Source organism: Mustela putorius, unplaced genomic scaffold (assembly GCF_011764305.1).
Source record: "Mustela putorius furo isolate JIRA1106 unplaced genomic scaffold, ASM1176430v1.1 tig00003962_pilon_pilon_pilon, whole genome shotgun sequence".
Lineage (NCBI taxonomy): Eukaryota > Metazoa > Chordata > Mammalia > Carnivora > Mustelidae > Mustela > Mustela putorius.
This window is the reverse complement of record NW_025422106.1, coordinates 25,158,553-25,230,641: the sequence shown is the minus strand read 5'-3', so window position 1 is coordinate 25,230,641 and position 72,089 is coordinate 25,158,553. Positions and strand designations below refer to the sequence as shown.

Below are 72,089 nucleotides of genomic sequence, written 5' to 3'. Positions count from 1 at the left end.
AAAGGACCCAAATAAATAAAATCATGAATGAAAAGAGGAGAGATCACAACTAACACCAAAGAAATACAAACTATTATAAGAACATACTATGAGCAACTCTACGGCAATAAATTTGACAATCTGGAAGAATGGATGCATTCCTAGAAACATATAAACTACCACAACTGAACCAGGAAGAAATAGAAAGCCTGAACAGACCCATAACCAGTAAGGAGATTGAAACAGTCATTAAAATCTCCAAACAAACAAAAGCCCAGGGCCAGACGGCTTCCCGGGGGAATTCTACCAAACATTTAAAGAAGAACTAATTCCTATTCTCCTGAAACTGTTCCAAAAAATAGAAATGGAAGGAAAACTTCCAAACTCATTTTATGAGGCCAGCATCACCTTGATCCCAAAACCAGACAAGGATCCCACCAAAAAAGAGAGCTATAGACCGATATCCTTGATGAACACAGATGCGAAAATACTCAACAAATACTAGCCAATAGGATTCAACAGTACATTAAAAAGATTATTCACCACGACCAAGTGGGATTTATTCCAGGGCTGCAAGGTTGGTTCAACATCCGCAAATCAGTCAATGTGATACAACACATCAATAAAAGAAAGAACAAGAACCATATGATACTCTCAATAGATGCTGAAAAAGCATTTGACAAAGTACAACATCCCTTCCTGATCAAAACTCTTCAAAGTGTAGGGATAGAGGGCACATACCTCAATATCATCAAAGCCATCTATGAAAAACCCACCGCAAATATCATTCTCAATGGAGAAAAACTGAAAGCTTTTCCGCTAAGGTCAGGAACACGGCAGGGATGTCCATTATCACCACTGCTATTCAACATCGTACTAGAGGTCCTAGCCTCAGCAATCAGACAACAAAAGGAAATTAAAGGCATCCAAATCGGCAAAGAAGAAGTCAAATTATCACTCTTCGCAGATGATATGATACTATATGTGGAAAACCCAAAGACTCCACTCCAAAACTGCTAGAACTTATACAGGAATTCAGTAAAGTGTCAGGATATAAAATCAATGCACAGAAATCAGTTGCATTTCTCTACACCAACAGCAAGACAGAAGAAAAGAGATATTAAGGAGTCAATCCCATTTACAATTGCATCCAAAACCATAAGATACCTAGGAATAAACCTAACCAAAGAGACACAGAATCTATACTCAGAAAACTATAAAGTACTCATGAAAGAAATTGAGGAAGACACAAAGAAATGGAAAAATGTTCCATGCTCCTGGATTGGAAGAATAAATATTGTGAAAATGTCTATGCTACCTAAAGCAATCTACACATTTAATGCAATTCCTATCAAAGTACCATCCATCTTTTTCAAAGAAATGGAACAAATAATTCTAAAATTTATATGGAACCAGAAAAGACCTCGAATAGCCAAAGGGATATTGAAAAAGAAAGCCAACGTTGGTGGCATCACAATTCCGGACTTCAAGCTCTATTACAAAGCTGTCATCATCAAGACAGCATGGTACTGGCACAAAAACAGACACATAGATCAATGGAACAGAATAGAGAGCCCAGAAATAGACCCTCAAATCTATGGTCAACTAATCTTCGACAAAGCAGGAAAGAATGTCCAATGGAAAAAAAAAGACAGCCTTTCAATAAATGGTGCTGGGAAAATTGGACAGCCACATGCAGAAAAATGAAATTGGACCATTTCCTTACACCACACACAAAAATAGACTCAAAATGGATGAAGGACCTCAATGTACGAAAGGAATCCATCAAAATCCTTGAGGAGAACACGGGCAGCAACCTCTTCGACCTCTGCCGCAGCAACATCTTCCTAGGAACAAACGCAAAAGGCAAGGGAAGCAAGGGAAAAAATGAAACTACTGGGATTTCATCAAGATCAAAAGCTTTTGCACAGCAAAGGAAACAGTTAACAAAATCAAAAGACAACTGACAGAATGGGAGAAGAGATATTTGCAAACGACATATCAGATAAAGGGACTAGTGTCCAGAATCTATAAAGAACTTAGCAAACTCAACACCCAAAGAACAAATAATCCAATCAAGAAATGGGCAGAAGACATGAACAGACATTTCTGCAAAGAAGACATCCAGATGGCGAACAGACACATGAAAAAGTGCTCCATATAACTCGGCATCAGGGAAATACAAATCAAAACCACAATGAGATATCACCTCACACCAGTCAGAATGGCTAAAATCAACAAGTCAGGAAATGACAGATGCTGGCGAGGATGCGGAGAAAGGGGAACCCTCCTACACTGTTGGTGGGAATGCAAGCTGGTGCAGCCACTCTGGAAAACAGCATGGAGGTTCCTCAAAATGTTGAAAATAGAACTGCCCTGTGACCCAGCAATTGCACTATTGGGTATTTACCCTAAAGATACAAATGTAGTGATCCAAAGGGACACATGCACCCGAATGTTTATAGCAGCAATGTCCACAATAGCCAAACTATGGAAAGAACCTAGATGTCCATCAACAGATGAATGGATCAAGAAGATGTGGTATATATACACAATGGAATACTATGCAGCCATCAAAAGAAATGAAATCTTGCCATTTGCAACAACATGGATGGAACTAGAGCGTATCATGCTTAGCGAAATAAGTCAGGCGGAGAAAGACAACTATCATATGATCTCCCTGATATGAGGAAGTGGTGATGCAACAGGAGGCTTAAGTGGGTAGAAGAAGAATAAATGAAACAAGATGGGATTGGGAGGGAGACAAACCATAAGTGACTCTTAATCTCGCAAAACAAACTGAGGGTTGCCGGGGGGAGGGGGTTTGGGAGAAGGGGGTGGGATTATGGACATTGGGGAGGGTATGTGATTTGGTGAGTGCTGTGAAGTGTGTAAACCTGGTGATTCACAGACCTGTACCCCTGGGGATAAAAATATATGTTTATAAAAAATAAAAAATTAAAAAAAAAAAAAAAAAAAAGAAGATGTGGTATATATACACAATGGAATACTATGCAGCCATCAAAAGAAATGAAATCTTGCCATTTGCGACAACATGGATGGAACTAGAGCGTATCATGCTTAGCGAAATAAGTCAAGCAAAGAAAGACAACTATCATATGATCTCCCTGATATGAGGAAGTGGTGATGCAACATGGGGGCTTAAGTGGGTACGAGAAGAATAAATGAAAGAAGATGGGATTGAGAGGGAGACAAAACATAAGTGACTCTTAATCTCACAAAACAAACTGAGGGTTGCTGGGGGGAGGGGGTTTGGGAGAAGGGGGTGGGATTATGGACATTGGGGAGGGTATGTGCTTTGGTGAGTGCTGTGAAGTGTGTAAACCTGGCGATTCACAGACCTGTACCCCTGGGGATAAAAATATATGTTTATAAAAAAATAAAAAATTATTAAAATTCTAAAAATTCCCAAAACTCAAAAAAAAAATTATCATTCCCTCCAGTATGATGTGCTTTTTCCAGGTCTGCACCTAAATAAGTTTGGTTTTGTCTCTTGAAATTGTTTTCCATATGTTTGCATGAAAACATAGTATCTGGAAGTTGAGAGGATTCTGTAAAACTGGAGGGCTCAGAGACTATGGTTAGCTTATATGGAAAGGAATTGTCATCTTTTGAGTTGGAGCTCTTGGCATAATGGCAGGTTTAGCTGATGTCAGCAGGTCTCATTCCAATTAAAGCATCTAGAAATTATAGATAAACCATAAGTCTTTAAAATTGCATATATAAACCCAAGAGAAAGAAATGGCAGCATGTAGGCACGAGACACAAAAGGAAGAGCAGGAGTAGTAAGCCTGAGATGATGCAGTGGTGGCTCCATGGGGATTCAGCCAGCTGTGGGGCCCAAAATCTGGGGTCTGGAGAATTATTGTCCCTTGTACAAGAGATGTGGCCACAGAGCCATATGAAGAAAATTTAATTTGTGTCTTTTGTATGAAATGCCAGAAGCAATGTCTTGTTTGTGAAAAGAGCAGTAGAACACATTTTGGTATGAAGAAATAGAAGGAAGGAACAAAATGGATAGACTTCACAGAAAATATGATTATCTACAAGATAAATCCACAAGACTCTCTAGATGAATTAAGAAGTTTCAGGGTTTGTTTAATAAAACAATATTTAAAACTGAATACAGGGGGTGCCTGAGTGGTCAGTCATTAAGCATCTGCTTTCTACTCAGATCATAATTCCGAGGCCCTGGAATGGAGCCCCACATCAGACTCCTTGCTCAGTGGGAAGCCTGATATTCCCTCTCCCTCCTTTTGTTCCCTCTCTTGCTGTATCTCCCTCTGTCAAATAAATAAATAAAATAAAATAAAAACTCAATATACATCTTACTCTTCAGTAAAAACATATTGCAAAGTATAATTTAAAAAATGATATGCCATTCCCAATAACAACAGAAGCTTAAGGAACCCAGAAATAATTCTATCAAACATGGTCCATGATTGGATTAAAAAATTATAATACTTTACTGAACAACAAAATACTTGAAAAATGTGGAATAAACAGTGTGAATGGAGACTCACTGTTGTCATATTGTCAAGAATGCTGGGACATCTGTCTCTCCATACATAAAAGTATCATGAAAAATGCCTTAGAAAACAATATGTTTATGATATCAGGGTAGGAACTGATTTCCTAATCCAGGCACAAAATGTACAATATATCAGAGAAAATATATAAAAAGAGAAAAGACAAGCCACGGACTGGAAAAGGTATATGCTGAACACACATCAATAAGGGATTAGTGCTCAGAACACAGAATACTCCTACACACCACAAAAAAAAAAAAAAAAAAGAAAAGAGCAAAAACCCAGTAGGAAGTAATGGCAGAGAAAGCTTGAATCAGCAAATCACAGAAGGAGAAACTGGAATGGACAATAACCAAAATAAAAGATGTTCAATCAAATGAAAACAAAATTGAAATTTTCATTCTTCTTCATCTTGAAGCAAGTATAAATTCTGACAATCCCAAGTATTAGGGAGGAAATGGAAAAATCTGTATTATCATTTGGAGAATGGTTATCCCATATGTAGGAAATTCTTACATCTCTGGTTGATTTAGTAATTTCAGTTCTTGACTAGACTCTAGAAAAACTCTTAACACTTGTGTTCAAGAAGACATTCAGAGAAAAGGATGTGAGGGCGATCTGGCTGCGACATCTGTCACCCCATTGATCGCCAGGGTTGATTCGGCTGATCTGGCTGGCTAGGCGGGTGTCCCCTTCCTCCCTCACCGCTCCATGTGCGTCCCTCCCGAAGCTGCGCGCTCGGTCGAAGAGGACGACCTTCCCCGATAGAGGAGAGGACCGGTCTTCGGTCAAGGGTATACGAGTAGCTGCGCTCCCCTGCTAGAACCTCCAAACAAGCTCTCAAGAAGACATTCAGAGAATGTGTATTGTTATAGAAAAGCTTGCAAATGGATGTTATTTGTGCCATTTTCTTATTAATAAATTCTGTACAACAATTCTGAATGTATTTATGTAGAATGTTTTTAAAAAGCTAACATAACAATAAAATAAAACCATAGTGTGATGTAAAAGTCAAGTTATTGGAAGACATATGACATATTAACAAAGTATATGTAAGTGGTTTTTTTTTAGTATATGTAAGTTTTATTGCATAAAATAATATACATGTATGTAGTAAAAGCACACATCCTGAACTGGAGTAAACTATCCATTCTAGAATAACAGCCTCTCTAGGGAAGAGTGGAACAATAAGATTTTGGATGGGAGCAAAGAGAGTTTTGAGTCTGTATTATTTATTTCTTTGAGAAATTTGGAGCAGATATGACATAATGTTTATATTTGTTCATAATTTTGTTACATCCATGTGATAAGTTTTTGTTATGTTATTCTCTTTGTCTTTTGATTTTTAACAACATTGTAATAAAAAATTTAAACTTAACATAAGGATTTCGCAGGCTTGGTGATTACTGGGTCCAGAGTATGGCCATTGACTTCGGTACCCAAGTCCAATTTCACTGAAGGTGGGAGATTGAGAAAGTGTTGTATGTGAAGAAATTGAGAAAAAGTGAAAGTTTATTTATGGTGGGAAGAGGGACCTTTGGGGCAGTATATCATGCTGAGAGAGAAGATGCAATGGAAAAGAAGATTCAGGTTAGAGAAAGTGAAGTACTAAGTGGAAGCAAGTAGGTTTTTGTTTTTAACACATTTGGCGCATGTTATTTAATCATCCAGTACTACTCCTTCCATCTCATTTCTTTTGTGTACACCTGTTCTTTGACCCAATGGAGATCTCAAGCCCCTTGACCTCTATATTGCATCTCAGGTAGCTAGCTTTGCTCTGGCACTTTCATCCCTTCCCAACCCACACCCCATGGTCATGCAAAAACAAAAAACAAAAACAAAACCTTCATCCTAAGGCAATCTGTTCATGTGCTCACTTCCTTCTTCCTGGATGGTTGAGGCATCTTGAACAAATCATACAACATGGGGCTAGAATTTATAGTGCTCAATTCCATTTGGATCCTCAACAAGATTTCCTCTCATTATTCATAACAGTCCATCCAAACCTTTGACACTATCCCCAATTCACCATGCACCCAACATCAGCACTCTCCCAGATCTATATGTCATGTCTTACTTCAGTGAGAAACTTGAACCCATATGGGTACATTCCCTCACATTAGCTCTTTGTGATAATAGGCTTGTGCATCTTTTGTTTAATGTAAATATATTATATTATATTATATTATATTATATTATATTATATATTTGTTATATATTATATTATATATTATAAATATTAAAAATTTTATATATCATATATCTGTTTATTTATGTGTCCAAATATATAATATATTATATATAATAAATATATAATATATGCTGACTATATATATATATATATATACAATAAATATATAATATATTTGGACATATAAATAAATTATATTCAGACATATAAATAAAGTGACTGGTCAATAGGGCAACATTTGGAGTGACAATCTGGTACACAGAGACCACCACAAGGAGATAAAATTAGAAAGTGAAAGAATGTAAGAAAAACAGCACCAGAAAAGGGTGAAATTAGTATAATCACTTCAGGAACTAAAGAAACAGGGAACCAAAGAGAGGGGTATCGAGCAATCAGGGACTGAGGATGTAGAAGCACAGAGCAAGATGTTGGAGATGATCATGAGGAGAGATGATTTTTGCATAAGCCCAGAAGGAAGGGGTAACGGACAGTATCTTTTCCTCCCCAGAAGAGAAGCAGGACATGCAGCAACATGAATCCCAGAGACAGTGACAGCCTTGAGTTTCCTGGAAAGACACCAGGTTTCTATGCAATGCTGACCACTAATGACTCTTCCTGGAAGGGTTTGTGCTCTGAAAATTCCAGTCTATGATGGTGCTGAGGACCATCTTTCAGGATACACAAGACAGAATGCCTCCCCTCTCTGGAATCAGTGGTAGCAGACAAAGCCAACAAAAGTCCTCTAAGTGCTTTGAGTATCCCTGATAGTTCAGGCCATCAGTGCTTTGACTGTGAAGTAACACAATTTTCTGAAGGGGCCTCTTTGCCAACACCCTTGGGTGTGGGAATACAAGGTGGCTCTGTAGCTCTTCTAGGAGACGATGGACTCCTGCAAGTCCACACACATGCAAATACACACCCAGACACATACCAATGTTCAGGAGTCAGAAAAGGCTCAGACCTGGCAAAACCAAATCAGAACTTCCCACTCCTATTTCCATAGACAAGAGCCCACAGATATTTATTGTCAGAAGGGGTGCATTCTCTCCAACTCTCTTCTCTCTCTGTAACCTTTTTGCCTACTTTATTTAGAGAACTTGGTTTCTGGGTTCAAGATCATTTTATTTTTATTTTTTTTTAATTTTTTATTTGTTATAAACATATATTTTTATCCCCAGGGGTACAGGTCTGTGAATCACCAGGTTTACACACTTCACAGCACTCACCAAATCACATACCCTCCCCAATGTCCATAATCCCACCCCCTTCTCCCAAACCCCCTCCCCCTGGCAACCCTCAGTTTGTTTTGTGAGATTAAGAGTCACTTATGGTTTGTCTCCCTCCCAATCCCATCTTGTTTCATTTATTCTTCTTCTACCCACTTAAGCCTCCATGTTGCATCACCACTTCCTCATATCAGGGAGATCATATGATAGTTGTCTTTCTCTGCTTGACTTATTTCGCTAAGCATGATACGCTCTAGTTCCATCCACGTCGTTGCAAATGGCAAGATTTCATTTCTTTTGATGGCTGCATAGTATTCCATTGTGTATATATACCACATCTTCTTGATCCATTCATCTGTTGATGGACATCTAGGTTCTTTCCATAGTTTGGCTATTGTGGACATTGCTGCTATAAACATTCGGGTGCATGTGTCCCCTTTGGATCACTACATTTATATCTTTAGGGTAAATACCCAATAGTGCAATTGCTGGGTCATAGGGCAGTTCTATTTTCAACATTTTGAGGAACCTCCATGCTGTTTTCCAGAGTGGCTGCACCAGCTTGCATTCCCACCAACAGTGTAGGAGGGTTCCCCTTTCTCCGCATCCTCGCCAGCATCTGTCATTTCCTGACTTGTTGATTTTAGCCATTCTGACTGGTGTGAGGTGATATCTCATTGTGGTTTTGATTTGTATTTCCCTGATGCCGAGTGATATGGAGCACTTTTTCATGTGTCTGTTGGCCATCTGGATGTCTTCTTTGCAGAAATGTCTGTTCATGTCTTCTGCCCATTTCTTGATTGGATTATTTGTTCTTTGGGTGTTGAGTTTGCTAAGTTCTTTATAGATTCTGGACACTAGTCCTTTATCTGATATGTCGTTTGCAAATATCTTCTCCCATTCTGTCAGTTGTCTTTTGATTTTGTTAACTGTTTCCTTTGCTGTGCAAAAGCTTTTGATCTTGATGAAATCCCAGTAGTTCATTTTTCCCTTGCTTCCCTTGCCTTTTGCGTTGTTCCTAGGAAGATGTGGCTGCGGCAGAGGTCGAAGAGGTTGCTGCCCGTGTTCTCCTCAAGGATTTTGATGGATTCCTTTCGTACATTGAGGTCCTTCATCCATTTTGAGTCTATTTTTGTGTGTGGTGTAAGGAAATGGTCCAATTTCATTTTTCTGCATGTGGCTGTCCAATTTTCCCAGCACCATTTATTGAAAAGGCTGTCTTTTTTCCATTGGACATTCTTTCCTGCTTTGTCGAAGATTAGTTGACCATAGAGTTGAGGGTCTATTTCTGGGCTCTCTATTCTGTTCCATTGATCTATGTGTCTGTTTTTGTGCCAGTACCATGCTGTCTTGATGATGACAGCTTTGTAATAGAGCTTGAAGTCCGGAATTGTGATGCCACCAACGTTGGCTTTCTTTTTTCAATATCCCTTTGGCTATTCGAGGTCTTTTCTGGTTCCATATAAATTTTAGAATTATTTGTTCCATTTCTTTGAAAAAGATGGATGGTACTTTGATAGGAATTGCATTAAATGTGTAGATTGCTTTAGGTAGCATAGACATTTTCACAATATTTATTCTTCCAATCCAGGAGCATGGAACATTTTTCCATTTCTTTGTGTCTTCCTCAATTTCTTTCATGAGTACTTTATAGTTTTCTGAGTATAGATTCTGTGTCTCTTTGGTTAGGTTTATTCCTAGGTATCTTATGGTTTTTGGATGCAATTGTAAATGGGATTGACTCCTTAATATCTCTTTCTTCTGTCTTGCTGTTGGTGTAGAGAAATGCAACTGATTTCTGTGCATTGATTTTATATCCTGACACTTTACTGAATTCCTGTATAAGTTCTAGCAGTTTTGGAGTGGAGTCTTTTGGGTTTTCCACATATAGTATCATATCATCTGCGAAGAGTGATAATTTGACTTCTTCTTTGCCGATTTGGATGCCTATAATTTCCTTTTGTTGTCTGATTGCTGAGGCTAGGACCTCTAGTACGATGTTGAATAGCAGTGGTGATAATGGACATCCCTGCCGTGTTCCTGACCTTAGCGGAAAAGCTTTCAGTTTTTCTCCATTGAGAATGATATTTGCGGTGGGTTTTTCATAGATGGCTTTGATGATATTGAGGTATGTGCCCTCTATCCCTACACTTTGAAGAGTTTTGATCAGGAAGGGATGTTGTACTTTGTCAAATGCTTTTTCAGCATCTATTGAGAGTATCATATGGTTCTTGTTCTTTCTTTTATTGATGTGTTGTATCACATTGACTGATTTGCGGATGTTGAACCAACCTTGCAGCCCTGGAATAAATCCCACTTGGTCGTGGTGAATAATCTTTTTAATGTACTGTTGAATCCTATTGGCTAGTATTTTGTTGAGTATTTTCGCATCTGTGTTCATCAAGGATATCGGTCTATAGCTCTCTTTTTTTGTGGGATCCTTGTCTGGTTTTGGGATCAAGGTGATGCTGGCCTCATAAAATGAGTTTGGAAGTTTTCCTTCCATTTCTATTTTTTGGAACAGTTTCAGGAGAATAGGAATTAGTTCTTCTTTAAATGTTTGGTAGAATTCCCCCGGAAGCCGTCTGGCCCTGGGCTTTTGTTTGTTTGGAGATTTTTAATGACTGTTTCAATCTCCTTACTGGTTATGGGTCTGTTCAGGCTTTCTATTTCTTCCTGGTTCAGTTGTGGTAGTTTATATGTTTCTAGGAATGCATCCATTTCTTCCAGATTGTCGAATTTATTGCCGTAGAGTTGCTCATAGTATGTTCTTATAATAGTTTGTATTTCTTTGGTGTTAGTTGTGATCTCTCCTCTTTCATTCATGATTTTATTTATTTGGGTCCTTTCTCTTTTCTTTTTGATAAGTCGGGCCAGGGGTTTATCAATTTTATTAATTCTTTCAAAGAACCAGCTCCTACTTTCGTTGATTTGTTCTATTGTTTTTTTTTTGTTTCTATTTCATTGATTTCTGCTCTGATCTTTATGATTTCTCTTCTCCTGCTGGGCTTAGGGTTTCTTTTCTTGTTCTTTCTCCAGCTCCTTTAGGTGTAGGGTTAGGTTGTGTACCTGAGACCTTTCTTGTTTCTTGAGAAAGGCTTGTACCGCTATATATTTTCCTCTCAAGACTGCCTTTGTTGTGTCCCACAGATTTTGAACCGTTGTATTTTTCATTATCATTTGTTTCCATGATTTTTTTCAATTCTTCTTTAATTTCCCGGTTGACCCATTCATTCTTTAGAAGGATACTGTTTAGTCTCCATGTATTTGGGTTCTTTCCAAACTTCCTTTTGTGGTTGAGTTCTAGCTTTAGAGCATTGTGGTCTGAAAATATGCAGGGAATGATCCCAATCTTTTGATACCGGTTGAGTCCTGATTTAGGACCGAGGATGTGATCTATTCTTGAGAATGTTCCATGTGCACTAGAGAAGAATGTGTATTCTGTTGCTTTGGGATGAAATATTCTGAATATATCTGTGATGTCCATCTGGTCCAGTGTGTCGTTTAAGGTCTTTATTTCCTTGCTGATCTTTTGCTTGGATGACCTGTCCATTTCAGTGAGGGGAGTGTTAAAGTCCCCTACTATTATTGTATTATGGTTGATGTGTTTCTTTGATTTTGTTATTAATTGGTTTATATAGTTGGCTGCTCCCACATTGGGGGCATAGATATTTAAAATTGTTAAATCTTCTTGTTGGACAGACCCTTTGAGTATGATATAGTGTCCTTCCTCATCTCTTATAATAGTCTTAGGCTTAAAATCTAGTTGATCTGATATAAGGATTGCCACTCCTGCTTTCTTCTGATGTCCATTAGCATGGTAAATTCTTTTCCACCCCCTCACTTTAAATCTGGAGGTGTCTTCAGGCTTAAAATGTGTTTCTTGGAGGCAACATATAGATGGGTTTTGTTTTTTTATCCATTCTGATACCCTGTGTCTTTTGACAGGGGCATTTAGCCCATTCACATTCAGGGTAACTATTGAGAGATATGAATTTAGTGCCATTGTATTGCCTGTAAGGTGACTGTTACTGTATATGGTCTCTGTTCCTTTCTGATCTACCACTTGTAGGCTCTCTCTTTGCTTAGAGGACCCCTTTCAATATTTCCTGTAGAGCTGGTTTGGTATTTGCAAATTCTTTCAGTTGGTGTTTGTCCTGGAAGCTTTTAATCTCTCCTTCTATTTTCAATGATAGCCTAGCTGGATATAGTATTCTTGGCTGCATGTTTTTCTCGTTTAGTGCTCTGAAAATATCATGCCAGCTCTTTCTGGCCTGCCAGGTCTCTGTGGATAAGTCAGCTGCCAATCTAATATTTTTACCATTGTATGTTACAGACTTCTTTTCCCGGGCTGCTTTCAGGATTTTCTCTTTGTCATTGAGACTTGTAAATTTTACTATTAGGTGACGGGGTGTGGGCCTATTCTTATTGATTTTGAGGGGCATTCTCTGAACCTCCTGAATTTTGATGCTCGTTCCCTTTGCCATATTGGGGAAATTCTCCCCAATAATTCTCTCCAGTATACCTTCTGCTCCCCTCTCACTTTCTTCTTCTTCTGGAATCCCAATTATTCTAATGTTGTTTCGTCTTATGGTGTCACTTATCTCTCGAATTCTCCCCTCGTGGTCCAGTAGCTGTTTGTCCCTCTTTTGCTCAGCTTCTTTATTCTCTGTCATTTGGTCTTCTATATCACTAATTCTTTTCTTCTGCCTCATTTATCCTAGCAGTGAGAGCCTCCATTTTTGATTGCACCTCATTAATAGCTTTTTTGATTTCAACTTGGTTAGATTTTAGTTCTTTTATTTCTCCAGAAAGGGCTTTCATATCTCTCGAGAGGGTTTCTCTAATATCTTCCATGCCTTTTTCGAGCCCGGCTAGAACCTTGAGAATTGTCATTCTGAACTCTAGATCTGACATATTACCGATGTCTGTATTGATTAGGTCCCTAGCCTTCGGTACTGCCTCTTGTTCTTTTTTTTGTGTTGAATTTTTACGTCTTGTCATTTTGTCCAGATAAGAGTAAATGAAGGGGCAAGTAAAATACTAAAGGGTGGCAACAACCCCAGGAAAATATGCTTTAACCAAATTAGAAGAGATCCAAAATCGTGAGTGGGGAGAAAGGGGATAAAAAGAGGTTCAAAAAGGAAGAAAGAAGAAAGAAAGAAAAAAAAAAAAACAAAAAGAAAAGAAAAAAAAATAAAAAGAAAAGAAAAGAATTTTTAAAAAAAGAAAACACCTAAGAAAAATGTAAATATATATATATATATTAGATAAACTAGTAAAAAATCGTTAAAAAAGAAAAAGGTAACAGTTAAAAAAAAAATTTTACCCGAAGGCGAGAAAAAAAAAAATGAAAAAGAAAAAATTAAATTAACTGCAAGACTAAAAAAAATCACAGGAAAAAAGCCATGAGTTCCGTGCTTAGCTTTCTCCTCCTCTGGAATTCTGCTGCTCTCCTTGGTATTGAAACCGCACTCCTTGGTAGGTGAACTTGGTCTCGGCTGGATTTCTTGTTGATCTTCTGGGGGAGGGGTCTGTTGTAGTGATTCTCAAGTGTCTTTGCCCCAGGCGGAATTGCACTGCCCTTAGTAGGGGCCGGGGTGAGTAATCCGCTCGGGTTTGCTTTCAGGAGCTTTTGTTCCCTGAGCGCTTTCCGTAGAGTTCCAGAGGACGGGAATACAAATGGCGGCCTCCTGGTCTCCGGCCCGGAGGAGCCGAGAGCCCAGGGCCCCACTCCTCAGTGCGCCCTCAGAGAACAGCGCCCAGTTACTCCCGTCTGCCTGACCTCCGGCAGCGCTCCGAGCTCACCGAGCCTGCGACCGGTTCAAGGTAACACGGAGCTGCGAGCTTACTGTCAGCTCTGCCTCTGTAGCCGGCTTTCCCGTTCCAATACCCGCAAGCTCTGCGTCACTCAGACACCCCCGATCCTTCTGTGACCCTGCGGGACCTGAGGCCACGCTGACCCCGCGTGGGCTTCGCCCCGGTTTAGCCTCTGGAGCGATGTCCCTCAGCGGAACAGACTTTTAAAAGTCCTGATTTTGTGCGCGGTTGCTCCGCCGCTTGCCGGGAGCCGGCCCCTCCCCCCGGGGTCTATCTTCCCGTCGCTTTGGATTCACTTCTCCGCCGGTCCTACCTTTCAGCAAGTGGTTGTTTTTCTGTTTCCAGAATTGCTGTTCTTCTCGATCTGCCGATGGATTTTCAGGTGTTTGCAATCTTTAGATAAGCTATCTAGCTGATCTCTATACCACATCTTCTTGATCCATTCATCTGTGGATGGACATCTAGGTTCTTTCCATAGTTTGGCTATTGTGGACATTGCTGCTATAAACATTCGGGTACACGTGCCCCTTTGGATCACTACGTTTGTATCTTTAGGGTAAATACCCAATAGTGCAATTGCTGGGTCATAGGGGAGTTCTATTTTCAACATTTTGAGGAACCTCCATGCTGTTTTCCAGAGTGGCTGCACCAGCTTGCATTCCCACCAACAGTGTAGGAGGGTTCCCCTTTCTCCGCATCCTCTCCAGCATCTGTCATTTCCTGACTTGTTGATTTTAGCCATTCTGACTGGTGTGAGGTGATATCGCATTGTGGTTTTGATTTGTATTTCCCTGATGCCGAGTGATATGGAGCACTTTTTCATGTGTCTGTTGGCCATCTGGATGTCTTCTTTGCAGAAATGTCTGTTCATGTCCTCTGCCCATTTCTTGATTGGATTATTTGTTCTTTGGGTGTTGAGTTTGCTAAGTTCTTTATAGATTCTGGACACTAGTCCTTTATCTGATATGTCGTTTGCAAATATCTTCTCCCAGTCAGTCAGTTGTCTTTTGATTTTGTTCACTGTTTCCTTTGCTGTGCAAAAGCTTTTGATCTTGATGAAATCCCAATAGTTCATTTTTGCCCTTGCTTCCCTTGCCTTTGGCGTTGTTCCTAGGAAGATGTTGCTGCGGCTGAGGTCGAAGAGGTTGCTGCCTGTGTTCTCCTCAAGGATTTTGATGGATTCCTTTCGCACATTGAGGTCCTTCATCCATTTTGAGTCTATTTTCGTGTGTGGTGTAAGTAAATGGTCCAATTTCATTTTTCTGCATGTGGCTGTCCAATTTTCCCAGCACCACTTATTGAAGAGGCTGTCTTTTTTCCATTGGACATTCTTTCCTGCTTTGTCGAAGATTAGTTGACCATAGAGTTGAGGGTCTATTTCTGGGCTCTCTATTCTGTTCCATTGATCTATGTGTCTGTTTTTGTGCCAGTACCATGCTGTCTTGATGATGACAGCTTTGTAATAGAGCTTGAAGTCCAGAATTGTGATGCTACCAACGTTGGCTTTCTTTTTCAATAAGGGAATGATAATTTTAACTGCATTCCCTGTCTCTAGCATACAATGCACATGTACACTATAGGAGACACTGAGAAATGATAAATGAATTAATTATAGGTTGTTTTTTTATTGAGTAAAATGTCTAGAAAAATTGGTGAATTACTTAGAATATCCTGGACTGAGGTAGTAAATACTGCAAAATGCAATGTGGTAATGGTTTTAAAAGAATAAAAGTTTGTTTCTCTCCTATATACCCAGTGCCAATGTGTCTTCTTGGTGGATGGCAGCTCTCCAACATGTTGAGAACATGGGACACAGATTCATTCCACTCTGTGACTCCACCATCCCATTTAGCTTCCTGTTCATCTGCATCCAGCTGACAATAGGGTAAAGAGAGTGTGGGGGAAAATCAGAAGTGGAACACATGAGTGGATTTCCTAGAATTCAGTCATATGTTCACACCTCAATGTAAGGGAATTTGGGAAATGTAGTCAAGCTGAGTGTCCAGGAAGAAGAAAACTTATATTTGGGTGAGCAGCTTAGTAGGCTCTACCACCATTGTATGCCTTAAGATGGATCAAAAGAAAAGTAAAATCATTAGTCAAGCAGTTAAGAGAGCATTATAAGATTTCATGCAGAAAATGATAGTGGTCAAGCTAAAGCGCTGAGACAATAAGTAGAAAAGTACTGCATAAATCATTTTAAATTGAAGAATCAACAGGATTGGATGTGAAGAGGTGTAGGATAACCTTATAAAAGTCATGATGCCAAGTAGAATTCTGTATGTGGGAAACCCATGAAATACATTTTCACATAATTCAGGAACTATAAACTGCAAACTTATTGGTACATAAAATGAACAATATTCCACAATAATCTCACTAGAAGAGATAAAAATAGACAAGATAGGTTCTTCTGCTAAAAGCACTTGCAATTACTTAGATTGAATGCACAGAATATAGGCTTGGCTCAGACAGATTAACAGGATGAGTGAACATGGAATTATGTGAAATCAAGCCTACAAATACAGAACTGAGATTCCCTTAAGCAGTAGTCGAAGCCATGATAGAGGTGGATGAGTTACCAAAGGAAATAACTAAAAAAGGTAAGAGAAGATTGAAGAGAAAAAAACGCTTTGGTTATATATATATATTTTAAATTTTATGTTATGTTAGTCACCATATAGTACGTCTTTAGTTTTTGATATAGTGTTCCAAGATTCATTGTTTACGCGTAACACCCAGTGCTCCATGCAAAACATGCCCTTCTTTATACCCATCACTGGGCCAACCTATCCATCCACCCTCCTCCCCTCTAAAACCCTGTTTATTTCTTGGAGTCCACAGTCTCTCGTGGTTTGTCTCCCCCTCTGATTTCCTCCCCTTCACTTTTCCTTCCTTCTGCTAATGGCCTTCATGCTATTCCTTATGTTCCATAAGTAAGTGAAACCATATGACAATTAATTTTCTCTGCTTGACTTATTTCACTGAGCAAAGCCTTTGGAATAAAGATTAAACCTATCAAAGGCAAATGTTTACTTTAAAAATGAACACGAGCAAGGTAAATTCACTTATCTCCTTTTACTATAACGTAACCCCAGTAGTCTTGTGATTTATAGTCTTCTCATGCAAGAGCAGACAATTGTTACCTCCTGGATCTGGGCTCATTCTCACTCTCATAAGTGGAAAAATTTCTAACTGCCCCAGATGCTCTTTACTGGCCATCCTTTGCACTGGATAGTTTTTTCAAAGACATCAAATTACTGTCCTTTCTCTTTTATGTGTAATAAAATTATTAAAATATAATTATATTTTATAATTATATTGATATATTAATAATTAAAATTTCATATGTTTATATAAATATATATAAATAAAATTATGTGTAGTTTTGTCTTCCTGATTTTGTTGTATGGTCAAAGCAGAGACTATGTCATACATAACTAAATGGATGCATAAAATGTGTTTTCACATATTTGTGATTTCCACAAAGCCTAACACAATTCCTAGCCCACAGAATATGAATTATCTACTAAATTATTAAACCTTAGTTGTATGGGTTATGATGTGGGCTTGGGTGGATGAGAACCTCTAACTCAAGCTTACTCACTTTGTAGACATGAGTGTCCAGGGCTAATTGTTAATTAGGCCCACTGACCACAGGGACCTGCCCCTGCCACATATTGGCTATCTAGGAATTCAGTAAGTCCAGATAGAGACACCACAACCATGGAAACCAAATGTGGTGGTTAGGAAGATCATTACACACAGTAACTTTATTAATAATTCTGGATTCCACTCCTATTTCTGCTAAAGGATCCATAAGAGGAGACAACCAGTCTTACTCTTGGTTTCATTCCCCTGGGAGTCAGGGTTAACAGCAATGGGAAGACTTCTTCTTCATCCTCTCCCTGTTCATTTATCCCATCACACTGATTGGGAATCTGCTAATCATCTTGGCCATTCGCTCTGATACTCGCCTTCACAACCCCATGTATTTTTTCCTTGCCAATCTCTCCTTTGTTGACATCCTCTTCTCCTCTGTAACCATCCCTAAAATGCTAGCAAACCATGTCTTAGGCAGAAAAGCCATCTCCTTTGGGGGATGCCTAACACAAATGTGTTTCATGTTAGCCTTGGGTAACACAGATAGCTATATCTTGGCTGCAATGGCATGTGATCGTGCTGTGGTCATCAGCTGCCCACTTCATTACACAACAATTATGAGCCCTCGGACCTGTGTCCTCCTAGTTGTTGGGTCTTGGGTGGTTGGAAATACCAATGCCTTCCCCCAAACTCTGCTCACAGCTGGTCTGTCTTTCTGTGGCAACAAGGAAGTGGCCAACTTATACTGTGACATTGCCTCTTTACTCAAGCTATCTTGCTCTGACATCCATTTTAATGTGAAGATGGTGTATCTAGGGGTTGGTGTTTTCTGTGTGCCATTACTATACAACATCATCTCCTATATTCATGTCTTTTCCACAGTCTTACAGGTTCCATCCACCAAGGGTGGGCTCAAAGCCTTCTCTACCTGTGGTTCTCACCTCAGAGTTGTCTCTCTGTATTATGGGACAGTCATGGGCATGTATTTCCACCCTCTGTCTAGTTACAGCCTAAAGGATGCAGTGATAACTGTGATGTATATCGCAGTGATCCCAATGTTAAATCCTTTCATTTATAGTCTGAGAAACTGAGACATGAAGGCAGCCCTGGGGAAACTCTTCAGCAAAAAACTCTCCTTATAACCAATGTGAGGTCATATCGGAAAGTCAATTAGAGTCACCAATTAGGATGCACTTGAAGATCCAGTCCCAATGTCCTCCCCTTCCAAGGATCTACATTTGTGCTTTCCAGCCACTGAATTACACTTCTTGGAAATCTTGTAACAGTTTCATGAGACTTCCTATTGAGATTGTTGATATGTACATGTTATTATTCTTTTTACAGCAAAGAATTATTGGGATCATGTTCCAGCTATGCTACTGACTAGCTCTTTGATTCCATACCTAAATAATAAAAACAAAAATGTCTTCCTTGTCTGTCTTAGGGTGTGAGGGCCACAATACTTCATGCTTTGAAAGCTATAAGTCCCTATTCAAGTGCCAATTTTCTTGCACTACTACATTTCATCATTCCTACTTTGCTTGCAAACTTTGAGAGCAAGACCTGTGTTAACACATCACTCTATTCCCCCCAAAGCTGATCTTTAAACTGCAACCAATAACTGTGTGTGGAAGTGGAATGAAGAAATGCAATTAAAAAATGTAATCTGATAATAATCAGACATAATCAGCTTTGACATTAATTCCCATCCATCACATACCTGGTATCTCAGAAAGTTACTTTTTTAAAAGAGACTGATTTATGTGAGAGAGAGAAGAGAGAAAGAGAGAGAGAGAGAGAGAGAGAGAGTGTGTGTGTGTGTGTGAGAGGGAGAGAGAGAGAGAGAGAAGTTGGGGTAGGGGCAGAAGAAAGGGAGAGAGAGAATCTCAGGCAAACTCTGTACTGAGTGCATGATCTCACAACCCTGAGATCATGATCTGAACTGAAACCAAGAGTCAGACACTTAACCTCCTGCCACCCAGGTTCCCCTCAAAAAGTTACTTTCAATCCACTTAAGAAGGAAAAATCATACCCATTACTTTTATTATTTTTAATTTTTTGAGTAGAGTTGATACACAAAGTTACATAGTTTCAAGTGTGCAACACAGTGACTTGACAGGTTTATACAGAATGCTATGATCACCACAAGAGTGCTACCATCTGTTACCATACAATGCTAGTAAAATATCATTGACTATATTCTTCATGCTGTACATTTTATTCCTGTGACTTATTCACTTATAACTGGAAGCTGCTGCTTCTTCTTCTTGTTCTTCTTCTTCTTCAGATTTCATTTATTTATTTGACAGAGATCACAAGTAGGAAAAGAGGCAGGCAGGGGGTGGGGAAGGGGGTAAGCAGGCTCCCCACTGAGCAGAGAGCCAGATGTAGGACTTAATCCCAGGACTTTCAGATCATGACCTGAGCCGAAGGTAGAGTCTCAACCCACTGAGCAACCCAGGTGCCCTCATAACTGGAAGCTTCTATTTCCTACTCACCTTCATACATTCTGCCCATCCTACTGATATACAAATGGATATGGAGCATGTAATACACACACACACACACACACACACACACAGAGACAATATTAGACAATCATAAAAAAGAAGGAGATCATGCCATTTGCAAAATCATGGCTGGACCTAAAGGGTATTATGCTAAGTGAAATAAGTTAGATTAAGAAAGACAAAAACTAGAAGATTTCACTCATTTGTAGAATCTTTTAAAAAATGAATAAAAACCATATACATTAATTTTCCAATAAAAATTATTTAAAACAAAGATTTAGATGCATGGATGTATTCTGAAAGTGACTAGAGGAAAGAAAAAAATGGATGCTGGTATAACCCCAAAGTTATTATATAAAGGGAAGAAGTTACTTCCACTAGAACTGAAGAATATAAATGGAAATGGTAGTGTTACCAGAACCTTGGAGTTCAGAAGAGGGATGATCATATATCTGATGCTCAGGTCTTTGAAAGGAGCTGCCAAACTGCTGCCACTTGGTCCCCACCTGCTGAAGAAGTGACACCAACTTTCATTCCTGGGAGATCTGAGCCCTCAATAATACTTTCTTTCTTAGGAGAGGAGGGGAGTGTTGAGGTAGTTTCTATTCTATTTCTATTCATGGAAATATTAATACATCCCAGACAAGGCCATATGCATGGTCCTCCTGGCACCCCATTATGTAGTATCAAAACAATGTCCTTCTCATTGGGATCAATCACTTCAGGAAGTGGAGAAATCCTTTATTTTATGGAGGGCCCATAGAGTCTTGCTACAATTTGGTTAACCTTTCCATAATAATAGAAACTGAAAATACATAAATCTCAAAATATTATTGATAACCTTTTCATATGGTTGTAAATAAATAAAGAACCAAAAATACACTTTGTGGCAATAGACACAGATGTAATAAAAATGCATGTAAAACAAAAGTATGAGAACAATGAGTATAGGATTCAGAATGAGAGCTTATTCAAGAGGAAGGACTCAAGGGAAGGGAAGTGGGTAGCAACTGATAGACATTATTACTAAAGTCCAATTTTCATGTTGGGTGGCAGATCAATGTGTGTTTACAATTTTTTCTTACTAAATTAATAAGTAGATAGATCATGCAGGATAGATGTAGATATGTGAAGAAGAACAAGAATGAGGAGAAGGAGGAGGGGAAGAAATCTGTATGAAGCAATGATGGAAGTTTCTTCTTAATCAAGGATTAGAAAGAGAGAATAGTAAGGGAGATTAACTGGGCATCTCAAAGCAGTCTAGGAAGAGACAGACGGGGAGACAGTGAAGATACAGATGAAGAATCTAGATGCAAAAGTAATAAAGAAATAGAAAAAAATACAAAACTTTTATGAACTTGAAGAAGAGAATAATTTTTTTTGTAATTATTCCTACTTGAGGAAGATTTTAGAGGGTCCTGTGGGACACTCTTGTGGAAGTACTTATACTTTGACAGAGCATGCATTGTGCTCTGTACATTAACAATGTACATTGTACATTGTACAACAAATTGTACAATGAAGATATGAAACATTGCAGCAAAAATTAACAGGGCATGAATTGTGCAGTTGATGCACAACTGCAAGAGTGCAGTTGATACAAGGAAAGTTTGGAAGTAGATGAAGTCATCTAAGAGATTCTTGTAGAATGTCTAAATTTTTACAAAGGGCTCCATGCTGGAAAATAAGGAAGTGGAAGAAGGAAGAGACTTGTACAATCTCACCGATGTTCCTGCAAGTTGGGCTATTTGGCAGGCTCTATGCAAGCCCAGAGCCCAGTGTATATTCAATGTAATGTTATTATCCTATTGAGTGGGCACACAAATATTTGTTTTGGAAAAAATGAATACTAGGTGAATATCAGTACTGATTATACTGAGGTCAATCATTCAATTAAGCAGTACATTTAATTTGAAAAATTATAAACATAGTCTTCTATTTTCAAATTTTACTTTGTCAGAAATGAGTCAGTAATGTCCTAGTACTCATCACACCAAGAAATATTTTGTTAGTTATAAGGGTGAGCTGATTTTAATAACAGCAACAACAACAAAATATATATGTAATTAATCCATGTATTGAAGCAGCAAAGAATTAAATCATTCTTAGTTTGCTTTACTCATTCAGAAACCATTCAAATCAAACATTTCATTTTCTATAGATTTATAATATTTTGCCATCTACAGAACTAGACAATGGGGGGGGGGAAAGTGATTCTGCACAATCAGCCGTAATATTTACAAAGATTACTAATGCCTCCAGTTATTTTTGAAAAACTTAAAACAATACCTAGTACAATACCTAATTGCTTTGGCAGTCATTAAGATTTTAGTTCTGTTCCTTGAATTATCTTCTGGAAAAAATGAAACAGAACCCATCACAAGGACAGAGATGAGTGCTAAAAAGGTAGTTCCACATGCCATGTAGTTTCAGAAAAAGCAAGCAGTTCATTAAATATCAAAAAAAGTATGTTCATATGTACTATATATCACATATATGATAGTCTCTTTTAAGTCTCAAAACAGTCCTGCAGCTAGACAATAAGAGCCTTCTTTTACAGAGGATAAAATCAAATCTGAAAAGTAATGTGTTATGGGCTGTCCTTCAATTAGAAAGAGGCAGATGAAGATTTGAGCCCTACTTTCCAGATGCCCAGTGTTCTCCTGACTCAACAGGTGGCCTACAGAGAAGATATAAAATAATGAGAGATATCTAAGGAGGTAAGGCTGTATGCAGGAGACATAACTAGGATTTTGACAAGTAGAGGGTACACTCCAACCATGGCAATATCTGGGCTATAGGGCAGAGGTGAGAAACATGGACTCACATAGAAGTTATCAAACTTTATTATTCTTTGGCATTAAAAAACAACATTTACTATTACTTTTCTTTAATTATAAAGATGACAAATTCTTATCTATAATTTGTTGAGCAATTTTATATGTCTGGCTATGTGCGAAGCTCTATACATGAAGCTCTACCTCATTTAACCTTCTGGACTTTTTTTCTTTTTAAGATTTTATTTGTTTATTTGACAGACAGAGATCATAACTAGGCAGAGAGGCAGGCAGGAGGTGGGAGGAGAGAAGGTTCCCTGCTGAGCACAGATCCTGATGCAGGACTCAATGCCAGGACCCTGAGATGATGACATAGACCAAAGGCAGGGGCTTAACCTACTGAGCCACCCAGGCACCCCAACCTTCAGGACTTTAAAACAGGAAAGAGAAGTGATCATTCTAGTCTCAGTTCCCATTCTCATTACTATCATTCAGTCTATCCTAATGTATCCAAGACCACTACAAAATATGCCAGAGAATTCACAAGGAGAGGTGATGATAACATAAGTCACAGCTATCACATTCCATTTATGCCTCTGGTTTCCCAGGAGGTCATATAGATATTGTTATATGGTGTGGCACTGTGCCATGGGCTTGGGTAAGAGGCAATGCAAAAGAAGAATTTCTACTCTAAAATCATGCCATTCCTATCCTAGGCAAAGAGATAGCAACATGAGTGTCCTCTGAAGACAGTTACTCAGTCAAATATAGAAGGGAAAGAAAATCTTTCAAACCATTTTTAAAGCAAGGATCATTGATTTTAAAATCTGACAAATATTGCACAGAACCAAAACCACAGATGAACCTGACTTGGAAATACTGATGCAAAAATTCTAAAAAAAAAAAAAAAATATGAGAAGGGGCCAATAAAACATTAAAAGAATAATATCTTCACCACATGGGGGTTATTCTAGGAATGCAAGGAATAATACTTATTAGGAAAAGTTAACCAGAAAGCTACATATAAAGAAAAATAATGTTATCATACATGGGAATGCTTCAAACATTTAATAATATTCAAAACCCATTTATCATTAAAAATAAACATTAATTGGGAAATTAATCGATGTTTCAGTTACATGATATAATATTATGTGTCTTTATAAAAAAGCTACTTTTAGGGGTTCCTGGGTGGTTCAGTCTGTTAAGGGTCTGACTCTTGATTTTAACTCAGATCATGATCTCAAGGTTGTGATATTGAGCCCTGCATCAGGGTCTGCACCGGGCATGGAGTCTATCTTTCTCTCTCCCTCTCTCTCTGTCTCCCTCTTTCCCTCTCCAAAAAAACAAAAAACCAAAACAACAAAAACAACTGACATCATAATGGGGAGAAAGGAGGCATTTATACCAAAGTGATGAGTAAGATGAGGATATTCATTGTTAAAGTTCATATTTAAAGTTGTATTGGAGATATACCTAATGCAATTAGATATGATATTCAATTAGAACCATAAAAATTGGGGCACCTGGGTGGCTCAGTGGGTTAAAGCCTCTGCCTTCGACTCAGGTCATGATCTCAGGGTCTTGGAATCAAGCCCCACATCCGGCTCTCTGCTGCGTGGGGAGCCTGCTTCCTCCTCTCTCTCTCTCTGCTTGCCTTTCTGCCTGCTTGTGCTTTCTAATAAATAAATAAATAAATATTAAAAAAAATAAAAATTAGAAAGGAAGAGAAACAATTATCTCTACAGATGAAAATATTTCTAGTGAACTCAAAAAACTCAACTCAAGCAATAAAACAATGCAGAAGAATAAATAATATAGAAAAAAGAGACATATATAAAGAATATTCATATACACAAACAAAACTAACAGAAGATGTGATTAAAGAAATGATTTGCAATAACAACCAACAATAACTAAAGATAAAATAGGTACAATGAATAAAAAGGAGTGGTCAGGATCTATACAAGAAACACTCTAAAAACCTAAAGCATCAACTCAGGCAGTCGTAAAAAAAAATATCAAACAGTGTTAAAGCCATTTAATGAATGGTTAAGAGAAAACCATACAAATCATTGTATGATGCCAAGTTAACACTGCAGATTCCTTCCTGGTCACAAGAGGGCATATGTGAACTTTACAATTGATGGATTCATTATCATTTCACAAATCCAGTGATGAATCTTACCAGCAATCAATCATGGCACACGTTATAACGTGATGCTGTTTAGCCAAAAACATTTCAATTAAATGTAATCAGACTGCTAGCAATAACTTCCAGTCACAGGAATGTAGGAGCATACTAGCTCCAAAAAAGAAAAATCATCTTGTAAATTGTAAAGATGGGACACTCTACAACAGTGCCTTCTAAGCTTTTATGTGCACATGAGTCACCATGGACACACAAGTCAATGCAGATTTGCATTCAGTGGGTCTGGGGTGGGGGCCTGAAGAGTCTGCATTTCTAACAAGCTTCATGTGATGCTGATGCTGCTCTCAGTGAATATCATTGGGACAATCTTTTAGGTCATTCACTGTTGTGAAAAATGAAATGTTGGAGACAAAAAAGAAACTTGACTCATAACAATCAGTTTCCATGTAAATTGGTTCTTTTGGGATGTACTGTCATGATGTACTTGAAAATATTTCAGCACAAAATTGTGAATACAAAAGTAATATGGAGATTCAGTTTTACCAGTCAGAATTACAAATGGGTGGTAGTGATGGTTGCACAGTGTAATGAATGTATTTAAAACCGCTGCAATGTTCACTTAAAATGCTTATGATGGTAAATTTTATGTTTTGTGTATTTTACACAACAAAAAAAATTTGAAAAAATAAAATAAGATGAAATCAGTGAGGGAGACAAACCATAAAGAGACTCTTAACTATAGGAAACAAAATGAGGGTTGATGGAGGGGAGGTGGGTGGGGGACAAGGAAAATGTATGATGGGCATTAAGGAGTGCTCTTGGGTGGGAGGTTGGGGTCACAGGTGGTGGGTATTATAGAGGGCACGGATTGCATGGAGCACTGGGTGTGGTGAAAAAATAATGATACTGCTATGCTGAAAATAAATAAATTAAAAAAAAATTTATATTAAAACAAAAGAGTGCTCTTGATGTAATGAGTTCTGGAAACTGATGAATCACTAAACTCTACCTCTGAAACTAACGATACACTATATGTTAACTAACTGAATTAGAGATATAAAATTTTTTTAAATTTTATTTATTTGACAGAGAGAAAGAGATCACAAGTAGGCAGAGAGGCAGGCAGAGAGAGAGGGGGGAGGAAGCAGGTTCCCTGCGGAGCAGAGAACCCAACACAGGGCTCGATCCCAGGACCCCGGGATTATGACCTGAGCTGAAGGCAGAGGCTTTAACCCACTGAGCCAGCCAGGTGCCCCAAGATATAAAATTTTTTTTGAAAAAAATTTACATAGCATGCAGATATTAATGTGGAGAGTCCAAAAAATATATGTTTTGTAGAGTACTAACAAAGTTCTCAAAACATTCAGAGGGAAAATAAAGAGGTAAAAACAATGGGAAAAGAAATAGTACTTATAAGAATTAGAGACCCCAAATCCAATCCATGAATTTTAGAAACCCTTACATAACATAGCAAAATATTAAAACCTAATGCAGATTTTGCTAAAATGGGAAGAATCTTGCATTTGAAAATCTAAATGGTTCTCAGAGTTCTGTAGATTCTACTGAAAGATAAAAGACTCACACATTTTCATATACAGGAATTTTTTAATTTCAAAAATAAATGTTTATCAAATGATTTAAATTTTAATCAATATATTTAAGAACTTACTCTCCAGGACACTTTCTAAAGTTCTTCACTTGTGTTATTTTATATATTCTTTACATTGTCCTACTAAATTACATCAGTATCTCCATTTAAGAATGAGAAAATTGGTATTCAGAAAAATCAAGAAAAATAGCTTACCTAGTTCATGCTAGGCAAGGTTTTAAGTGGTAGAATCAAGATTAAAGCCCTCTTGGAAAAACAAACATTGTTAAAATGTCTATATTACCCAAAGCAATATATACTTTCTGTGTAATCACTGTCAAAATAACACCAGGATTTTGGAGCTAGAACAAACAATCCTAAAATTTGTCTGGAACTAGAAAAGACCTCAAGTAGCCAAAAGAATTTTGAAAAAGTAAACCAAAGTGAGAGGCATCACAATCCCAGACTTCAAGCTGTATTACAAAGTAGTAATCATCAAGACAACATGGTACTAGGACAAAAAAATTGACACATAGATCAATGGAACAGAATGAAGAACACAGAAATGGATCCACAGCTCTATGGTCAACAAATCTTCAACAAAGCAGGAAAGAATATCCAATGGGCAAAAAAAGTCTCTTCTTACACTATACACAAAAACAAATTCAAAATGGATGAAAAACCTAAATGTAAGACAGGAAACCATCAAAATCCTAGAGGATAAAACAGAAAGCAACCTCTTTGACTTCAGCTGGAATGACTTCTTACTGGGCACCTCTCCAGAGGCAAGGAAAACAGAAGCAAAAATGAACTATTGGGACGTCAAGATAAAATGTTTCTGCACAGAGAAGAAAATAGTCAACAAAACCAAAAGGCAACAGACAGAATGAGAGAAGATATTCACAAATGACATATCAGATAAAGGACTAGTATCCAAAATCTATAAAGAATTTCTCAAACTGAATACCACAAAAATAAATAATCCAGTTAAGAAATGGACAGAAGATATGAACAGACATTTATCCAAAGAAAACATACAAATGGCTATAACAGACACGTGAAAAAAATTCTCAGCATCACTCATCATAAGGGAAATATAAATCAAAAGCACAATGAGATATCACCTTACACCTATTAGAATGGCTAAAATGATCAGCTCATGAAATGACAGATATTAGCAAGAACATAGAGGAAGGGGAACCCTGTTACACTATTGGTGGGAATGACAAATGGTGTAGCACTCTGGAAAACAGTATGGAGGTTCCTCAAAAAGTTAAAAATAGAACTACCCAGGAATTGCACTACTAGTATTTACCCAAAGGATACAAACATAGTGATTTGAAGGGGCACCTGCACCCCAATGTTTATAGTAGCACTATCAACAATAGCCAAATTATGGAAAGATCCCAAATGTCCATCAACTGATCAATAGGTAAAGAAGATGTGGTATTATATACAATGGAATATTACTCAGCCATCAACAAGAATAAAATCTTGCTATTTGCAATGACATGGCTGGATCTAAAGTGTATTACATTAAGTGAAATAAGTCAGTAAGAGGAAGACACATCTCATATGATTTCACTTATATGTGGAATTAAGAAACAAAACAGATGAACACAGGGGAAGGAAAAGAAAAATAAAATAAGATAAAAACAGAGAGGGAGGCAAACCATTAAAGACTCTTAACCATAAAGAACAAACTAAGGGTTGCTGGAAGAGAGGCGGGTGGGAGAATGGGATAACTGGGTGATGGGCATTAAGGAGGGCACTTTTGTGATAAGCACTGCATGTTATATGTAACTAATGAATCACTAAATCTTACTCCTGAAAACAATACTACATTATATATTAATTAAATTGAATTTAAATAAAAACTTGAAAGTAAAAAAAGTCCTCTTTTCTTGAACTCCAAAATCTCACATCATGTCATCCACCAACCACATCAATCTGATTCCTCCTTCTCACTTCCTGGGTGAGTGCAAACCTTCTTTCTAAACCCCCATAGAGAAGCTTTGCCATGAGGAAGAACAGATCCCATTACCAGTATTTATACTAAGACGTTCATTCTTTCAACCAATATACTGTGAACTAAGTACCAGGAATGCTATAAATATCTGGGTAAACAAAGATTATTTATAAAAAGAAGGAAAGATACAAGAGATGTAAGTAAAAATGGATTTTCTTCATTCTATCAAGAACAAGCTAGAAGTAAAAGTATAAAAGCCAAGTAGCAACAGCAATAGCAAAACTGTAAAATACTTAAGAATATATGCAACAAGTCAAGTATAAAACTAGTATGAAAAAAACATTGAGTTTTTATTCAAGAAAATAAATCAAGATATGAAAATGTAAAGACATACCAAGTTCTTAGCTGGGAAAAATTTATTTCATAAACATTCTATCCCTCCAAAAACTAAAAATATATACAATGCAATTTCCACAAAATTACTAGAAGTCTCAGTTTTAAGTCTTGGCTCTAACATCTTCTCAGCAAAGAGTTTTATCTTAATGTCTCTATTTGAAGAAGCCATTACTCTCTATAATATTGTCATGCTGGTTAACCTCATGGCACTACTTACATGTTAAGATTATCTTGCCTATTTATTTATTCATTGTAATTTTTATTCCATGGAAGTATATTTTCTAACTCTTTCACCATTATATCTTTGTTGCTTCAAAGGGTAGTAGAGGCAGACTAAAAATTAAATATATATTTGTAATCTCTTTTAGAATAAAAATAAGATGCCACGGAAGTCATTTGAAGATGTATTTAATTCAGTTTTGTTGGTTGGGGCAGCTTAAATCTCATGTTACATCTGAGCTAAATCAAAGGAAAGCATGGTATCTTCAGGGCACTGAGAGTGGCTCAGAGTGACTAAAGAGTACAATAGGGAATGGTAAAGGGGTGTCTGCCTTAACAAAAGGAAGAGAAAACCATGCATCATTATAATCATGTTTGAAGAACATTTAGTAACAGGAAAATGTATACAATATAATATTCATAGTCTCTCATGATTCACCTCCACAAATAAGTGAAACCATATGATAATTGACTCTCTCTGCTTGACTTATTTCACTCAGCATAATCTCCTCCAGTCCCGTCCATGTTGCTACAAAAGTTGGGTAGTCATCCTTTCTGATGGAGGCATAATACTCCAGAGTGTATACGGACCACATTTTCCTTATCCATTCGTCTGTTGAAGGGCATCTTGGTTCTTTCCATACTTTGGCGACCGTGGCCATTGCTGCTATAAACATTGGGGTACAGATGGCCCTTCTTTTCACGACATCTGTATTTTGGGGGTAAATACCCAGGAGTGCAATGGCAGGGTCATAGGGAAGTTCTATTTTTAATTTCTTGAGGAATCTCGACACTGTTCTCCAAAGAGGTTGCACCAACTTGCATTCCCACCAACAGTGGAAGAGGGTTTCCCTTTCTCCACATCCCCTCCAACACATGTTGTTTCCTGACTTGCTAATTTTGGCCATTCTAACTGGTGTAAGGTGATATCTCAATGTGGTTTTAATTTGAATCTCCCTGATGGCTAGTGATAATGAACATTTTTTCATGTGTCTGATAGCCATTTGTATGTCTTCATTGGAGAAGTGTCTGTTCATATCTTCTGCCCATTTTTTGATATGCTTGTCTGTTTTGTGTGTGTTGAGTTTGAGGAGTTCATTATAGATCCTGGCAATCAACCTTTTGTCTGTACTGTCATTTGCAAATATCTTCTCCCATTCTGTGGTTTGCCTCTTTGTTTTTTTGACTGTTTTCTTTGCTGTGCAGAAGCTTTTGATTTTGATGAAGTCCCAAAAGTTTATTTTTGCTTTTGCTTCCTTTGCTTTTGGAGACATATCTTGAAAGAAGTTGCTGTGGCTGATATCAAATAGGTTACTGCCTATGTTCTCTTCTAGGATTCTGATGGATTCCTGTCTCACGTTGAGGTCTTTCATCCATTTTGAGTTTATCTTTGTGTATGGTGTTAGAGAATGGTTGAGTTTCAATCTTCTACATACAGCTGTCCAGTTTTCACTGCACCATTTATTGAAGAGACTGTCTTTTTCCCACTGTATATTTTTTCCTGTTTTGTCGAAGATTAATTGACCATAGAGTTGAGGGTCCATATGTGGGCTCTCTCTACTCTGTTCCACTGGTCTATGTGTCTGTTTTTATGCCAGTACCATGCTGCCTTCATAACCACAGCTTTGTAAAAAGCTTGAAATCAGGTAACGTGATTCCCCTTAGCGATTTTTCAACATTTCCTTAGCGATTCGGGGTCTCTTCTGATTCCATACAAATTTTTGGATTATTTGCTCCAGCTCTTTGAAGAATACTGGTGGAATTTTGATCAGAATGACATTAAAAGTATAGATTGCTCTAGGCAGTATAGGCATTTTAACAATGTTTATTCTTCCGATCCAAGAGCATGGAATGGCTTTCCATCTTTTTGTGTCTTCTTCAATTTCTTTCATGAGTATTCTGTAGTTCCTCAAGTACAGATCCTTTACCTCTTTGGTTAGGTTTATTCCCAGATATCTTATGGTTCTTGGTGCTATAGTAAATGGAATCGATTCTCTAATTTTCCTTTCTGTATTTTCATTGTTAGTGTATAAGAAAGCCACTGATTTCTGCACATTGACTTTGTATCCTGCCACGTTGACTATGGACTCTGAAAAACAGTCTGAGGGGTTGGAAGTGGCGGGGGGGTGGGAGGTTGGGGTACCAGGTGGTGGGTATTATAGAGGGCACTGATTGCATGGAGGACTGGGTGTGGGGAAAAATAATGAATACGGTTATGCTGAAAATAAATAAATTTAATTTAAAAAAATGAAATCTGGTCATTCGCAACAACATGGATGGATCTAGAGGGTATCATGCTAAGTGAAATAAGTCAGCTAGAAAAAGACAAATAACATTATTTCATTTATATGTGGAATCTAAAAAACGAAATAAATAAATAGACTCATAGGGAGCAAACTGGTGGTTGCCTGAGGGGAAGGTCTGGGGGGATATATATATAGTAGATAATGGGGATTAAGAGGTACAAGCTTCCAGTTATAAAATAAGTCATTGGGACAAAAACTAAAACATGAAGAATATATTCAATAATATGTAATTAAAAAAACAATATAATATTCAATGAAAGATGTTTTTAAAATTTGTGTGAGAGGAGGTCACCTGGGTGGATCATTTGGTTAAGCATCTGATTTCAGCCCAGGTCACAATCTTGGGGTCCTGAGATCCTCCTGAGATTCCCTGCATAGGGCTCCTCACTCAGTGGGGCGTCTGCTGGTTCTATTCCCTTCCCCCCTGCCCCTCCCACTGCTCATGCTCCCTCTGTCTATCTCTCTCTCAAACAAATAAATTTTATAAACCTTAAAACGGGGGGAGGGGCTTGTGTGAGGGAAGGTGGTAGAGTAGGATGCACCAGGAATTTGACTCCCCACGTAAACAAAAATTACCCTGTCAGAATCTTTCTGATATAACTATTTTAGAACTCTGCAATCTGTTGAAGGCTGCAAATTTGGAGAAGATTTGGACAATAACTATGGTCAATCTCAGATCTTAGCTCTTAGCAGAGTCCTATCCCTTACCTTCAACAATATGTGCATGACAAGCAGCTGTGCATGCATTCCTGGAGCAGTTTACACATAGCTCGTGAAAGACAGCATAGGAAAAAAAAAAAACCCTGTCCTCAAGATATTGAGGATCTGTGATCACAGCTGATTTTAGCTTCTGATCACAGAGGTGCAGACAAAGAAACAGGTAGCCATTATTAGCAGGTCCCCCTATTGTTGATAGACCCTTCCCCTCTGACTGATGTGACTTCCAGGGAATTTTAAAGAACTAGTGCCCTTTTTTTCTCCCATTCAGTTCTTGGTTTTACCTTTTCAGGAGGCAGACATTAAAGACTAGGACACTCAAAAACTACAGTATATACAGAAAAAATTAGAAAACTATTGTGCATTTTGAAGGGAAGTTTAGAAAAAAATAAGAAAATATTGTTTATATCTCAGGCTGATTCTTGGTAAATAGATAGCCTTAACAACAACAAAAAAATGAAAATAACAAACAAAAACAATTGCAAAAGGCAGCAAATCTTGAAGAAGGGGAACAATCCAATTTATAGAGTTATTGCATGATTAGATTCAAATGTCTAACATAGAACAAAAAAAGAAATCAAAAAGAATACAAAAAATGGAAAAACATAGCTCATTTGAAAGAAAAAAAATAATTGAACAGAAGCTATCTCTGTAAAAGACATGGCAGGTATATATTTTTTAAAACTTCAAAACAATGATCTCAAAAATGATCAAATAATTTAAGGAAAGTGTGGATAAAGTCAAGAAAATGGCATCTAAATAATGGAAATATGAATAAAGAGACAGAAAACCTGAAAAGAAAATAAAAAAACATCCTGGAGCTGAAAAAGTACAATAACTGAAACTAAAAACTCACTAGAAGAATACTAAGCAGGCAGAAGAAAGATTTAAGCAGGCAGAAGAAAGACTCAGTGAAGTTAAATACAGGACAATGGAAATTATTGAAGCTGAGGAGCAGAAAGAAAAAGGATTGAAAAACAGCAAGCAGAGGCTAACGAACCTATGGAATACTAACAAATGAACAAATATTCACATTATGGAAGTCCCACAAAAAGAAAAGAAAGGTATAGGGCAGAAAGGATATTTAAAAAATAATGGCAGACAACTTCCCAAATTGGATGAAATCCATGAATATAAACATCCAAGAAGCTCAATGAACCTTGAGTAAGATGAGCTCAGAGATCCATAGGAAGACACCTTGTAATCAAACTTTCAAAAGACAAAGAGTGAATCTCACAAGCAGCAAGAGAGAAGCAAATCATCACATACAAGAGATCTGTAATAACCTTATCAGAAGATTTCTCATTAAAAATTTTGGAGGCCAGGAGACAGTAGGCCTGTACATTCAAAATACTCAAAGAAAGTAATTGTCCTCCATGTTACAAGGAGGACATGAGGAAGATGGAGGGAAGGGAGTTGGGGGAAATTGGAGTGGGAGATGAACTATGAGAGACTGTGGACTCTGAGAAACAAACTGAGGGTTTTGGAGGGGAGTGGGGTGACAGGTTGGCTGAGCCTGGTGATGGGTATTATGGAGGGCACATATTGCATGGATCACTGGGTGTGGTAAACAATGAATTCTGCAAAACTGAAAAGAAATAAACTAAAACAAAATTTTTAATGTAAATAAATAAATAAATAAATTTAAACATGGAAAGAAAAAAAAAGGAAAAGAAAGTAATTGTCAACCAAGTATTCAATATCCAGCAAAGTCATCCTTCAAACGGAGAAAGCAAGTTATACCCAGATAAACTAAAGCTGAGAAAGTTTGTGACCACAGACCTACCCTGCCAATAATACCTAGGCAGTCCTACAATTTGAAATAAAAGGATACTAGACAACACCTCAAACCTGGATAGAGAAATAAAGATCTCAGTAAAAGTAAGTGCATGGGCAATTAGAAAAGCAAGTGTTATTATAAGAATGGTTTGTAACTATACTTTTTGCTTTGTATATGATTTAAAGGACTAATGTATTTAAAGAAAAAAACAATTCATTTAAAAGCTGACATTATTGTAATTTTTGTTTATAAATCCAAATACTGTAATCTACATAATTTAGGAGACTAATGGATTTAAAAAATTTTTCAGTTTATGTTCTTGAGCACACATGTACAAAGATGTAATTTCGTGTCATCAACAACTGAAAAAGAATGGAGATCCAGTTGTAAAAGAGCAGAGTACTTTGTTATGAAGTTAAGCTGCCATAAATTCAAATGAGAATGTTAAAGCAATAGGATGTTAAACATAATCCCCATGATAATTATAAAGAAAATAGCTATAAAGGGGTGCCTGGGTAGCTCAATCAGTTAATCATTTGCCTCTTGGTTCCAACTCAGTTCAAACTGTCATAGGTCATAAGACTAACTCCTGTGTCAGGTTACATGTTCAGCAGGGAGTCTGCTTGACGATTCTCTACCTATGACCTTCCCCCCAACCTCTCTCTCTCTCTTTCTGTCTCTCAAAAAATAAATAAATAAATATTTTAAAAAATAAAGTAGCTATATTTAAAAAAATAAAATAAATAAAAATATCAACGTTTTGTCTGTACTGTCATTTGCAAATATTTTCTCCCATTCCATGGGTTGCCTCTTTGTTTTCTTGACTGTTTCCTTTGCTGTGCAGGAGCTTTTGATTTTGATGAAGTCCCCAAAGTTCATTTTCGTTTTTGTTTCCTTTGCCTTTGGAGACATATCTTGAAAGAAGTTGCTGTGGCTGATATCAAAGAGATTACTACCTATGTTCTCCTCTAGGATTCTGATGGATTTCTGTCTCACATTGAGGTCTTTTATCCATTTTGAGTTTATCTTTCTTTATGGTGTAAGAGAATGGTCGAGTTTCAATCTTCTACTTATAGCTGTCCAGTTTTCCCAGCACCATTTATTGAAGAGACTGTCTTTTTTCCACTGTATATTTTTTCCTGTTTTGTCGAAGATTAATTGACCATAGACTCGAGGGTCCATATCTGGGCTCTCTACTCTGTTCCACTGGTCTATGTGTCTGTTTTTATGCCAGTACCATGCTGTCTTGGTGATCACAGCTTTTTAGAAAAGCTTGAAATCAGGTAACATGATGCCCCCCATTTTATTTTTGTTTTTCAACATTTCTTTAGTGATTCGGGGTCTCTTCTGATTCCATACAAATTTTTGGATTATTTGCTCCAGCTCTTTGAAGAATACCGGTGGAATTTTGATTGGAATAGCATTAAAAGTATAGATTGCTCTAGGCAGTATAGAGATTTTAACAATGTTTATTCTTCTGATCCAAGAGCATGGAATGGCTTTCCATCCTTTTGTGTCTTCTTCAATTTCTTTCATGAGTATTCTGTAGTTCCTCAAGTACAGATCCTTTACCTCCTTGGTTAAGTTTATTCCCAGGTATCTTATACAGATGTAGTGAAAAGAAGGGTCATCTGTACCCCAATGTTTATAGCAGCAATGGCCACAGTCACCAAACTGTGGAAAGAACCAAGATGCCCTTCAGCGGACGAATGGATAAGGAAGATGTGGTCCATATACATTATGGAGTATTATGCCTCCATCAGAAAGGATGAATACCCAACTTTTGTAGCAACATGGACAGGACTGGAAGAGATTATGCTGAGTGAAATAAGTCAAGCAGAGAGAGTCAATTATCATATGGTTTCACTTATTTGTGGAGCATAACAAATAGTATGGAGGACAAGGGGAGATGGAGAGGAGAAGGGAGTTGGGGGAAATTGGAAGGGGAGGTGAACCATGAGAGACTATGGACTCTGAAAAACAATCTGAGGGTTTTAAAGGGGCAGGGGGTGGGAAGTTGGGGTACCAGGTGGTGGGTATTATAGAGGGCACGGATTGCATGGAGCACTGGGTGTGGTACAAAAACAATACTGTTATGCTGAAAATAAATTTAAAAAATTAAAAATAAATAAATAAATAAAAATAAAAATAAAATAAAATAAAGTAGCTATAGAATATACACAAAGAAAATTAAGGAGGAATTTGAACCTTTTTACTACAAAAAAGCCAAATATACACAGAAGAAGGTAGGAATGCCAGAAATGACAGACAAAAATGTTATTGGAAATAATCAAATAAATAGCACAAAGCAAGTCCCTCCTTATCAATAATTACTTTAAATGTAAGTGGATAAAATTATCCAGTCAAAAGAGACTGGAAGAATGGACAAGAACACATGATCCAACTATATGCTGACTAAAAGAGACTTGCTTGAGGTCTAAAGATATAAACAAGTTGAAAGTAAGAAGATGGAAAAAATTATTCCAAGCAAATAGTAACAAAAGAGAGTAGGAGAAGCCATACTAACATCAGAGAAAACTCACTTGAAATAAAAAATGTTACAAGTGACAAAAATGGACATTATATATCAATAAAAGATTTAATACAAGATAAAACGATTATAAATATTTATGTAGCACTGACAGACCATCAAAATATGTGCTAACCATAAGTGACAGAAAGGAAAGGAGTATTAAACAGTACTATAATAGTACTTGGAGATTCCATACTCATTCACAATAATGAATAGAGCAGTCAGACTAAAGATGAGTAAGAAAAGAGATAAGTTAATGCAATAACCAACTAGATCTAACAGACATATACTAAACACTCCACTCAACAACAAAAACATACACATTCTTCTCAAGATCCCATGGGCCATTTTCCAGAATAGACTATACTTTGGGCTACAAATAAGTCTCAATATATTTTTTAAATAGATATACAAACTGTCTTTCTGGATCACAATGAGATAAAATTAGAAAACAATCACATAACAAAAACTGGAAACTTCACAAAAATTGTAGAAATTTTAAACCAGACTTTTAAACAACCATGGATCAAAGAACAAATCACAAGGAAAATTAGAAAATACTTAGAGACAAATGAAAGAAAAAACACAACATATCAAAACTTATGGGATGCAGCAAAAGCAGTGCTAAAGGGGAAATGAATACCCCAAATGATTACATTAAAAAATAGGAATGGGGGCGCCTGGGTGGCTCAGTGGGTTAAGCCGCTGCCTTTGGCTCAGGTCATGATCTCAGGGTCCTGGGATGGAGTCCCACATCGGGCTCTCTGCTCAGCAGGGAGCCTGCTTCCTCCTCTCTCTCTCTCTCTCTCTCTCTCTGCTTGCCTCTCTGCCTACTTGTGATCTCTCTCTCTGTCAAATAAATAAATAAATAAAATCTTTAAAAAAAATAGGAATGGGCTCACATCAAAACTCAAAGCTAGCAAAAGAGGGAAATATAAAAGTTAGAAAAGAGAAAAATGAAACAGAAAATAGAAAAACAATGGAAAAAATCAATAAGACCTAAAGTTGGTTATTCAAAAAGGTCATCCAACTTGACAAAAAATTGGATGGATGCACTAAGGAGGAAAAGAAGCCTCAAATTACTACAATCACAAATGAAAGTGGAGACATTACAACCAATTCTACAGAAATAAAAAAAATAATAGAAGATCATTATCAACAATTAATATGCACAATTCCTAGAAACACACCACCTACCAAGACTAAATCATGAAGAAACAATCTAAATAGACCTGAACTAGTAAGGAGAATACATTGGTAATCAAAAATTGCCCAACAAAGAAAATCCCTGGACCTGAGAGCTTCACTGGTGAATTTTAACAAACATTTAAAGAACCCAAATATATGGTCTACAAGCATTTTGGATATTAACTCCTTGCCAAATATATGGTTTGCAATATGAAATACATTGTTGTTTCATTTTGTTGACTATTTTTTCCCTCAGTTGTACCACAGTCTTTGCAGCACCCAAGGAGACATTCCAATCTGTGCTGAAACAAAGGACAAGGGCCCAGATTCCAACAAAGTACCTAGAAGAGGTCAGCTCAGGGCTTGGACCCTGGAGACACACTCTCTGGGAAACACTCTTCCATCCTTTCTTCTAGAAAAGAACTCTGGGAAAGATTACTCTTGAGGACCATTGTCTCCTCAGGGCACAGCTGTAAGAGTGTGTAATGAGTCTCAACAATTACTCTGACTATGGCCAGGATGAAGACCTGAGGGAGACATGTTTAAAGAGATCTTATAATCCGGCAAATAGCTCCTAATTTTCTCTATTCTATGACCACCTTCTTCCCGAGGAGGAAACTAGAGGCCTCATCTTCCTGCCCCACCCTTTCGGCTCCATGATTAGGAAACTCAGGGATCTTCTTTCCAAACCATCCCAGTCCTAGCTCCTTCACCTCAGGTCCAGAGGATCAGAGACCTCCTCTCCAGACCTACTCATGGCCCTTTCTGTAGCATGCCTGCCCCCCAGGGGGACTGTTAACAAGTGCTACAGCAGCTGGCTGCGAACTTCCCATTCATAGAAGAGGGGGGAAGGCCACAGGACCAAAACTCTTTTTGACAGCATTTGAGCTGACACCTCAGTAGGAGCTGTGAATGTTGGAGAAGCTGAGTCTTTATACGGTGACAAATCAAGGATAGATAGCCAGCAACTGTACTACCTGAATTATTTCCTTTGACCCTCCGCAAAACCTCCAAGGTAAGTAGAATTATTTTTGCCATTTTTTCAGACCAAGAATGATGAACTGAATTGCAAAAGTCACAAATAGATGTACTAACAACATTAGGATTCCAATCTTGGCTCCATAACCCAAGTTCTCAAGATCAGCATCAGCTATGGCTTACAACACTTTTTCTGAGTTTTCTTCTTATTTCTCATACCTAGGTATTTCCATTACTCTCCTTTAGGTTTAGTTATATGCATTTTTTTAAGTTTTAAAGATTATCTAGAAATTCTATGTGTTTTAATTGGAGGGACTTGTCAACATTAGCCTAATCCTCCAGGTTGCCAAAAGCCCTACTTCTGAAACATTACAGACCACATGAACTATTCATAGTCTCTTAGCACCTTAACTTTTTTGAACTCTACAAACCCAGTAGGGAAAGTCATTTCAAAAGAGAAAAATAAGTTTCTTTTGTTATAGAGATTATTTTAAATATATCATATTTGGAGAAAATATAATGAGAACTGCATCTCTGTGCCCAATATATAATTCACACAGGTACTACAGGAGACATGGAGAATTAGTGCTTGAATTAAATATAGATTGAATTAATTATTGAGTATGCAGTATTCAGTACTTACTATTGAGTATTGAATATTCAGTATTGCTCCTTAGAAAAATTAATGAATTACTTGGGATATCCCAAGTAATTCATTACAATAACTACAGTAACAAATAGATCACAAAATAGATCACAAAACTATAATAACAAATAGATCACAAAATGTATAACAACTTAAACAGAATAAAGCCTATTTCTGTCCTATGTAATACTTCCTGTGGGTATCCTGGTGATTCATGGTTCAACTGGATATGGAGAACTAGGGACATAGGCTCATTCTCCCATGGGACTCCTCCAGCACATTCAGCCTCTGTGGAAATCTAGTTGGAGGAAGCCCAGAATCGGAACACATGGGTTAGGATGGACCAGGAAAAACTCAGGCACATGAACACACATCAGTGCAAGGGAGACTGGGAAATGTAATTTAACTGTGTGTCCAGGAAGAAGAGAACAACAGGGATTTGGATGACAGCTAGCAGTCTCTGTCATCACTAGTATGCTGCAGAATGCAAGTGACTCAAAGAGGAGAGACTCTGTATGCAAGCAGTTATGGGAACATTATAATATTTCAAGCAGGAAATGATGACAATCTAAGCTAGAGTTCCAAAATCATAAGTAGAAAGGTTGAGTTATGAAAGCATTATTTTAAATGAACAATCAAGAAGATCAGATATAAAAATGAGGTATATACTGCGTTAAGTATGCTTCTGAACCTCCCACATGTGGGGAGCCCAAAATAGAAACCTGGATTTAACCCAAGAAATTCTGAGTACATACAATTCTCGAACAACAGTCTCTCTGGGGTTATTGAAGCAAACAAAGTATGGTTTTCATTTTCAAATAAGCTTGCAACACTTAGGTTGGAGTGTAGAGTGTAGATTATAGTGTTTGGACAGACACGTTAGCAAGATAGCTGCATGAAGAAATATGGGAAAGAGAGCTCAAGCATACAGACATAGACCCCAGAGTTTTCATAGCACAAGCTAAAATGACTAGGGAGTTGGATGACTCAACAAAAGAAATAACAAAGAGAGGAGAAAGCTGTGTGATTATTGATATTAGAGAGTTCTCCAAAGTGGTACACCCTATCAAAAGAGGTGGTGAAATTCTTAGAAAAAGGGACATTTGGGGAGGAAATTCCCTAGGCTTGTTATTACTAGGACATAAATCCAGCGATCCTAGTGTCTTACAATCATCCAGTGTCACTGTAGACACCTGCTATTTCCTGGGCCTGGGGTCACTATTAGTTTGGTCATCTGGACAACTCCCAAGTTCATGGTTTGTCCTTGCAATAACATATCCTTTGCACGGGCGTATTTTGTCAGATATTCCAAAATGCTACCCTTTCCTTGTCAAGTGTAATAAAATTGGCAACATGACGTTTGGTTTTTCCATTACATTGTAAAGTCCCTGAGAGCAAAGACTATGTCTAACATGTTGAATCAGTGGACTAAAAATTGTATTTTACACATATTTTTTCCATAAGCCTAGCAAAGTATCTAGCACATACAATAAAAAAAATATTGCTTAATTGACTAAATCCTAGGTGTTTGAGGGATGGTTCTGGGATGGAGGAGGGTGGGCATCTTTGATTCACAGATTGCTCACTTCTTAGACATTTTGTTAAGTGCTAATTGTTGATCAGACCCACTGATGAGCAAGGATAATTGCCCAAAATGTTGGCTATCCCTGGATTCAGTAAAAGCTTCATAGAGATTGCTGGTCACTTGAACCAAAACCGATGGATAAGGAAGATCATCACAGTAACTTCGCTAATATTTCTGGATTCCTCTCCCCTTTCTTAACAAAGGAGCCATGAGAGAAGACAACCAATCCTCTACCTTGGAATTCATCCTCCTGGGAGTTACTGGTCAGCAGGACCAGGAAGACTTCTTCTTCATCCTCTTCCTGTTCATTTATCCCATCACATTGATTGGAAACCTGCTCATCATCTTGGCCATTCACTCTGACATTCGCCTTCACAACCCCATGTATTTTTTCCTTGCCAATCTCTCCTTTGTTGACATCCTCTTCTCCTCTGTAACCATCCCTAAAATGCTAGCCAACCATGTCTTAGGCAGCAAAGCCATCTCCTTTGGAGGATGCCTAACACAGTTGTATTTTATGATTGCCTTGGGTAACACAGATAGCTATATCCTGGCTGCAATGGCATATGATCGTGCTGTGGCCATCAGCCGCCCACTTCATTACACAACAATTATGAGCCCTCGGACATGTGTCTTCCTAGTTGTTGGGTCTTGGGTGGTTGGAAATGCCAATGCCCTCCCCCACACTCTGCTCACAGCTGGTCTGTCTTTCTGTGGCAACAAGGAAGTAGCCAACTTCTACTGTGACACTATCCCTTTGCTCAAACTCTCTTGCTCTGACATCCATTTTAATGTGCGAATGATGTACATAGGGGCTGGTGTTTTCTCCGTGCCATTACTGTGCATCATCATCTCCTATATTCATGTCTTTTCCACAGTTTTACGGGTTCCATCCACTAAGGGTGTGCTCAAAGCCTTCTCTACCTGTGGTTCCCACATCACAGTTGTTTCTCTGTATTATGGGACAGTCATGGGCATGTATTTCCGTCCTCTGTCTAGTTACAGCCTCAAGGATGCAGTAATAACTGTGATGTACATGACAGTGACCCCAATGTTAAATCCTTTCATCTATAGTCTGAGAAACAGAGACATGAAGGCTGCCCTGGGGAAGCTCTTCAGCAAAACACTCTCCTCATAACCAATGTGAAGTCAGAGAGTCAATTGGACCCATCAATTAGAATACTCTTGAAAATCCAGTTCCAATGTCCTCCTCTACCACTAAGCCAACTTTGTTTTTCCTAGCTAATAATTCCTCTTCTCTGAAATCTTATATCTTTTATGAAGTTATCATTTTTACATATTGTTGTCCTTTTGGCAGCACAGGAATATTGGATTCATGACCCAGAAAAGCTACTGATAACCAGAATAAAATTGAGAAGGTCTAAAGCTCTGCTTCTACATGAATATATTAGGAATAATAGTACCTGCCCCACTTTGGTCACAGGGTGGAGGATCACAATAATCTATGATTTAAAGGCTATAAATTGTTATTTAAATGTCAATTTTTTTTTACTATTACTATTTGCTAATTACCCCTACAGTACTTACACACCTCTGAAGGCAAGTACTGCCTTAAAACATCACTGTACTTCTCATAGTCTTGGTCATATAAAGTGTTCCCAAAGATTTATGGTGGAAAGTGACTTGTACAAATAAAAATACTATTCTCCAAATTTAATCTGACAATGCTAGACCTAGTCAGATTAGACTTTATTTACCCATCCAGTAAAATCTTTAAAGGAAATGATCTGGGTAGATATTTTGTTCTTATGGATTGTTGCTTAAACTAGACTGTTTCTAAAGAGCATAAGATTCTCCCTAGATTCTCCCTAGAATTTACCAAAATGACACCCACTAGTGGAGATATTGCATCTTAACATAATAAATATTCTGATTTAATAATAGCATGAAATAAAGTTATTATCATAAAGTTATTCATCCCTATTAATAATTGGGGTTCCAAATGAAAAATTAAAAAGAGGAATATTGAAAACTCATTTCTCCAGTATGGCCCAGGGAAGATGAGACTTTGATTCTGGATGATCAGCTCTGACATGTAGGTGATAGTTCCTAAACAGAGATAATTAATCCTGCAGGTCACTAAATACCCACCAAGAAAACCCACAATCTTTGATTTGATTCAATTCATGAGGAAATTATAAAACTATCTCAAAATATAATAATATATAAGTGATTGTCCCTAAATATCATATTTCCAAACAGGGTAACATTTGTAAGAGGTGAATTGAGTGTATCTTAAAACACTGTGCAAGCTGTTTTATTGTTTACTATTTAACTGTCAGTGAAAATATAAAATTATTATTTTCTTTTTTTTTATTTTTAATTTTTTATTTTTTATAAACATATATTTTTATCCCCAGGGGTACAGGTCTGTGAATCACCAGGTTTACACACTTCACAGCACTCACCAAATCACATACCCTCCCCAATGTCCATAATCCCACCCCCTTCTCCCAAAACCCCTCCCCCCGGCAACCCTCAGTTTGTTCTGTGAGATTAAGAGTCACTTATGGTTTGTCTCCCTCCCAATCCCATCTTGTTTCATTTATTCTTCTTCTACCCACTTAAGCCTCCATGTTGCATCACCACTTCCTCATATCAGGGAGATCATATGATAGTTGTCTTTCTCTGCTTGACTTATTTCGCTAAGCATAATACGCTCTAGTTCCATCCATGTTGCAAATGGCAAGATTTCATTTCTTTTGATGGCTGCATAGTATTCCATTGTGTATATATACCACATCTTCTTGATCCATTCATCTGTTGATGGACATCTAGGTTCTTTCCATAGTTTGGCTATTGTGGACATTGCTGCTATAAACATTCGGGTGCATGTGTCCCTTTGGATAACTACATTTGTATCTTTAGGGTAAATACCCAATAGTGCAATTGCTGGGTCATAGGGTAGTTCTATTTTCAACATTTTGAGGAACCTCCATGCTGTTTTCCAGAGTGGCTGCACCAGCTTGCATTCCCACCAACAGTGTAGGAGGGTTCCCCTTTCTCCGCATCCTCGCCAGCATCTGTCATTTCCTGACTTGTTGATTTTAGCCATTCTGACTGGTGTGAGGTGATATCTCATTGTGGTTTTGATTTGTATTTCCCTGATGCCGAGTGATATGGAGCACTTTTTCATGTGTCTGTTCGCCATCTGGATGTCTTCTTTGCAGAAATGTCTGTTCATGTCTTCTGCCCATTTCTTGATTGGATTATTTGTTCTTTGGGTGTTGAGTTTGCTAAGTTCTTTATAGATTCTGGACACTAGTCCTTTATCTGATATGTCGTTTGCAAATATCTTCTCCCATTCTGTCAGTTGTCTTTTGATTTTGTTCACTGTTTCCTTTGCTGTGCAAAAGCTTTTTGATCTTGATGAAATCCCAGTAGTTCATTTTTTTCCCTTGCTTCCCTTGCCTTTTGCGTTGTTCCTAGGAAGATGTTGCTGCGGCAGAGGTCGAAGAGGTTGCTGCCCGTGTTCTCCTCAAGGATTTTGATGGATTCCTTTCGTACATTGAGGTCCTTCATCCATTTTGAGTCTATTTTTGTGTGTGTGGTGTAAGGAAATGGTCCAATTTCATTTTTCTGCATGTGGCTGTCCAATTTTCCCAGCACCATTTATTGAAAAGGCTGTCTTTTTTCCATTGGACATTCTTTTCCTGCTTTGTCGAAGATTAGTTGACCATAGAGTTGAGGGTCTATTTCTGGGCTCTCTATTCTGTTCCCATTGATCTATGTGTCTGTTTTTGTGTGCCAGTACCATGCTGTCTTGATGATGACAGCTTTGTAATAGAGCTTGAAGTCCGGAATTGTGATGCCACCAACGTTGGCTTTCTTTTTCAATATCCCTTTGGCTATTCGAGGTCTTTTCTGGTTCCATATAAATTTTAGAATTATTTGTTCCATTTCTTTGAAAAAGATGGATGGTACTTTGATAGGAATTGCATTAAATGTGTAGATTGCTTTAGGTAGCATAGACATTTTCACAATATTTATTCTTCCAATCCAGGAGCATGGAACATTTTTCCATTTCTTTTTGTGTCTTCCTCAATTTCTTTCATGAGTACTTTATAGTTTTCTGAGTATAGATTCTGTGTCTCTTTGGTTAGGTTTATTCCTAGGTACCTTATGGTTTTGGATGCAATTGTAAATGGGATTGACTCCTTAATATCTCTTTCTTCTGTCTTGCTGTTGGTGTAGAGAAATGCAACTGATTTCTGTGCATTGATTTTATATCCTGACACTTTACTGAATTCCTGTATAAGTTCTAGCAGTTTTGGAGTGGAGTCTTTTGGGTTTTCCACATATAGTATCATATCATCTGCGAAGAGTGATAATTTGACTTCTTCTTTGCCAATTTGGATGCCTTTAATTTCCTTTTGTTGTCTGATTGCTGAGGCTAGGACCTCTAGTACGATGTTGAATAGCAGTGGTGATAATGGACATCCCTGCCGTGTTCCTGACCTTAGCGGAAAAGCTTTCAGTTTTTCTCCATTGAGAATGATATTTGCGGTGGGTTTTTCATAGATGGCTTTGATGATATTGAGGTATGTGCCCTCTATCCCTACACTTTGAAGAGTTTGATCAGGAAGGGATGCTGTACTTTGTCAAATGCTTTTTCAGCATCTATTGAGAGTATCATATGGTTCTTGTTCTTTCTTTTATTGATGTGTTGTATCACATTGACTGATTTGCGGATGTTGAACCAACCTTGCAGCCTTGGAATAAATCCCACTTGGTCGTGGTGAATAATCTTTTTAATGTACTGTTGAATCCTATTGGCTAGTATTTTGTTGAGTATTTTCGCATCTGTGTTCATCAAGGATATTGGTCTATAGCTCTCTTTTTTGGTGGGATCCTTGTCTGGTTTTGGGATCAAGGTGATGCTGGCCTCATAAAATGAGTTTGGAAGTTTTCCTTCCATTTCTATTTTTTGGAACAGTTTCAGGAGAATAGGAATTAGTTCTTCTTTAAATGTTTGGTAGAATTCCCCCGGGAAGCCGTCTGGCCCTGGGCTTTTGTTTGTTTGGAGATTTTTAATGACTGTTTCAATCTCCTTACTGGTTATGGGTCTGTTCAGGCTTTCTATTTCTTCCTGGTTCAGTTGTGGTAGTTTATATGTTTCTAGGAATGCATCCATTTCTTCCAGATTGTCGAATTTATTGCCGTAGAGTTGCTCATAGTATGTTCTTATAATAGTTTGTATTTCTTTGGTGTTAGTTGTGATCTCTCCTCTTTCATTCATGATTTTATTTATTTGGGTCCTTTCTCTTTTCTTTTTGATAAGTCGGGCCAGGGGTTTATCAATTTTATTAATTCTTTCAAAGAACCAGCTCCTACTTTCGTTGATTTGTTCTATTGTTTTTTTGGTTTCTATTTCATTGATTTCTGCTCTGATCTTTATGATTTCTCTTCTCCTGCTGGGCTTAGGGTTTCTTTCTTGTTCTTTTTCTCCAGCTCCTTTAGGTGTAGGGTTAGGTTGTGTACCTGAGACCTTTCTTGTTTCTTGAGAAAGGCTTGTACCGCTATATATTTTCCTCTCAAGACTGCCTTTGTTGTGTCCCACAGATTTTGAACCGTTGTATTTTCATTATCATTTGTTTCCATGATTTTTTTCAATTCTTCTTTAATTTCCCGGTTGACCCATTCATTCTTTAGAAGGATACTGTTTAGTCTCCATGTATTTGGGTTCTTTCCAAACTTCCTTTTGTGGTTGAGTTCTAGCTTTAGAGCATTGTGGTCTGAAAATATGCAGGGAATGATCCCAATCTTTTGATACCGGTTGAGTCCTGATTTAGGACCGAGGATGTGATCTATTCTGGAGAATGTTCCATGTGCACTAGAGAAGAATGTGTATTCTGTTGCTTTGGGATGAAATATTCTGAATATATCTGTGATGTCCATCTGGTCCAGTGTGTCATTTAAGGCCTTTATTTCCTTGCTGATCTTTTGCTTGGATGACCTGTCCATTTCAGTGAGGGGAGTGTTAAAGTCCCCTACTATCATTGTATTATTGTTGATGTGTTTCTTTGATTTTGTTATTAATTGGTTTATATAGTTGGCTGCTCCCACATTGGGGGCATAGATATTTAAAATTGTTAAATCTTCTTGTTGGACAGACCCTTCGAGTATGATATAGTGTCCTTCCTCATCTCTTATTATAGTCTTAGGCTTAAAATCTAATTGATCTGATATAAGGATTGCCACTCCTGCTTTCTTCTGATGTCCATTAGCATGGTAAATTCTTTTCCACCCCCTCACTTTAAATCTGGAGGTGTCTTCGGGCTTAAAATGTGTTTCTTGGAGGCAACATATAGATGGGTTTTGTTTTTTTATCCATTCTGATACCCTGTGTCTTTTGACAGGGGCATTTAGCCCATTAACATTCAGGGTAACTATTGAGAGATATGAATTTAGTGCCATTGTATTGCCTGTAAGGTGACTGTTACTGTATATGGTCTCTGTTCCTTTCTGATCTACCACTTGTAGGCTCTCTCTTTGCTTAGAGGACCCCTTTCAATATTTCCTGTAGAGCTGGTTTGGTATTTGCAAATTCTTTCAGTTGTTGTTTGTCCTGGAAGCTTTTAATCTCTCCTTCTATTTTCAATGATAGCCTAGCTGGATATAGTATTCTTGGCTGCATGTTTTTCTCGTTTAGTGCTCTGAAAATATCATGCCAGCTCTTTCTGGCCTGCCAGGTCTCTGTGGATAAGTCAGCTGCCAATCTAATATTTTTACCATTGTATGTTACAGACTTCTTTTCCCGGGCTGCTTTCAGGATTTTCTCTTTGTCATTGAGACTTGTAAATTTTACTATTAGGTGACGGGGTGTGGGCCTATTCTTATTGATTTTGAGGGGCATTCTCTGAACCTCCTGAATTTTGATGCTCGTTCCCTTTGCCATATTGGGGAAATTCTCCCCAATAATTCTCTCCAGTATACCTTCTGCTCCCCTCTCACTTTCTTCTTCTTCTGGAATCCCAATTATTCTAATGTTGTTTCGTCTTATGGTGTCACTTATCTCTCGAATTCTCCCCTCGTGGTCCAGTAGCTGTTTGTCCCTCTTTTGCTCAGCTTCTTTATTCTCTGTCATTTGGTCTTCTAAATCACTAATTCTTTCTTCTGCCTCATTGATCCTAGCAGTTAGAGCCTCCATTTTTGATTGCACCTCATTAATAGCTTTTTTGATTTCACCTTGGTTAGATTTTAGTTCTTTTATTTCTCCAGAAAGGGCTTTTATATCTCTCGAGAGGGTTTCTCTAATATCTTCCATGCCTTTTTCGAGCCCGGCTAGAACCTTGAGAATTGTCATTCTGAACTCTAGATCTGACATATTACCGATGTCTGTATTGATTAGGTCCCTAGCCTTCGGTACTGCCTCTTGTTCTTTTTTTTTTGTGTTGAATTTTTACGTCTTGTCATTTTGTCCAGATAAGAGTAAATGAAGGGGCAAGTAAAATACTAAAAGGGTGGCAACAACCCCAGGAAAATATGCTTTCAGAAAGTGGATGTTTTTCTGTTTCCAGAATTGCTGTTCTTCTTCTCTTCAATCTGCCGATGGGTTTTCAGGTGTTTGCAATCTTTAGATAAGCTATCTAGCTGATCTCCGGCTAGCTGAAGCAGTCTCAGCTTGCTACTTCTCCGCCATCTTGACTCCTCCCAACATGTGGTTTTGATCTAAAATTATTATTTTCTGTAGATAATTCACTTTGTCAGCTAGTTGTCCATATTGGAAGAATTTGGATGTTGGAAGATGACATCATTCACCATTTAATGCTTTCTGGGTCTCTAAAACACCAAGGATGAGAACTATCCCAATTATCTTCTTTTCAACCAAAAAGGATTTGATTACATGTGTGTAGGAATCTGTGTGAATGATTGACCAAAATGGAGTAAATGGAGGTATTTCATGTAGGGAATTTTCAAGGTTGGCCAAAAAAATGTTCTATAAATGTTATTGCCTGTCTCTCCCCCATGAGAGTATGAGAGTATGGGATCTATTTTGTTCACTGTTGTGTATTTGGTACTGAGACAGTGCTGACATATGGTAATTATTTAATAAATTTATATGAAATGAATATAGGAACCCTGCAATAGTATGTTTAAATAATAAATGCAACAAGGTTAATTTCGCTGTTGTGGGTAAGCTCAAGAAGGCCAAATGGTCTGAGATATTTCAAATATTTCCCATAGTCAAAGTGCCAAAGAGTAGTATACAGAAGAAGAAAATGTAGGCTTTTAGGAGAACTCCATACCACTTAGCTGCTCTATATCAGTCTCACATTATTCCTCTATTTATTTTGGAGAAGGGAAGTTAATCTCCTTTATTGTATCCTACAGTAAACATAAGTATCTACATTTATGTTTGTAATGCAAATAAAAATCTCTGCATCTGTACGTCAAGTTATTGTCTCAGCCATTTCCCTTTGATTCTGTCAAACAAGCTGTTCTGGAATAAATTTAGCACTATAATTTCAGTTACTTCACATACTAATATCCAGGGGTTGGCTAAGTCTGGAAAAGACTACAGTACATATGTGGTGTCAGTTTGGGTCAGTTTAGGCCCATTCAGGAAATACAAATCACATCTGTTTTTTTAAAAACCAAGAAGATGTAATACAAAGAAATAGATACAGAGGTTTGTCTTGAAAGACTGTAGGAGAAAGATGTATGTGAAGGTAATGCAGAGATTATTAACTGCAGTAAAAAATCGCTTCCCCTAGGTACAAAAGGAAAGGTGGCATCACCACAACCTGGGAGCTCAGAAGAGGCTGACCACATGTCTGATGTTTGTGTCTCTGAGAGAGCTGTTAAACAGCTGCCACTTGGTCTTCACCTGCTGAGATGACCCAAACCTTCATTCCTGAGGGATCTCTATCCACAATAATATTGCCTTCATTATTATTATCACCATCATCATCAACATTATTATTATCATTATTATTTTGGTTGTTATGATTTCTGTTCATCTCTCTTATTGGGCATACAAAAGTCACCTCAGACATAGTTCTAAACATGGTTCTAAGGAAAGCATGTTGTGTGAAAGCAACTAAATATCCTTGGTAATTGGGTTATCTCTCCAGCCAGTAGAGAAATTCCTTTTTCTGAATGGCTCATAGAGACAGGCGATAATTTTACTGATTCCAAGTAACATAATAACATTTAAAAATATAAATCCCTTCCTAAGGATGAGACTTGTCATTAGAAAAAAACAAGAGATTGTAGCATTAGATCTTCCAACCCCACCCACCAGTCCTTGGGGCAGGGAGAGTTTGCTGGAAGTTGAACTCTATTATATAAACACTCTTAAAGAACCAGTTTAGAAGACTTTACAGGTTGATGAAAGTTTCCATGGGCCTCAATGATGTAGCACACCCCACCTCTATGGGGTACTGTCCTTGGGACACTTCTGGACCTTAACATTGTACCTCTACATCTGACTGTATGTTTCTATCCTTTATAATAAGCCCATAGACCCAAGCAACAACAACAAAAAAGTAAATCCTTAATTATTATTATTGATACCCTTTTATAAGGTTATAATAGCTGAACAAAAAAGTTTCCAGGAATATGTAGATGCAATAAAAATACAATAAGAAAAAAAAAAGCAGAGACTTCTGAAAAGTTGGTGGAGTAAGAGAATCTAATCTCTTCTTGTCCCACAGATACTCCTAAATAACAGCCACATCAGTGCAACCAACCCAGAATATGACTTAAAGACTGGCAAAACAGACTTTCCACAGTTAATCTTATTGAGAAGGACACATCAAGAAGGGTAAAAGGGGTGGAGATGGGGTCAGGAACCGAACTCCCAGCAACACTAACCACAAGCAGGAGGGACACCACAAGCACAGAGAAAGAAGAGGAGCAGACCCTATATCAGGCACCCCAGACAAGGGAGACCTACACTGGATCAATGAGCTCTGATAACATTTGGCTTTGAAAACTGTAAGGTTTAACTTCTCAGAGTTTTTACAGCCAGTAGGGTATAGAGCCAGGCATTTTGAAAATCATCAGGCCTGGTTATGTGAGAGCATAAGGATGATAGGAAACTGATTGCCCACATTTAAAGGCCCAGCATAATTAACTACTCCACCAAGATACAGCATAGAAGCAGCAGTCTGAAAAGTGCCTGGGGGTATATGTGAAGGAAATTTATTTATTAATCTCAGAACATTGGTGGAGGGGCAGGGACATTTAGGAGACTTCTCCAAGAACAAAAACCTGGTAGGCATCATTTTTCTCCCCTTCCCCCAGTCTAGATAGCCAGACACTTGGAGGAACCAGTGCAAACACCCTTCACCTACCTTGGTAACACCCTGTGCTCTGCCCCTCTGTTCTATTAATCTACCCAACTGAACACACCCCATTTGGCAGGCATCCCTCCAAAATGGTTCTGGAAAGACAAATCCTACAAGCAGTCCCAGCAAGGACAAGCATCACTCCAAAATGACTGCTTCCCTGGGGAGAGGGGAAGACACCCACATACACCAGTTTACCTGTAGCCCCAGCAGATGAAATGGGACAGACACCTGATCTGACTGCCAGTTCTGACCACCAGCAAAAATGTTTCAAGACTCAACACTGGAAGAGAGCCCTCCAGTTTGGGTTCACTGAAGCCCCAATAGATGGATTGGGGTCCATGAGGTCCTGAGGCCCCTGACTCATCACTTAACAACACAGGGACAAAACCCTGCTCATAGTGACAAAGTTGATCATTGCAGCTGACAGAACTGGAGAAAAACATGATTCAGCCACAACAGTAAGGCAGAAACAACCTACAGAGGAGACACACTTGAAGTATCTGGTTCTGGTAAAAAGGGTACATTGTATTACAGAGGACCACAGGATCTCTTCTTCATAAGGCCACTACTTTCAAGATCAGGACATATGGCTGACTTTCCTAATACATGAACACAAACACAGAGAGTTAGACAAATGAGGAGAAAGAGGAAATTGTCTCAAATGGGGTGCAGGGAGGGGGAGAGCAGGGCAAAACCACAGCAAAAGAGCTAAATGAAATGGAGATGAGTAATATGTCTGATAACAAATTCAAGTAATGGTCATAAACATACTCACTGGACATGAGAAAAGAGAGGAGGATCTCAGTGGGATTATCAACAAAAAGGACATATCAAGAAGAATCTATCAGAGATGAAGAACTCAATAACTGAAATTAAAAATTCACCAGAGGGAACTGATAGCAGATTAGAGGAGGCAGAAAGATGGATCAATAAGCTGAAAGACAAAACAATGGAAGCAACCAACCTTAACAGCAAATAGAGAAAAAAAATAATAAAATAATGAGAACAGGTTAACGAAACCCTGCATCATCAAGCATAATAACATTCACCCTATAGGGATCACAGAAGGAAGAGAGAGTAAAGGGGGCAGAAAATTTATTTGAAGAAGTAATAGCTAAAAATTTCCCTATTCTGGGGAAGAAAACAGACATCTAAATCCAGGAGACACAGAAAGGCCCCAAGGAAATCAACCAAAAGAGGTCCATATCAAGATACATAATAATTAAACTGGCAAAAAGTAGTGACAAAGAGAGAATTTTAAAAGCAGTGGGAGGGCGGGGCTGGGGGGGCAGAGAACAGTTACATACAGGGGAAACCCAATCAATTCGAGCTGATTTCTCAGCAAACACTTTTCAGGCCAGAGGAAAATGGCATGATACACTCAAAGTTCCAAAAGGAAAAAAACATGCAACCAAAAATACTCTATCCATCAACATCATCATTCAGAATAGAAGGAAAGGTGTTTCCAAGACAAACAAAAGTTAAAGGCATTCATCACCACTGACCCAGCCTTACAAGAAAAGTTAAAGAGAATTCTTTGAGTGAAAAGAAAAGGCCATAATCATCAGTAAGAAAATTATAAAGGGAAAATTTCACAGGTAAACTCAAACATAATGAAAGTTTGATAGATTGATCCGTTATAAAACCAGTATGGAGGTTAAACAACAAAAGCAATTAAATCTATAAAAATCAGCCAAAATATTCACAAAATTAAAGAAAGTAGTCTGACATCATATACATAAAACATGAAGGGGCAGTAAAAACATAGAGCTTTTACAAAGGGCTCAAATTTAAGCAACCATCAATTTACTATCGGCTGTAATATACATAAGAAGCTATATATGAATGAATGGTGACCACAAATCAAAAACCTACAATAGATACACAAAAAATAAAGAGAATGGGATCCAAACATATCACTAAGAAAGCCATGAAACCCCACTAAGGAAGAGAGCAAGAAAAGAAAGAAACAAAGAAGAACTACAAAAACAACTACAAAACAAGCAACAAAATGGCAATAAGTATATATCTATTGATAATGTAAATGGACTAAATACTCCAATCAAAATACATAGGGTGACTGAATAGATTAAAAACCAAGTTTCAGGGAGGAGTCAAGATGGCGGAGAAGTAGCAAGCTGAGACTGCTTCAGCTAGCCGGAGATCAGCTAGATACCTTATCTAAAGATTGCAAACACCTGAAAATCCATCGGCAGATCGAAGAGAAGAAAAACAGCAATTCTGGAAACAGAAAAACAACCACTTTCTGAAAGGTAGGACCGGCGGAGAAGTGAATCCAAAGCGACGGGAAGATAGACCCCGGGGGGAGGGGCCGGCTCCCGGCAAGCGGCGGAGCAACCGTGCACAAAATCAGGACTTTTAATAGTCTGTTCCGCTGAGGGACATCGCTCCAGAGGCTAAACCGGGGCGAAGCCCAAGCGGGGTCAGCGTGGCCTCAGGTCCCGCAGGGTCACAGAAGGATCGGGGGTGTCTGAGTGTCACAGAGCTTGCGGGTATTGGAACGGGAAAGCCGGCTACAGAGACAGAGCCGACAGTAAGCTCACAGATCCGTGTTACCTTGAACCGGTCGCAGGCTCGGTGAGCTCGGAGCGTGGCCGGAGGTCAGGCAGACGGGAGTAACTGGGCGCGGTTCTCTGAGCGCGCACTGAGGAGTGCGGCCCTGGGCTCTCAGCTCCTCCGGGCCAGAGACCAGGAGGCCGCCATTTGTATTCCCGTCCTCTGGAACTCTACGGAAAGCGCTCAGGGAACAAAAGCTCCTGAAAGCAAACCCGAGCGGATTACTCACCCCGGCCCCTACTAAGGGCGGTGCAATTCCGCCTGGGGCAAAGACACTTGAGAATCACTACAACAGGCCCCTCCCCCAGAAGATCAACAAGAAATCCAGCCGAGACCAAGTTCACCTACCAAGGAGTGCGGTTTCAATACCAAGGAGAGCAGCAGAATTCCAGAGGAGGAGAAAGCCAAGCACGGAACTCATGGCTTTTCTCCTGTGATTTTTTTTAGTCTTGCAGTTAATTTAATTTTTTCTTTTTCATTTTTTTTTTCTCGCCTTCGGGTAAAATTTTTTTTAACTGTTACCTTTTTCTTTTTTAACGATTTTATACTAGTTTATCTAATATATATATATTTTCTTTTTTACATTTTTCTTAGGTGTATTCTTTTTTTAAAAATTCTTTTCTTTTCTTTTCTTTTTTCTTTCTTCCTTTTTGAACCTCTTTTTATCCCCTTTCTCCCCACTCACGATTTTGGATCTCTTCCAATTTGGTTAAAGCATATTTTCCTGGGGTTGTTGCCACCCTTTTAGTATTTTACTTGCCCCTTCATTTACTCTTATCTGGACAAAATGACAAGACGTAAAAATGCAACACAAAAAAAAGAACAAGAGGCAGTACCGAAGGCTAGGGACCTAATCAATACAGACATCGGTAATATGTCAGATCTAGAGTTCAGAATGACAATTCTCAAGGTTCTAGCCGGGCTCGAAAAAGGCATGGAAGATATTAGAGAAACCCTCTCGAGAGATATAAAAGCCCTTTCTGGAGAAATAAAAGAACTAAAATCTAACCAAGGTGAAATCAAAAAAGCTATTAATGAGGTGCAATCAAAAATGGAGGCTCTAACTGCTAGGATAAATGAGGCAGAAGAAAGAATTAGTGATATAGAAGACCAAATGACAGAGAATAAAGAAGCTGAGCAAAAGAGGGACAAACAGCTACTGGACCACGAGGGGAGAATTCGAGAGATAAGTGACACCATAAGACGAAACAACATTAGAATAATTGGGATTCCAGAAGAAGAAGAAAAAGTGAGAGGGGAGCAGAAGGTATACTGGAGAGAATTATTGGGGAGAATTTCCCCAATATGGCAAAGGGAACGAGCATCAAAATTCAGGAGGTTCAGAGAATGCCCCTCAAAATCAATAAGAATAGGCCCACACCCCGTCACCTAATAGTAAAATTTACAAGTCTCAATGACAAAGAGAAAATCCTGAAAGCAGCCCGGGAAAAGAAGTCTGTAACATACAATGGTAAAAATATTAGATTGGCAGCTGACTTATCCACAGAGACCTGGCAGGCCAGAAAGAGCTGGCATGATATTTTCAGAGCACTAAACGAGAAAAAAACATGCAGCCAAGAATACTATATCCAGCTAGGCTATCATTGAAAATAGAAGGAGAGATTAAAAGCTTCCAGGACAAACAACAACTGAAAGAATTTGCAAATATCAAACCAGCTCTACAGGAAATATTGAAAGGGTCCTCTAAGCAAAGAGAGAGCCTACAAGTGGTAGATCAGAAAGGAACAGAGACCATATACAGTAACAGTCACCTTACAGGCAATACAATGGCACTAAATTCATATCTCTCAATAGTTACCCTGAATGTTAATGGGCTAAATGCCCCTGTCAAAAGACACAGGGTATCAGAATGGATAAAAAAACAAAACCCATCTATATGTTGCCTCCAAGAAACACATTTTAAGCCCGAAGACACCTCCAGATTTAAAGTGAGGGGGTGGAAAAGAATTTACCATGCTAATGGACATCAGAAGAAAGCAGGAGTGGCAATCCTTATATCAGATCAATTAGATTTTAAGCCTAAGACTATAATAAGAGATGAGGAAGGACACTATATCATACTCGAAGGGTCTGTCCAACAAGAAGATTTAACAATTTTAAATATCTATGCCCCCAACGTGGGAGCAGCCAACTATATAAACCAATTAATAACAAAATCAAAGAAACACATCAACAATAATACAATAATAGTAGGGGACTTTAACACTCCCCTCACTGAAATGGACAGGTCATCCAAGCAAAAGATCAGCAAGGAAATAAAGGCCTTAAATGACACACTGGACCAGATGGACATCACAGATATATTCAGAATATTTCATCCCAAAGCAACAGAATACACATTCTTCTCTAGTGCACATGGAACATTCTCCAGAATAGATCACATCCTCGGTCCTAAATCAGGACTCAACCGGTATCAAAAGATTGGGATCATTCCCTGCATATTTTCAGACCACAATGCTCTAAAGCTAGAACTCAACCACAAAAGGAAGTTTGGAAAGAACCCAAATACATGGAGACTAAACAGTATCCTTCTAAAGAATGAATGGGTCAACCGGGAAATTAAAGAAGAATTGAAAAAAATCATGGAAACAAATGATAATGAAAATACAACGGTTCAAAATCTGTGGGACACAACAAAGGCAGTCCTGAGAGGAAAATATATAGCGCTACAAGCCTTTCTCAAGAAACAAGAAAGGTCTCAGGTACACAACCTAACCCTACACCTAAAGGAGCTGGAGAAAGAACAAGAAAGAAACCCTAAGCCCAGCAGGAGAAGAGAAATCATAAAGAGCAGAAATCAATGAAATAGAAGCCAAAAAAACAATAGAACAAATCAACGAAACTAGGAGCTGGTTCTTTGAAAGAATTAATAAAATTGATAAACTCCTGGCCCGACTTATCAAAAAGAAAAGAGAAAGGACCCAAATAAATAAAATCATGAATGAAAGAGGAGAGATCACAACTAACACCAAAGAAATACAAACTATTATAAGAACATACTATGAGCAACTCTACGGCAATAAATTTGACAATCTGGAAGAAATGGATGCATTCCTAGAAACATATAAACTACCACAACTGAGCCAGGAAGAAATAGAAAGCCTGAACAGACACATGCAACTTGAAAGTGAAAGTATGGAAAAATATTTACCATTCAAATGAAAGCAAAAAGAATGTTAATACATATATTGGACAAAATAGACTTTAAAGACCTTAGGGGTGCCTGAGTGTCTCAACCAGCTAAGCATCTGCCTTTGGCTAAGGTCATGATCTCAGGATCCTAGGATCAAGTTCCACATTGGGCTTCCAGCTCAGGGTAGCCTCCCTCTCCCTCTCCCTTTGCACCTTCACCCCATGCATGCTCTCTGTATCACTCTGTCAAGTAAATAAATAAATAAATTTTTAAAATAAAACAAAACAAAATAAAAATAACAAGAGACATAGAGAGACACTGCATAATGATAAAGGGAAAAAATCAAACAAGAAGACATAACAATTGTAAATATTTATGCACCCAACATGGAAGAACCAAAATATATAAAACAAGTATTAAAAAACATACAGAACAAATTTGACAGTAATACAATAATAGCAGGAAACTTTAACACCCTTCTTACATTACTTTCAAATGTACATGGGACATACTCCAGAGAAGATCATGTTAAGCCACAACACAAGTCTCACAAATTCAAAAGGATTAAAATCATATCATGAATATTTGCTGATCACAAAAGTACAACACTAAAAAGCATTCACAAAAAAATTCCAAATAGATAGAAGCTTAAAAAAGCATACTACTAAACAATGTATGGGTCAACAAAAAAATCAAACAGGAAATCAAAAAATACATGGAGACAAATTTAAAAAAAAAGAAAAGAAAACAACACGACACAATAGTCCTAAATCTTTGAGATGCAGCAAAATGTGTTCTAAGAGGGAAAATATAGCAATACAGGCCTACCTCAAGAAGCAAGGAAAATATCAAATAACTACCTAACCTTTCACCAAAAGGAGCTGGAAAAAGAAGAACAAAGCCAAAGGTCAAAAGAAGAAAGAAAATAATAAAGATACGGAGCAGAAATAAATGAAATACAGAAAGAAAAAGAAAAATAACACTAAAACAGATCAGCAAAGCCAGGAGATTGTTCTTTGAAAAGAGCAATACAATGGATCAACCTTTAGTCAGACTCATCAAAACAAAGAGAAAGAGAGAAAATGAGTAATGACTCATATAAACTATAAATGAAAGAGGAGAAAAAAGGCAAAGATAACATTCTAGGTTATTTGTTTTCCAAAGTGGCTGCACCAACTTGCATTGCCACCAATAGTATAAGAAGGTTCCCCTTTCTCCACAAACTAACCAACACGTGCTTCCTGTCTTGTTAATTTTTGCCATTCTAACTGGTGTAAGGTGGTTTCTTATTGTGATTTTGATTTGTATTTCCCTGATGGCTAGTGATGTTTAACAATGTTTCATGTGGCTGTTAGCCATTTGTATGTCTTCTTTGGAGAAGTGTCTGTTCATGCCTTCTGCCCATTTCTTGACTGGATTATTTATTTTTTAGGTGTTGAGTTTGGTAAGTTCTTTATAGATCTTGGATACCAACCCCTTTATCTTTAATGTCATTTGCAAATATCTTCTCCCATTCTGTGGATTGCCTCTTAGTTTTGTTGACTGTTTCCTTTTTTCTGTAGAAGTTTTTATCTTGATGAAGTACCAAGAGTTCATTTTTACCTTTCCTTCCCTTGCTTTAGAGATGTGTCTTGAAAGAATTTGCTGTGACTGATATCAAAGAGGTTACCACCTATGTTCTCTAGGATTTTGATGGATCCCTGTCTCACATTGATGTCTTTTATCCAATTTGAATTTATCTTTGTGTAAGGTACAAGAAGTGTTCCAGTTTCATTCTTCTGCATGTGGCTATCCAATTTTCCCAGCACCATTTGTTGAAGAGACTATCTTTTTTTCCATTGGATGTTCTTTCCAGCTTTGTCAAATATTAGTTGACCACAGAGTTGAGGGTCCGTCTCTGGAGACTTTATTCTGCTCCACTTATCTATGTGTCCGTTTTTGTGCCAGTACCATAGATCTAAGATCTATAAAGAACTTCCCAAATAACACCTAAAAATCAAATTATCCAGTCAAGAAATGGGTAGAAGACATGAACTGACACTGGTCCAAAGAAGGCATATAAATGGCTAACAGACACATGAAAAAAATGTTCAACATTGTGAGCCATCAGGGAAATACAAATCAAAACCTCAGTGAGATACCACCTTACAAAAGTTAGAACGTCTAAAATTAACTAGACAGGAAACAGCAAATATTATGCTATATGCTACTAATGAATCGTTGAGTGCTACATCAAAAATTAATGATGTACTACATCAAAAAACTAATATGTTGGCTAATTGAACATAATAAAAAATATTTTTAAATTATAAAATGTCCATATTTGTCTCCAATTAAAAAAAAGAAAGAAAGGCGCCTTCTTTTTTTTTTTTAAGATTTTATTTATTTGTCAGAGAGAGAGAGAGGGTGAGCACAGGCAGACAGAATGGCAGGCAGAGGCAGAGGGAGAAGCAGGCTCCCCGCTGAGCAAGGAGCCTAATGCGGGACTCGATCCCAGGATGGCCCTTCGACATCTGTATCTTTGGGGTAAATACCCAGGAGTGCAATGGCAGGATCATAGGGAAGTTCTATTTTTAATTTCTTGAGGAATCTCCTCACTGTTATCCAACATGGCTGCAACAACTTGCATACCCACCAACAGAGGAAGAGGGTTCCCCTTTATCCACATCCCCTCCAACACATGTTGTTTCCTGTCTTGTTAATTTTGGCCATTCTAACTGGAAGGTGGTACCTCAATGTGGTTTTAATTTGAATCTCCCTGATGGCTAGTGATGATGAACATTTTTTCATGAGTCTGATAGCCATTTGTATGTCTTCACTGGAGAAGTCTCTGTTCATATCTTCTGCCCATTTTTTGATATGATTGTATGTTTTGTGTGTGTTGAGTATGAGGAGTTCATTATAGATCCTGGATATCAACCTTTTGTCTGTACCATCACTTGCAAATATCTTCTCCCATTCCGTGGGTTGCCTCTTTGGTTTGTTTTGTTGTTGTTGTTGTTGTTGTTGTTGTTGTTTGACTGTTTCCTTTGCTGTGCAGAAGCTTTTGATTTTGATGAAGTCCCAGAAATTTATTTTCGCTTTTGTTTCCTTTGCCTTTGGAGACATGTCTTGAAAGAAGTGGCTCTGGCTGATATTGAAGAGACAAACTTTCAAAGAAGAAAGAACACCTATTATCCTGAAGCTGTTTCAAAAAATTGAAGCAGAAGGAAAACTTCCAGAATCTTTCTATGAAGCCAGCATTACCCTGATCCCCAACCAGGCAAAGACCCTACCAAAAAAGGAGAATTTCAGACCAATATCACTGATGAATATGGATGCTAAGATTCTCAACAAGATCCTAGCCAACAGGATCCAACAGCACATTAAAAAGATTATCCACCATGACCAGGTGGGACTCATCCCTGGGTTACAAGGATGGTTCAACATTCGCAAATCAATCAATGTGATACAACAAATTAATATGAGAAGAGAGAACAACCACATGGTCCTCTCAACTGTTGCAGAAAAAGCATTTGACAAAATCCAGCATCTGTTCCTGATTAAAACGCTTCAAAGTATAGGGATAGAGGGAACATTCCTGAACTTCATCAAATCTATCTATAAAAACCCTACAGAAAATATCATCCTCAATGGGAAAAAGCTTTCAGCCTTCCAGTTGAGATCAGGAACAAGACAAGGATTCCCACTCTCACCACTCTTGTTCAACATAGTATTAGAAGTCCTAGCAACAGCAATCAGACAACAGAGAGAAATAAAAGGTATCCAAATTGGCAATGAAGAAGTCAAACTCTCTCTCTTCGCAGATGACATGATTCTTTATATGGAAAACCCAAAAACTCCACCCCCAAACTACTAGAACTCATACAACAATTCAGCAACGTGGCAGGATACAAAGTCAATGTACAGAAATCAGTGGCTTTGTTATACACTAACAATGAAAATACTGAAAGGGAAATTAGAGAATCGATTCCATTTACTATAGCACCAAGAACCATAAGATACCTGGGAATAAACCTAACCAAAGAGGTAAAGGATCTGTACTTGAGGAACTACAGAACACTCATGAAAGAAATTGAAGAAGACACAAAAAGATGGAAGACCATTCCATGCTCTTGGATCGGAAGAATAAACATTGTTAAAATCTCTATACTGCCTAGAGAAATCTATACTTTTAATGTCATTCTGATCAAAATTCCACCAGTATTCTTCAAAGACCTGGAGCAAATAATCCAAAAATTGGTATGGAATCAGAAGAGACCCCGAATTGCTAAGGAAATGTTGAAAAACAAAAATAAAACTGGGGGCATCATGTTACCTGATTTCAAGCTTTACTACAAAGCTGTGATCACCAAGACAGCACGGTACTGGCATAAAAACAGACACATAGACCAGTGGAACAGAGTAGAGAGCCCAGATATGGACCCTCAACTCTATGGTCAATTAATTTTCGATAAAACAGGAAAAAATATATAGTGGAAAAAAGACAGTCTCTTCAATAAATGATGCTGAGAAAACTGGGCAGCTATATGTAGAAGAATCAAACTTTACCATTCTCTTACACTGTACACAAAGATAAACTCAAAATGGATAAAAGACCTCAATGTGAGACAGGAATCCGTCAGAATCCTAGAGAACATAGGCAGTAATCTCTTCGATATCAGCCACAGCAACTTCTTTCAAGATATGTCTCCAAAGGCAAAGGAAACAAAAGCAAAAATGAACTTTGGGGACTTCATCAAAATCAAAAGCTTCTGCACAGCAAAGGAAACAGTCAAGAAAACAAAGAGGCAACCCACGGAATGAGAGAAGATATTTGCAAATGACAGTACAGACAAAAGGTTGATATCCAGGACCTATAATGAACTCCTCAAACTCAAAACACACAAGACACACAATAATATAAAAAAAAATGGGCATAAGATATGAACAGAGACTTCTCCAATGAATACATACAAATGGCTATCAGACACATGAATACCCTACTTTTGCATCAACATGGATGGGACTGGAGGAGATTATGCTGAGTGAAATAAATCAAGCAGAGAATGTCAATTATTATACGGTTTCACTTACTTGTAGAGCATAAGGAATAACATGAAGGACATTAGGAAAAGGAAAAGACAAGTAAATTGGGGGAAATCAGATGGGGAGATTAACCATGAGAGACTGTGGACTCTGAGAAACAAACTGATTGTTTTAGAAGGGAGGGGGTGTAGGGGATGGATGAATCTGGTGTTGGGTATTAAGGAGGGTATGTACTGCACGGAGCACTGGGTGTGGCACATAAACAATGAATCTTGGAACACTGAAAAAATAAAATAAATTAAAAAAATAAAATAAAGATTAGAGCAGAAGAAAATGAAACAGAGAATAGAAAAACCACAGAAAAAATCAATAAGGGACACCTGGGTGGCTCAGTGGTTAAAGCCTCTGCCTTCGGCTAGGGTCATGATCCCAGGGTCCAGGGATCGAGCCTCACATCGGGCTTTCTGCTCGGCAGGGAGCCTGCCTCTTCCTCCTCTCTCTCTCTCTGCCTGCCTCTCTGCCTACTTGTGATCTGTCTGTCAAATAAATAAAAACCTTAAAAAAAAATCAATAAGACCTAAAGTTGGTTTTTCAAAAAGGTCATCCAACTTGATAAAAAATTGGTTGGATGCACTAAGGAGGAAAAGAAGCCTCAAATTACTACAATCACAAATGAAAGTGGAGACATTACAACCAATTCTACAGAAATAAAAAAATAATAATAGAAGAGCATTATCAACAATTAATATGCACAATTCCTAGAAACACACCACCTACCAAGACTAAATCATGAAGAAACAATCTAAATAGACCTGAACTAGTAAGGAGAATGCATTGGTAATCAAAAATTGCCCAACAAAGAAAATCCCTGGACCTGAGAGCTTCACTAGTAAATTTTAACAAACATTTAAAGAACCCAAATATATGGTCTACAAGCATTTTGGATATTAACTCCTTGCCAAATATATGGTTTGCAATATGAAATACATTGTTGTTTCATTTTGTTGACTATCTTTTCCCTCAGTTGTACCACAGTCTTTGCAGCACCCAAGGAGACATTCCAATCTGTGCTGAAACAAAGGACAAGGGCCCAGATTCCAACAAAGTACCTAGAAGAGGTCAGCTCAGGGCTTGGACCCTGGAGACACACTCTCTGGGAAACACTCTTCCATCCTTTCTTCTAGAAAAGAACTCTGGGAAAGATTACTCTTGAGGACCATTGTCTCCTCAGGGCACAGCTGTAAGAGTGTGTAATGAGTCTCAACAATTACTCTGACTATGGCCAGGATGAAGACCTGAGGGAGACATGTTTAAAGAGATCTTATAATCTGGCAAATAGCTCTTAATTTTCTCTATTCTATGACCACCTTCTTCCCGAGGAGGAAACTAGAGGCCTCATCTTCCTGCCCCACCCTTTCGGCTCCATGATTAGGAAACTCAGGGATCTTCTTTTCAAACCATCCCAGTCCTAGCTCCTTCACCTCAGGTCCAGAGGATCAGAGACCTCCTCTCCAGACCTACTCATGGCCCTTTCTGTAGCATGCCTGCCCCCCAGGGGGACTGTTAACAAGTGCTACAGCAGCTGGCTGCGAACTTCCCATTCATAGAAGAGGGGGGAAGGCCACAGGACCAAAACTCTTTTTGACAGCATTTGAGCTGACACCTCAGTAGGAGCTGTGAATGTTGGAGAAGCTGAGTCTTTATACAGTGACAAATCAAGGATAGATAGCCAGCAACTGTACTACCTGAATTATTTCCTTTGACCCTCCGCAAAACCTCCAAGGTAAGTAGAATTATTTTTGTCATTTTTTCAGACCAAGAATGATGAACTGAATTGCCTAAAGTCACAAATAGACATAGTAACATTAGGACTCAAATCTTGGTTCCAGAACACAAGTTCTCAAGATCAACATCAGCTATGGCTTATAACACTTGTTCTGAGTTTTGTTTTGTTTTGTTAAAGAGGATTTTTTAAAAGATTTTATTTATTTATTTGATAGATGTCACAGCATGAGAGGGAATACCAGCAGAGGAGTGGGAGAGGGAGAAACAGGCTTCACACTGAGCAGGGAGCCTCATGTGGGGCTTAATCTCAGGACCCTGAGATCATGACCTGAGCCAAAAACAGGCTTAACCTACTCAGCCACCCAAGTGGCCCTCTATGTCTTTTAATTTAAGGGACTTGTTAACATTAGCTAATCCTCCATATTGCCAAAAGCCCCACCTCTGAAATATTACAGATCACATGAACTCTTCATAGTCTCTTAGCCCTTTAACATTATCCAAACCCTTATATATTATGTGTAACAATAGGGAAAGGTATTTCAAAAGAGAAAACCAAATTCCTTTGGCACAGAGTTTTTTTTAAGTACATCATATTTGGAGAAAATATAATGAGAACTGCATCTCTCTGTCCGGCATATAATTCACACAGGCACCACAGGAGACACAGGGAATTTGTGGTTGAATTAAATATAGATTGAATTAGTTATTGAGTAGAGTGCTCCGAAAAATTAATGAATTACTTGGGATATCCTGAACTACAATAACAAATAGATCACAAAATGTATAACAACTTAAACAGAATAAAGTCTATTTCTGTCCCATGTAATAGTCCCTGTGGGTATCCTGGTGTTTCATGGCTCCACTAGATATGGAGAACTAGGGACACAGGCTCATTCTCCCATGGGACTCCACCAACCCATTCAGCCTCCTGGACATTTCCATCTATTTGGAGGAAGTCCAGAACTGGAACACATGGGTTGGGATGGACCAGCCAAAACTCAGGCACATGAACACACATCAGTGCAAGGGAGGCTGGGAAATGTAATTTAATCGTGTGTCCAGGAAGAAGAGACAACAGGGATTTGGATGACAGCTAGCAGTCTCTGTCATCGCTAGTATGCTGCAGAATGCAAGTGACTCAAAGAGGAGAGAATCTGTTCATAAGCAGTTATGGGAGCATTACAATATTTCAAGCAGGAAATGATGGAGTTCCAAAACCATAAGTAGAAAGGTTGAGTTATGTAAGCATTATTTTAAATGAACAATCAAGATCATACTTGATATTTACTGTAAATCGAGTACATACTCAATATTTACTGTCTGTACGTATTTCTCGATACCTACTCTATATGTACTGCCTGTGCATATTACTGACTGTCCACAACAGTCTCTCTGGGGTTATTAAAATAAACAAACTATGGTTTTCATTTTCAAATAAGCTTGCAAACACTTAGGTTGGAGTGTAGAGTACGGTGTACAGACAGACATGTTGGCAAGTAGAAATATGGGATGCATGTAGAAATGCATGTAGAAATATGGGAAAGGGAGCTCAAGCCTACAGATATAGACCTGAGAGTTTATTAAGCACTAATTGAAATCACCAGGGAGTTGGGTGACTCTACAAAAGAAATAACAAAGAGAGGAGAAAGCTGTGTGATTATTGATATTAGAGAGTTCTCCAAAGTGGTACACCCTATCAAAAGAGGTGGTGAAATTCTTAGAAAAAGGGACATTTGGGGAGGAAATTCCCTAGGCTTGTTATTACTAGGACATAAATCCAGCGATCCTAGTGTCTTACAATCATCCAGTGTCACTGTAGACACCTGCTATTTCCTGGGCCTGGGGTCACTATTAGTTTGGTCATCTGGACAACTCCCAAGTTCATGGTTTGTCCTTGCAATAACATATCCTTTGCACGGGCGTATTTTGTCAGATATTCCAAAATGCTACCCTTTCCTTGTCAAGTGTAATAAAATTGGCAACATGACGTTTGGTTTTTCCATTACATTGTAAAGTCCCTGAGAGCAAAGACTATGTCTAACATGTTGAATCAGTGGACTAAAAATTGTATTTTACACATATTTTTTCCATAAGCCTAGCAAAGTATCTAGCACATACAATAAAAAAATATTGCTTAATTGACTAAATCCTAGGTGTTTGAGGGATGGTTCTGGGATGGAGGAGGGTGGGCATCTTTGATTCACAGATTGCTCACTTCTTAGACATTTTGTTAAGTGCTAATTGTTGATCAGACCCACTGATGAGCAAGGATAATTGCCCAAAATGTTGGCTATCCCTGGATTCAGTAAAAGCTTCATAGAGATTGCTGGTCACTTGAACCAAAACCGATGGATAAGGAAGATCATCACAGTAACTTCGCTAATATTTCTGGATTCCTCTCCCCTTTCTTAACAAAGGAGCCATGAGAGAAGACAACCAATCCTCTACCTTGGAATTCATCCTCCTGGGAGTTACTGGTCAGCAGGACCAGGAAGACTTCTTCTTCATCCTCTTCCTGTTCATTTATCCCATCACATTGATTGGAAACCTGCTCATCATCTTGGCCATTCACTCTGACATTCGCCTTCACAACCCCATGTATTTTTTCCTTGCCAATCTCTCCTTTGTTGACATCCTCTTCTCCTCTGTAACCATCCCTAAAATGCTAGCCAACCATGTCTTAGGCAGCAAAGCCATCTCCTTTGGAGGATGCCTAACACAGTTGTATTTTATGATTGCCTTGGGTAACACAGATAGCTATATCCTGGCTGCAATGGCATATGATCGTGCTGTGGCCATCAGCCGCCCACTTCATTACACAACAATTATGAGCCCTCGGACATGTGTCTTCCTAGTTGTTGGGTCTTGGGTGGTTGGAAATGCCAATGCCCTCCCCCACACTCTGCTCACAGCTGGTCTGTCTTTCTGTGGCAACAAGGAAGTAGCCAACTTCTACTGTGACATTACCCCTCTGCTTAAGCTATCCTGTTCTGACATCCACTTTAATGTGCGAATGATGTACCTAGGGGTTGGAGTCTTCTCCATGCCATTACTGTGCATCATCATCTCCTATATTCATGTCTTTTCCACAGTTTTACGGGTTCCATCCACCAAGGGTGTGCTCAAGGCCTTCTCTACCTGCGGTTCCCACCTCACAGTTGTTTCTCTGTATTATGGGACAGTCATGGGCATGTATTTCCGCCCTCTAACTAGTTACAGCCTCAAGGATGCAATCATAACTGTAATGTACATGGCAGTGACCCCGATGTTAAATCCTTTCATTTATAGTCTGAGAAACCGAGACATGAAGGCTGCCTTGAGGATACTATTCAGCAAGAGAATCTCCTCATAACCAATGTGTTATTGGAGAATATAGTCACTAATTGGGTGCACTTTGAAATCTAGCCCTAATATTCATCTCCTCCACGAAGCTGCCTTTGATCTTTTCAGCTACAAAGTCCTCTTCTTTGAAATCTAGAAACAGTTTATAATAGATCTTATTTAATTTATCACCTTGTACAGATTATTATCCTTTCAGCAGCACAGAAATATTGGGTTCATGTCCCAGTTAAGCTATTCAAATCAGAGTGAAGTTGAAAAGGTCTGATGTTCTGCTTCCACATCAACATATTGGGATTAATAATATCTGCCCAGCATGGCCACAGGATGTGAGGATCACAATAGCCCATGATTTAAAGGCTATAAATCACTATTCAAATTTCTGATTATTACTATTATGTTAATTACCCCTACTATGCTTATAAACCTCTGAGGGTAAAAACTGTCTTAAGACTTTACTGTACCTCTCAAGGTCTTGGTCATATAAAGTGTATCCATGATTCTTGTTGGAAAATGGGATGAACAAATGAAAATATCACTCTGAACTATAATTTCATATGATAGACATAATCAGACTAGACTTTCTATACCCACCCAGTAAAATCTTTAAAGGAAATTACCTAGGCAGAGATTTTTGTTCTTACTGTATCATTGCTTAAACTAGACTGTTTCTAAAGAGTATAAGATTCTGCCTATAATCTTAACAAAATGACACTCATTAACTGAGTTACTGCATTCTAAAGTAAAAAATATTCTGACTTACTTAATTACATAATGAAATAAAATTACAGTGACAAAAAATTGGGGTGCCAAATAAATGCAGAAAAAAAAAGCAGTATTGAAAATTATGTGACCTCATTTCTCCAGCCCAGGGAAGATGAGACTTTGATTCTGAATAATCAGCCCTGACATTTAAGTGATAGTTCCTAAACAGAAATTGTTAATCCAGTGGATCACTATCCACCAAGGAACCCCAAAACCTATGATTTGATTCAATTCATGAGGAAATTATAAAACTTTCTCAAAATGTTAATAATATATAAGTGATTGTCCCTAAGTATCATATTTCCAAACAGGGTAACATCAGGAAGAAAGGAGTTGAGTGTATCTTAGAAAAGTATTGTTAGTTGTTTTGTTATCTACTATTTTTAACTACCAGCGGAAATACAAAATTATTTTTTCTGTAGATAATTCATATTGTCAACTAGTTGTTCATGATGGAAGAATTTGGATGCTGGAAGGTGACATCATTCACTGTTTAATGCTTTCTGGTGTCTAGATCACTGAGGATGAGAACTATCCCAATTATCTCCTTTTCAACCAAAAAGGATTTGATTACATATGCATATGAATCTGTGTAAATGATTGGCCAAAATGGAGGAAATGGAGGTATTTCATGTAGGGAATTTTCAATGTTGGCCAATAAAAATGTTCTATAAATGTATTGCCTGTCTCCCCCCATGAGAGTATGAAGATTTGGGGTCTGTTTTGTTCACTGTAGTGTATTCAGTACTGAGACAGTGCTGACATATAGTAATTATTTAATAAATTTGTATGAAATGAATATTTGAATCCCACAATAATATGTTTATTAAATGACAATAGTATGACAAATGCAACAAGATTAATTTTGTTGTTGTGGGTAAGCTTAAGAAGGCCAAATGGTATGAGATGTTTCAAATATTTCCCATAGTGAAATATTAAGTGCCAAGGAAGAGTGTATAAAAGAAGACCTGACAATGTAGGTTCTTAGGAGAACTCCATACCACATAGCTACTCTATATCAGTCTCACATTATTCTTCTGTTTAATTTGGGGAAGGAAAGTTAACCTCCTCTACTGTATCCAGCAGTAATCATAAGAAACTACATGTATATATACAAGGCAAAAAAAAAATCACTGTACCTCTATGTCAAGTCATTGTCTCACCCATTTCCCTTTGACTCTGTCCTGGAATAATTTAAACACTACAATTTAAATTATTTTACATGCCAATGCCCAGGGATTGACTAAGTCTGGAAAAGGCTGGTATGTCAGGTTGGGTCAGTTCAGGCCCATTTAGAAAACAAATCACATCTAGTATTTAAGAAGATTTAATACAGGGAAGTAGAAACACAAGAAACAACAGATGCTGGCGAGGATACAGAGAAAAAGGAATCCTCTTGCACTTTTGGCCAATAAAAATGGTGCCCTCAGGAAAACTGTATGGAGATTCCTCAAAAAGTTTAAAATAAAACTACCCTACAATGCAGCAATTGCTCTACTAGGTATTTTTCCAAAGTTTACAAAAGTACTGATTTGAAGGGGTACATGCACCCCAATGTTTACAGCAGCATTATTACCATTAGCTAAACTATGAAAGGAGTGCAAGTGTCCATTAACTGATAAATGGATAAAGAAGATGTTGTATAAATATATATTCAGCCATCAAACAGAATGTAATCTTGCCATTATATATACCACATTCAGATGTGGTATTCAGCCACCAAACAGAATGTAATCTTGCCATTTACAATGAGGTGGATGGAAGTAATAGAGGCTATTATGCTAAGTGAAATAAGTCAGTAAGAGAAAGACAAATACCATACGATTTCACACATATGTGAATTTAAGAAACAAAACAGATGAACATGGAGAAGGGAAGGAAAAATAAAATAAGATTTAAAAAATAGAAGAGAAAAACCATAAGAGACTCTTAACTACAGCAAACAAACCCGGGGTTTCTGCAGGGGGGGGGGTGCGTGGGAGGATAGGCTAAATGGGTGACAGGCATTAAGGAGGGCACTTGTGATGAGCACTGGATGTTATATGTAAGTGATGAATCACTAAGTTCTACTCCTGAAACCAATACTACACTATATGTTAACTAAATTGATCTTAAATGAAACTTGGAGGGGCTCCTGGGTGGCTCAGTGGGTTAAAGCCTCTGCCTTCGGCTCAGGTCATCATCCCAGGATCTGGGGTCAAGGCCCGCATCTGGCTCTCTGCTCAGTGGGTAGCCTGCTTCCCCTTCCCAAACCCCCACCTTTCTGCCAACTTGTGATCTCTGTCAAATAAATAAAATATTAAATAAATAAATAAAGGGAAGTAGATACATAGGTTTGTCCTGAAAAAGATCATAGGAGAAAGAGATGGATGTGAAGGTCCAGAGACTATTAACTGCAAGAAGTCATTTACTCCCCATAGGTACAAAAGGGAAAGGTGGTGTCACCAGAAACTGGAAGCTCAGAAGAGGGATGATCACATGCCTGATGCTCATGTCTCTGAGTAGAGCTGTCAAAATAGATGCCACTTGGTCTTCACCTGCTGAGATGACCCAAAACTTCACTCCTGAGGGATCTCAGTCCACAATAATACTGCCTTTATTGTTGTTGTTGTTGTTGTTTGGTTGCTGTAGTTCCTGTTAATCTCTATTATTGGACATGGAAATACAAAAGTCACCTCAGTGGGGCACCTGGATGGCTCAGTCAGCTAAGCCACTGTCTTTGCCTCAGGTCATGATCCCAGGGTTCTGGAATCAAGCCCCACATTGTGCTCCTTGCTCAGGGGAGAGCTTGCTTCTCCCTCTCCCTCTGCTACTCCCCTTGCTTGTGCACTCTCCCCCAACCCCATCAAATAAATAAATAAAATCTTTAAAAAAATTTTCACCTCAGGCATAGTTCTAGACATGGTCCTCCTTGCCCCTCATTGTGTGAAGGCAACAACATGTCCTTGGTAATTGGGTTATCTCTCCAGCCAGTAGAGGAATTCCTTTTTCTGAATGTCCTGCAGAGACATGCTACAATTTTACCAAATCTAAGCAACATAATAGTAACATTTTAAAATGTAAATCCCCAAAGATTGTTATTGATACCCCTTGTTAAGGCTATAAATAGCTAAACCAACAACAACAACTTTCTGTGAATAGATATATATGCAATAACAGTGTACTATAAACAAAAGAAAGGCAAAGATAGCACAGGATTCAGTATGAGAGGAAATTCAAGAGTGGAGAGTCAGGAGAATGCACCTGGGTATACCATGTAGTTAGATACGAGTTACTAAAGACCTAATTTTCAAGTTGCATGGTGGGTCTAGAGGTATTTGTGGTATTATGTACACACATAGATGATTGACTGGTTGATAATAAAAGCTCTGCATGAGACAATAATGAGGGTTTGTGTTGAACTAAAATTGGGTAGACCAAGAACAGTATGGGAGCATAAGATTGGTGAGACCAGGAGTTTAATTATACAGCTTAGAGAAATCTAAAGAAATAATGAAGATAGAGAAAGAGGATCCACAGTTGACTCTTGAACAAACATAGTTTTCAACTGCACAGGTCCACTTATGCATAAAATTTTTGCAGAACAGTAATATATCTGTATATCTTCCTTATGATTCCTGTATATCTTCCTTATAATATCTTCCTTATGATTCTCTTAAGAAACATTTTATATTCTCTAGCTTATTGTAAGAATACAATATATAATACAACATACAAAATGCGTGTTAATAGACTTTTTGTGTTGTCAGTAAGGCTTCCAATCAGCAGTAGGCTATTAGCAGCTAAGATTTGGGGGAATCAAAAGCTACTAGCAGTTTTTTTTTGTTTGTTTGGTTTGTTTTGTTTTTTTACTGTGTAAGGGCAACCCCTTACTCTAACCCCCAGTTGTTAAAAGGTCAACTGTAAATACAAAAGTAATGGAAATAGAAACTACATAATACAATAATTATTATGAAAGTAGTAAGTAAGAGCTTAAGGATTCACTAAAAATTCAATGATGCACTTAATGAAAATTGTAAGCAAGAAAGTCATTTAAGAAAAATTAATTCCATGTTTTCAAGAGTTCTTATGGGAAATTTTCATGGAGGTATTCAATAAAATAGTAAAATGAAAGATATAAAATTTTGAAGTAAAATTAATAGCACATGGACCATAGTGTAGTGATAAGTAAAGTTATAGAAATAGATAAAAAATCATCTAAGAGTAAAGCAACAAAATTTCAAGCAAAGGAGCCATGATGCAGAATGAGGATTCTAGTGGGGGAAGTAAGACACTTGGAATTGATGTCAAGCTACACATCTGTCTCCTCTTTGTAACAGCTAAAGCACATAGCAGTGTATTGTCACAGTAATGTTGAGGAGGCACTCAACTCAAAACAATGAAACAATAGCCAACAGAAGGAAAAGAAC

General features: G+C 38.0%; 3 protein-coding genes across 3 annotated transcripts; all 3 read left to right on the top strand.

Annotated features, from left to right (window-relative positions):
• Positions 1 to 17,644: 17,644 nt before the first annotated feature.
• On the top strand, positions 17,645 to 18,605 carry LOC101683918 (olfactory receptor 1A1-like; the record flags this gene model as incomplete). Its single annotated transcript, XM_013053455.2, is given in 1 exon segment — positions 17,645 to 18,605. A coding segment is annotated over 1 exon segment (867 nt), but the record flags the coding sequence as incomplete, so codon positions are not given.
• A 22,316-nt stretch (positions 18,606 to 40,921) lies between these two features.
• LOC101691195 (olfactory receptor 1A1-like) lies at positions 40,922 to 41,851 on the top strand. Its single transcript, XM_013053476.2, has one exon. The coding sequence runs from the start codon at positions 40,922 to 40,924 to the stop codon at positions 41,849 to 41,851; it is 930 nt and encodes a 309-aa protein (XP_012908930.1).
• Positions 41,852 to 65,998: 24,147 nt separating this feature from the next.
• On the top strand, positions 65,999 to 66,928 carry LOC101691473 (olfactory receptor 1A1). The gene has a single exon (XM_045070287.1). It carries the CDS (start codon positions 65,999 to 66,001, stop codon positions 66,926 to 66,928), a length of 930 nt encoding a protein of 309 aa, XP_044926222.1.
• The last annotated feature ends 5,161 nt before the right edge of the window (positions 66,929 to 72,089 follow it).

What these genes read in the sequence shown, in the direction of transcription:
- LOC101691195 (XM_013053476.2), top strand. Translation starts at nt 40,922, where the DNA reads ATGAGAGAAGACAACCAATCCTCTACCTTGGAATTCATCCTCCTGGGA.
- LOC101691473 (XM_045070287.1), top strand. Translation starts at nt 65,999, where the DNA reads ATGAGAGAAGACAACCAATCCTCTACCTTGGAATTCATCCTCCTGGGA.